General features: G+C 37.9%; 1 protein-coding gene across 3 annotated transcripts; it reads left to right on the forward strand.

The window, feature by feature from the left end:
* The first annotated feature begins 2,500 nt into the window (after positions 1 to 2,500).
* Positions 2,501 to 37,784, forward strand: GNAT3 (G protein subunit alpha transducin 3). Of its 3 annotated transcripts, XM_083807649.1 has the most exons (9): positions 2,501 to 3,287; positions 6,974 to 6,999; positions 16,189 to 16,231; positions 20,431 to 20,572; positions 25,996 to 26,153; positions 29,901 to 30,029; positions 34,408 to 34,537; positions 34,745 to 34,898; positions 36,325 to 37,784. In XM_083807649.1, the coding sequence occupies exons 1-9, from the start codon at positions 3,226 to 3,228 to the stop codon at positions 36,513 to 36,515; spliced, it is 1,035 nt and encodes a 344-aa protein (XP_083663775.1). In that variant the 5' UTR covers positions 2,501 to 3,225; the 3' UTR covers positions 36,516 to 37,784. The 3 variants fall into 3 exon arrangements, with proteins under 3 accessions (XP_083663775.1, XP_083663774.1, XP_083663776.1); XM_083807648.1 differs by lacking the exons at positions 2,501 to 3,287; positions 6,974 to 6,999 and adding an exon at positions 8,260 to 8,748; XM_083807650.1 differs by lacking the exons at positions 2,501 to 3,287; positions 6,974 to 6,999; positions 36,325 to 37,784 and adding an exon at positions 8,260 to 8,748 and having other exon boundaries at positions 34,745 to 35,158.
* Positions 37,785 to 72,089: the final 34,305 nt, after the last annotated feature.

Below are 72,089 nucleotides of genomic sequence, written 5' to 3' on the forward strand. Positions count from 1 at the left end.
TTTTTATCTTTTCAATATTTTCCCCTTCATGCCAGTTTGACTCCAAAAGGAAAGGTTAAAATATTTGTTACTCAAGGAGTTAAATTAGAATCGTGTTTGCTCTTTCTTCACTTCTGACTGTGCAAGGCACTGTGGGACTTGGCAGATCTTAATATATGGCTCTTCTGGGAATTAGAAATGTTCAGAGTGAGATGTTGGCAAAATATTTCCCCATTGTTTTAAGATTTTTTTAATGTACTATGTTGACCGTTCATCCTGTACTAGAAATGAAATCCTTTTTGCAGAAATTGCAGGCATCACCCACTTTTTTTGCTAAGATTCCCTAACATTTTTCTGAAATAAGAGATGCACCTCTTGAAGAAGCCGGCTGGAGAGTGCCAGACACTCCAGTGGGAAATACATATGAATCAGTTCAAAGACCTAAAATAACAGATTCATTACAGTGCATTACTTTCTGACTGTCCTTTTGATTTTCTCAGGTAAATCAACAAGACAGGAGAAAATACAAATGTACCATAACAGAGAGATCATCTACTAATATTTGGAGAAGGGTCAGACCCTGAGATATTTGCTGTCCTCGTGTAAGAAATCAGGGAAAAACACTAGTGCTCAGTGCAGTTCATAGCTCTGTCAAATACATCAGAGAAATCCATTCCATAAGTGTTGTCTGTAGTCAGAGTATTTGTTCAGGAGAAACTGAAGAGTTTGGGGTTCTTTAATGACTTTGCACTAGATGCTTCTTTTTTACTAGTAAGGCAAAATTATGTAGCAAGTTTAAAATTTTTGGAATGACTGGTTCTTTACTTGAACATAATAGCTTAGCCACACGTCTGCTGTCACAAAATTGACATAGGTTCAGAAAGAACACAGCCTATGTTCAGCTAAAGTATTTGTAAACACATCAAAATTATGTGAGCCTTATCTGGACTGGTACTCAGCCAGCTAGCCCCCACCCAGCTCCCAATAATCTCTACACACACGTTACGTATTCCATTGCATCAGTATGTGTGGCAAATATAGAACTGAGGATAATAAGTGTACTGAAGTTCAGTTTTCAGTTTAGAGAAACTGAACTAGCTTCAATACGCTTCATGTATCTCACAGTGAGCCTGAGATTTTCAGAAAAAAAGTAAAAGAATTATTGAATATGTCAATATATTAAAAAAAAAATCTGACAGCATTAAAAATGTAACAACTTTTTTTTTTCATTTTTTTAACATTTTTAATATTCTTTCTTTCTCTCTTCTACTTCCTTTTCATTTTCTCCTCTGTAATCAATAAAAATGAATGACTATATCATTACTTTTTCTTTTTTTATGTAACAAAATGGCTTTGTAAGTGATACAGTATCATTTCTGTAATCCTGTTATAGAACTAAGGGATGAGTTTTTCTTTTTTTTTTTTTTTTCCTTCTATGTGATAATGCTTCCTAGAGAGAGGTGATAACAAGAAAAAAAGAATAAATGTTAGACTTCATTCACTTATTTATGTCTTACATATATTTCAGTGCAGAAGAAAAGGAAACAGAAAATTAGGAAGGACAAGAACAAATAAAAAGAAAAGCACCCAAGTTCTGTATTTTCTTAATATATTTCGAAGGGAAAAAAAATGCAAAATTTTCAACTGGGAACTTAATCTATTAATGTATTCTTTGCATTTAAATGTTTTTCACAGAAACAATATTTTATTAATCATGAAAAACTTACATTTTTTCTTTTTTTTTTTCCAGTTCCAGAATCCACAGAGCTGAAGATCTGTTAATCATATCTTTTCCCAAGTATCTACTGTAAACATGGATATTAAATCTGCAAAATATTCTTGACTTTTAAAAAATGTGGAGGTAGTATAAAAAATAAACCAACACAAAGAAGCTTCGAGAAATAGATAATAATGGTCTCAAGTGAGATTAATCAGATCCATGATTTCTTACCAGTTATCAGGATATTAATTAACCTTGCTTTACTACAGCTGTTTTGAATAGCATGGAAAATACAGATGATAGCTCATCATGAAAACATCCAGGACATTATCTAGAACACTATGTTCAGTTACGTCCTGTTACACATGCGATTCTACTAAAACAGTTGTGTTAGAGATATTTTAATTTCTGAAAAATATGCTTGAAAACACTCGATCAACTTGTTAACTTTTTCCAGTAGGAAATAGTTCTGTTGTCCAAACACTGAATTGCAAGTGTGCCTGCGTACTGCTCTGGGTTAACTTACTTAACATTAACTGAACAGTGTTTATTAGTGATTGGTATGTTACGGGGCAAGGCTGCCTTTTGGACAGACTTCAATGAGCTAGAGGAATGGACCAGTGTGAACCTCACAAAGTTCAAGGGAAAATGACAATTCCTGTATCTGGACCAGAATAACCCGATGCAGCAATCCAAGCTGAAAGTGGCTTTGCAAAAAAGACCTGGATGCTGGACAGCAAATTGAGTACGGGTGTGTAATAGCAGCAGTGTGCCCAAAGAAGCATTTCTGGATTCCTCAGGAAGTCCGAGCTCTGACTACACTTGAGTCAACTCAATTAAATACATCATGTATGTGCACTGGCAGGATCAATGGCAACAGTGCTTTAGGGAAAATCAGAAAACATGATGCCAGAGACTCTGAAAGGTCTGCTTCTATCATGGAGACAGAATGATGAATAACAAAAGTAATTCTGTCTCCTAATGTTATTTCCATAAACACAGGATTATGAAGCTGACAGGTGCCACCAGTTAAATGATACATTTTCTTGTTCTACGTCAGATATTTCAGTGCAATACTACAGTTGGTTTTGAAATTGATATATTTTCTACTTGTCTTGAGATATATGAAGATGATTCCTAAGAGGACATAGATACTTATTTGTATGTTTTATGTGGGCTTCACATCACACTTGAACTTCAACAGTTTCACTTTTATGACTAAGTCACAATATCTTGGGAGGGTATTGGAGTGGCAAGGGGAGATAGCTTGAGAAGACTTTCATAGCCAATCTACTATCCAAAGGTTCTCCCCCATTACCTGTTACTGCTAGGCTGGATTGGCAGTTTTGAAGTTAACAGTACTAACTGCTTCCAGATCTATCTTACATTCCTGTTCTTGCAAGTCTGAGAGATGAAAAAATACCCTGGGATGTCTGGTTGCAGTCAAGCAATATGGGTGTGTCTACGCTGCACAGTGAAGACGACAATCCAAACTGTAAACATCACATAGTGAAACACAGTCCTACATGGAGAAAGTACCTCAGATCCATAAACACTTAAGCTACATGACCATGGCCAAGTGCCAAAGGTAATGAACTTTGATTCTTAACAGATTTCAAAACAGTTTTCAAAACATCTAGCTTTGTGTCACGTTAATGCAGCTTGCCATGGGTCTAAACTAATAGCAGTGCTGACTGGGAGCATATAAAGAGACTCTGTACTTCCTCTGTTATATCTGTAATATCTATCAGCAGGGTTTCTCATGAAGTACAGCACAAGAGTAGTTATGAAAGTCCAGATTGACTTGCCAGCATTTTGGGTGTAAGGGAAACTTTCTTCCCTACCGAAATGGTCAATGTGCAATAGAGTAATAGAACAACTGAAAGAGCTGAAAGGCTTCCTGTGATTGTAACAGGCATTGTATTGAAGATTTTTCAGGCTTCCTTTATTTAAGAGTATACTGGAGGAAATGTATTGGAAGTTTCTATATTTAGAGAATTCTATTCTTAATAAAACTTCCTCTTTTTCCATCCATGTCACTCCTCCAAATGTTATCAGGTGAAAGGGAAAACATTAGTTACAGTGAAATGTCAAAAATAAGAACATACTTAAAATCATAGAATCATAGAATGGTTTGGGTTGGAAGGGCACGTCCCACCAGATCAGGTTGCTCAAAGCCCCATGAAGACTTCCAGGGATGGGGCTTCTCTGGGCAACCTGTTCCAATGAATCAACAGAATTCTCAGAGTAAAGAATTTCTTCCTTACATGTAATCTAAATCCCCTCTCTTTCAGTTTAAAGCCATTCACCCTTGTCCTATCACTACATTCCTGAAAAAGAGTCCCTCCCCAGCTTTTCTGTAGGCCCTTCCTAGGTACTATAAGGTCTCTGTGGAGCCTTCTCTTCTTCATGTTGAACAACCCCAACTCCCTCAGCCCGTCTTCATAGGAGAGGTGCTCCAGCCCTCTGATCATCTTCATGGCCCTCCTCTGTATTCTTCTAATACATACATGTCCTTCTAATGCTGGCGGGGGGGGGGGGGGGGGGTGGCGGAGGGGCAGAGCTGAACACAGTACTCCAGGTGGGGTCTCACAAGACCAGAGCAGAGGGGGAAAATCACCTGCCTTGCCCTTCTGGCCATGCTGCTTTTGATGCAGCCCAGGATATGGCTGGCTTTCTGGGCTGCAAGTGCACATTGCTGGCTCATGCTGAGCTTTTCATCAACGAACACCCTCAGGTCCTTCTCATCAGGGCTGCTCTCAATCCATTTTCTGCCCAGCCTGTGTTTGTGTTTGGGATTGCCCCGACCCAGATGGAGGACTTTGCACTTGGCCTTGTTGAACTTCATGAGGTTTGCACAGGCCCCCCTCTCAGGCCTGTCCAGGTCCCTTTGGATGGCATCCCTTCCCTCCAGTATGTTGACCACACCACACAACTTGGTGTCATCAGCAAAACTGCTGAGGATGCACTTGGTCCCATTGCCCATGTCACCAACAAAGATGTTAAGCAGTGTTAGTCCTAATACTGACCCATGAGGAGCACCACTCGTTACTGATCACCTGGACATTGAGCCGTTGACTTTTTGAATGTGACCATGCAGGCAATTCCTTACCCACTGAGTGGTCCATCCATCAGAACCATGTCTCTCCAATTTAGAGACAAGGATATCATGGGGTACAGTGTCAAATACTTTACACAAGTCCAGGTAGATCACATCAGTTGCTCTTTGCCTCTCCACCAATGCTGCAATCCCATTGTAGAAGGCCACCAGATTTGTCAGGCACAATCTGCCCTTAGTGAAGCTATGCTGGCTGTCACCAATTGCCCCCTTATTTTTCATGTTTTTTAACATAGTTTCCAGGAGGGTTTGCTCTATGATCTTCCTAGGCGTAGAGGTGAGATTGACTGGCCTGTAGTTCCCTGGTCTTCCTTTTTTCCCTTCTTGAAAATGGGGTTCTGTTTCCCCTCTTCCAGTCAGTGGGAACTTCACCAGACTGTCACAACTTCCCAAATATGATGGACAGTGGCTTAGCAACAACACCCACTAGGTCCCTCAGGACAGCAGACGTATCTCATCAGGTCCCATGGACTTGTGCACCTTTAGGTTCCTTAGCTGGTCAGTTTCTGAATGCAAAAACATAGAAATAAAAAAAAAAAAAGGGAAAAAAAAAAAAAAAAAGGAAATTGCAAATTTCCTAAGCTATTCCTCTTTCTTTGACTGGAAGAAAGATAGGAAGATTATAGGTTGGTTGTTTTTTCATTGTTTTGTTGTTTATTTGTTTATTTTAAGAAACTGAAAATAAATTAAAACAAAAAATAACAAACAAACAAACAAAAAATAACACCTAAATTCATTGGAAGGGTTTTTAAAGAGTATAATCTATATAAATGCCAAACAAAAATCCCAAACCAGTACACCTTTAATATAAGTTACAAAATCAAAATTTGGAATTACAATCCGGAATTCCAAATCCATGAACTGATCATCTGAAAGCTCTTTTCAAGAGTGTCTCATAGTTTCTCATAGTAGCTACAAAATGCTTGTAATGTACACTTTATATATCAGCACCACCTAGAGTGCATCACTAGAAATAACTCCAGTAACATAATATTCTTCATAAATTGTGATTGTATTTCAAAGGAACGCTTTCCAGACTTACTCTTTTTCAGTGAGTTCCATTTCAACCATACCTGGTTTACACAATAGAAGAGAGACAGGGAGGCAATATTTTTGTTATTGCAACTAGAAGAGGTGAAGAAAAGTTATTGCAAAATATTTTAGATTCAACTGAACTCTGTAAGTCAGTGTCTATTGCTTCTGTCTTGATCATGAGCAGAAAGTTCCTCAATCAGAATATAGGTAGTGATAACAATGATGACAATGATGATATCCAAAGCAGATCAGAATCCTCTTCATTCTCCTAAATCTGTTTTGATTTCCCTGAGAAATAGGAACAGATTGTTGTGTTTTTCAGTAAACTATTTAGTTGAGAGTTAGAAGGCAGAACCAAGCAAATCAGGTGGGTACGATGTTAATTGCATGCTATTGCGTGTTTATGAAGAAATTCTTATTGCATGTTTTATGCAGTTATGAAACAATTGTTAATGCATGTTTATGAAGTAACTGTTTTTACCTTTATTTCTATTGACAATCTGTTTGCAGCATGTTTGCATCACCTAATATATAAAGTTAATTCCTGTATGCAGTCATAAAGTCATAACAGCAACAAAAGGGTAGAAAATTTATGTTATGGGAATAACACTTGATTTTCCATTGCTTTCCAAGGGAAAATGATATAAAGCTTTCTCCATTATTTATTTACATTCATTTTTTTCCACTGCAGATGAATAGGAGCTAGTTTGCCATTGTACTATTCCAGTTTGATACTGTAAAAATTTAATGCAAAATGAGTAGAGATATAACAGTATATGCCTTGAACAACTCAGTAGGGAAGTGGGCTCTTAATCTGGAGGTGATGTTCTTCTCCACGCTTTGTGACTGTAGCAGTTAATTTGTTAATTCTGGCAATGTTCAGAAATGCTCAAACAATTACTTTTCAAATCCACTGAAATCCATAAGAGCATAGTACTTGCCTATGGTTCTGGTAAACAGACACCTGGTGTAGATAGAGCACTTCTGCAGCTGTTTATTTTCATTTTTTAAATAAACGTTGTTAGTACAGCTGCATAAAGATGCTATTATGGTCTATATTAAAGAGTAAAAAAAAGTAGGAATATAAGCTTAACAAAATAGAGCATTTTCTTCCTTTGCAGATGTATATGCAAAAAATCAGCTGTTGGTAAGTACTGGTTATTCATTTCTGGCAAAGCAATGCAAGGAGACTGAAAATAGGGCTTCTTGCTCCACTGACTGAGAAGCATAAGACAAACAAGCACATCTTCAGATCTTTACTGCAATGTGTGGTCTTTTTACGAGATGACACTCACTAGTAAATGGGACTGGGACAGCAAAGGGCCTGTCTTTTCTCAGAAGACAGCACTCTCCTGCTCATATGGAGCACAACTCATTAACAATGCTTCTCATCTTTATTCCTCTCCCTCCCACCTTTGTGACCCAGTGCTAGTTGCCTTCTTGTTAAATCTGGGGTCCTGCTGTTGGAAAGTTTCTATTCTATAGGAAGGATGCGTGAAATACTTTGCTTCAGGTCCTCTTCCTCATTTTTCTTCTGGCTGGAAAATACATCTAACATCACTCAAACTGACCTGTAAGCTTATACCTCTCTTAAACATTGTTTCTGGGCTAAACCTTCTAAAGCCTACACATTGGAAAGTTAGAGCATTATTGACCATTGCTAGTCAATAATTGTAAAATAGTAATTTTATACAGTAATTTTATAAGTAATTTTATAATTTTATACAAGTTTCTATATTTAATGTAATTGAAATACTGTGCAAAGTGAATAAGTATAACATTACAATTATTAATAGTATTGCAAACGACCATTTTCAATCTTTTAGTCCTGATGGTAATTCTACTCTTACCCACTGCAACCAGGTGTGGATTACAAAATATATTTTCTCAGTATACTGCTGGCAGCACATACCAAGTAATGTGCCCACTATATTACATAAAATATTTCTATATTGCTATTGCATTGTGAAGAAACTAAGACAAAATAATTACATCAGTAAGGAGAATCTGACCTCTTTCCCGTCTTACACAAAGAAAGTGTGGTACTTTCAGCTGAAACTGATAGTAAAATCATAAAGAAATGGAAAAGGACTGTGGCAGTTATTAAGGAATTACCACGGAAAAGTATAACAAAGCTGTTACAAACTGCATTGAAGTACTTATTATCATTACAAGAAAACAAATGAACTTGCCATAATATGAAAATGTATCAAACATTCTGCAAGATAATTAATAATTCAAAAAAAAAATGTCTTCAATACAAATCCAAATTAGGTTAGTTTTAAATAAAGAATACTGAAATTTAGGGTTATAACCACTGAGAAAGATGAAAAATAAATTATTGAAATGCTTCAAAGACATATAAACCTTTCTTGGCTTCAAAACATAAGCACTTATTCACATTTTTTTTTCCTTTAGCTGAATTATTTCTGTTTTTATTGTTTCAAGACATTCTTCATATTTCTTTAAAATGTGTGAGGCTGGACACTGTCTGGCCATGGATAAAGAACTATCTAGACCTTGATTTTGCTTTTGAATAGATCATTTTAGTTCTTTGACATCATAACAGTACACTTCATGTCCCTATGTAAATCCTTGACTGTAGCATCTCCGGATCATATGACATGTGAGAAGGAACTATTTGATTTGAAGGCTGAACACAGAGGTGTTCAGGATTCTTAGATTTCCTCAAAGCACAGTCTGTTGTCCTGAATTAAACAACTAGTCTACATAGAAGTAAATCAGTTGGCACAAAGAGAGGATTGTGACCACCTCAAGATGGGCAGTGGAGCCAGTTCTGAGAGCAAGGAGTCAGCCAGGAGATCCAGAGAGCTGGAAAAGAAACTCCAGGAAGATGCAGAGAGGGAAGCCAGGACAGTCAAACTACTCCTGTTGGGTAAATAGAATAAAAATTGTTGATAATATTTTTCCAATGAGGTGTTATTTTGCTCTACAATTACATTTCAGAACAGTGGATTTCCCTGCCTTTACTATTTTACTCACAGAAAATAGTCCTGCAGCACATATATAAAGTGTTTTCTGGTTGTGGACACACATGAAGCAAGCAATTAAGACATGTGGAATGAGCTGAAAATGACTATGTAACTAAATGGATTCAATTTTAAATTTTACAAATCCTTGAGCATAGAAAGGTTTGAGAAATGAGAACCTACTGTTAGAATAACTGTTCTGATGTTTACATATGCAGAAAGTAGAACAGATTTTTTTACGATTCTATATGCATTCATTTGCAGGAGGATTAAGTTAGATAATTGGTTAAGTAGAAAATTCCCAGGTGCCACCAGATATTGAAATAGAAATTGCTTATTTTCCAAACCATTGCACTTCATTCTTTTACATAAAAACTTATGTGGTGAGTGTTTTTTGTTTGTTTCTTTCTTTCTTTGTTTTTATGTATAAAAATGATACTGTAAATAGAAGAACAGAACGTAGTGAAATGAGTAGAGATGAATATTCTCACAGACTACTACTTCTAATCCACATTATGAACAATTTATTCACAGTGTGTGTAATAGCAAATGAAAGATGATATTTTTCTTGATGCAGCTTTATTTTTTTTTCCCCATGTTACTGCTTAGCCTGCTAGAAATATCCAAGAGCACAATAACACTACTAGTATCTTAATACCTTTCTTCTACTATTATACTATGAGAGTTTACATTGGTTATACCAAATGAATAGAAAAATAGCCTCTTATCATTCATTTTTTTCTAATTTTTTTTTCATTGTAACCACAAGGTTTACAAATGCTGTTAAACTGAGATTTATTCAGCCTGAGCTAGATCTCTCACATAAAGTAAATCAGATTAATTCTATTTGTATCTTATGCAAAATATCTATTTATGCCTGCTGAGAATCTGTCCATTATAAATAATAAATACAGGAAAAAGACCAGCATGCAGGTTTCTCAAATGATTACAGGAAAATAACAGTTTGACACAGTTTAAGTACTATCAGTATTCAGATTGCAATTTACAAAGTTTTAGAAATCAGTAGAGAATATGAAGATTTTCTGTGCTACATTAATAGAAATTATTGCTCCTGCTGAGACAACCTTAAGTTGGTGAAAAAGACAATAATATTTTCATTTAAACTTTCATAAAGTTTCAATAATTTCTATATATTCTTAAGAAAATAAACTGGCAAATTGAGTTAGAACCAGAGTCCGTCTTTCCAGAATCCTGTCTCTGACCAAAACTGATCCATGAGGAAGATGTAAGAAAACCTTTAAGAGGAATTTAGAGAATAAAGAGAAATTTATGAGATAAGCAGTTTGATGATATACTTTTATCTTCAAACCTTCATGTCCTAGCTCTCATACTGCAGGTTGTCTTACACCAGGACACAAAATAAATCACTCCTCCCAGAAAATATGTATGTATTTAGTATTTAGAGCATTAACTTAGAATGTTTCCCAATGGATAAAATTAATCTTTTTCTGACACTATTAGTATCTCAGTCTTAAGATACTTTTAGTAAAATGTTTTGAGATGAATTGCAAGCTACATGAAAAAGATTTCTATTTAGTTTAACTTTAGCATATTTCAGCCTCATCAACTATTCAAACTCTCTTTTCATGAAACAAGACAATCACCAAAACTTGATGAACTCTTCTCTATAGCATATATTTCTATTTTATCTGCTTTTATTCAAGCTATGTCAGTGGGTGGTGTTTTGGAAAGCTTTTCTCCTAGGGTACTTATGATATAGAACACAAGGAACCAAACAAAAAATGTTACAGGGAAAAAAAAATAAAATTAATTTATTTCTTCTTTAAAAAAAAAAAAAGAGGTGAATAAAGTCTGTTTTGAACTTAGTACACAGCTAGAGTGAAAGTGTTTGTTCAACATTTGGAATCACAGCTGCTGAAGCAATGTGTATATGGGGCATCATATAGATCTTTCTACGGTCAACCAGTGAAATGGCCAGGTAGGACAAAATAAATCCACTATCCAGATCTGGGTTCAAGGCTGGATTATTTTATTTTATTTAAGATTTTAGATTATTCTGATATTTCTATACCTCCAAGGTGATCTCAGAAAATGATTCAGTTCTTACACTTCATAATTTAAGGGTACCACCATTCGAACTGATAAGACTAGTCTTATCCTAGCCCTAGATTTCTGTTCATTTTGACCACACATTGCCTCTATGTTATGGTCCAGGTATCACCATTGTTTATTTTGCAGTAGGCAGACTGGCATATATATATATATTTGGAAAAAGGTTGTACATATATTTCATATGTTTTTCAGTGTCATCACTATTGCTGTTACCTTTAAAATGTGAAGAAGGGGAAAAAAACAAACAAACAAACAAACAAACAAAAAGCATTCTGACCATTTCCTGAGAGGAGTTTTTAATATCTAGTCTGGTCTGTCTGTGTCCTCCAACAGGTCACTTTACAAAAATTAAATTATATACAGAAACTAAAGACACCACATTACCACATTTCTTTACATTAAGTTCCATGACCTAGGCAAACACTTTCTTGGTACAGAGCTGATAATTTGTAGTTTATAGAACATGCACAAGGAGAGGAGGAAAACAATGTCCCTTCCTCATTTTCTTCAGAAGTTGCCCCAGAGCCAGGAAGGTTCAGACCTTTGTGCTAGGTGCTCCTGTGCTGTCAAGGTCATCCTTCTCCAGAAATCTAGTCCTTGAATATTTATACTTCCAAAATTCATATCTTTTTATGAGTCTGGAACAAACTCCAGCGTGAAAATATTATTTCTTTTGTATCAGGTGATAAATACAGCCACATCTTGTATGTACTTTGTAGGAGGCCAGCCTACAGGTAAAGTACAATGCACATTTGAAACGCCACCAGAACAGCTGATGCTCACAGTACTGTAGGAACAATGACATTTCATAGAAATAAGAACTTCAGTTTAGATAATCATTACAACTTTTAACTTTAGTAATTGATGACCTCATTGTATGCAGTTTCCAGTGGCAGATTACAACTCACCCACATCAGAGCTGGTCACCCCCATCTCACTGAGAAAAACTCATTTTTAGAATATCTAATTTAATTTAAGCACCTACTTCAGGGTGACCAAAATTGAAGCAATATGTTTTTTTTTAGTTTTAGAAGAAAATATTTTTCTCCACTGTCTCTAACGGGTACCTGATAGTGAGTCTGAACATAGAGGTTTGCAGTGTAGACATTTAAAATCCATTAAATGAGTCAAATCCAGTTCAATTGCCATAGTTATGAGGCAAGGCTTAAATTATTGCTATTAACACCTTCACTGAAAACAAAGACGTTGAAAGTAAAGACAGCTGAATAACCCCGCTGACTGAAAGGCAGTGGTGTGGTTTTTGTTTTGTTTTGTTTGTTTTATTTTTGTTTGTTTGTTTGTTTGTTTCTGGAGGAGCAGGGGAGAAACTTAAGGACCTTATTCTCTCAAGAGGGCACAGGGTTAATAAAGCACCTGTTTTGTTTTGTTTTTTTTTTCTAGTTTGTCTCTCCTGTGGAGAAAGTAAGTTCAGTTTGGTAAGAGGACTGGAAAGATATGATTTCCAGCCTACTTCAATGTTTCCAGAGGTTTCACACCTCTGCATGAGCCTTGTTGATGGCACTCAGAGCTTAGGGTTTTGTTTTATTTTTTCAAGTATTACATGAGAGTCAGTTGTGGCAAGTTTCAAAATATTCAGGCAGCAGTATTTTTTTTTTTTTTTTACCTGTCCTTATGGAAAATTTCCTAAATTAAACCTTTATTATCACATAAATAATAACTGTAAAGAGATAATAGCTATTTTTTCTGATACACAAAGCAATGCAATATATTAAACAAACAAACAAACAAACAACTTCTTTTATGACTCAACAGATGTTAATTGTGAACGGGACTTGTGCTCTCCCCTGTATCCACAAATATTCAAACAAATCTTAATGTCTTCATTAATGATCTGGACAATGACACAGAGTATACCCTCAGCAATATTTTTTATGACACAAAAACTGAGGTGAGTGGCTGATATACCATTGGGTTGTGCTACCTTCCAGTGGGACTTGGACAGATGGAAAAATGGCCTGATAGGAGCCTCATGAGGTTCAAGACGAAGAAATGCAGAATCCTGCACTGGGAGAGGAACAACTCCAGGCTCGAGTATATGTTGAGGGTCACCAAGGTGGAAAGCAGAAAAGGACCTTGGGGGTCCTGGTGGGCACCACGTTGAACATAAGTCAGCAATGAGCCCTTGCTGCAAAAGCTAACCATATCCTGGACTGCATTAGGCAGAGTATTGGCAGCAGGTTGAGGGAGGTGATGCTTCTGCTCTACTTAGCACTGATACGACCACATCTGGAGTACTGTGTCCAGTTCTAGGCCCTCCAGTACAGAAGAGATCTGAGCATACTGAAAGGAGTTCAACATATGGCCACCACGATGGTGAAGGGACTGGAGCACCCCTACTCTAAGGAAAGGCTGAGGGACCTGGGACTGTTCAGCATGGAGAAGAGGAGGCTCAGGGGATCTTATCAATGTGGATAAATACCTGAAGGGAGGGTGCAAAGCGGACAGAGCCACACTCTTTTCAGTGGTGCCCAGGGACAGGACAAGAGGCAATGGGCACAGACTAGAACACAAGAGGTTCCTCCTGAACGTCAGGAAGCACTTCGGTGCTGTGTAAGTGACAGAGTACTGGCACAGGTTGCCCAGAGAGGTTGTGTGGTCTCCCTCCTTGGAGATCTTCAAAAGCCATTTGGATATGGTCCTGGGTAACCAGTTCTGCATGGCCTTGCTTGACCAGGGACAAGATGGCCTCCAAATGTCTATTCCAATCTCAACCATGTTGTGATTCTGTGAAATTCTGCTTGGGAAAGTAGTGGAGTCAAGTTACAGCTGAGGTCTTGCGTTCTGCTCTCCTTTGAATTCAATCAGTTCTCACTGACTTTCAAGGCACCTCCAGTTTTTTTCTCTGTTCCTGCTCTGTCTATAGACCTTTGTAGTCTGTACTGTAGAGGCTGGGCCATCCCATAGCAGAGGGGCAATTCAAGTGATGTCTCTGGGTGTGGCTCCTTTGCAGATCCTTGCCTGCAGCTATGCCACGCTCACTGCACTTCTCGAGGCTTCTCTGAAGCCTCAATGTGTCCTGAAACAGAAATGGCGTGGATGTTGGGAAGTCGAGTTGAAAATACCCCAACCAAGATGAGAGGCAGTTTACGGTCTGCCGAACTGCCCTTCGTCCAGCACAGTGCTGAAGGTGGATGTAGCATGCCCTGGTACACTGTGAAATAATTTTCATCTCTCAGGAACTGGCCCAGAATTCCAGGCACTAACAGAGATTTCCGTGCCTTTATTTTCCATGCCTTTATCCACCTCAAGGAAACTTGGCGTACAAATAAAGATATGGAAATCGAAGGTAAATTTGAATAAAAACTAGATCATAAGAACGTGAAATGCAAAATACAGGCTATAGCATGTTTTATGAGGTCCCTGTCAGGCAGAGACACAAATCTTCACAGAGACAGAGAATAGTTTAAAAGCCAATTAAACTTTCCAAGCTTTAGAACAAGACTGACTTTGGCCTAAACTCCAGTCTTTTATGCAGAAAATTTGGGCTAGATTATAATTTCCCTCTTCACTGCCTCCTAAAGTGAAGCTGCCCTCAGCTCCCCCTTCAGTCTTGCGAGGGCTTCCATGGTTCTTTTGCTGCCATTTGCATGAGCAGGATTCTGTGGTGGTTAGAAATGCAGCTGTGGCCCTGCTCTCCTGTCCTAAGGGCTCGGGCCAGAAAAGCAGGCTGCACAGGAGGGGGAAGAAAGAAGGGAAGCAGGTGCAAAGTAAATTGTTTCTGACTTGTTTCCTGTAGTACAACTGCTGCTATGATTAACACAATACTCCAGAGAGAAGCCAAAGTCTATGAGTCATCTGTTGTTTAGATAAAGGCATTACTGGGTCATAAATTAGAGATGAGCAGAGGTAGAGAAATACACCCATAAGAGATAAATTATGATTCCTACTCTATTTTAACCTTGTCTTCCAAATCTGGAAGAGAGGTTCATTTCTGTATTATGCTTCCTGGCATCTTTCCATGAGGTGGATGCAGGAATTCCCAGAACTGTTTGCTCTCTTCCCTACAAAAAAAGTTTAGCAATGCTGCTTCCCTGGCAGGGCTTTACCAAGTTCTTCAGAGGGGAACTGAGGGGATAAAAAGTGATCTAAAGCAAATTTGCATTTTGTCCAAACTGTGGCAGATGGCAGCATCAGCTCATTTTGCATGGGCTTGATGTTTTCCTCTCGCACTTTCTGCCATTCACATTGTGAGCTTCAGAAAATGTTTTGCATATGGTTTGCTGTCTGTTGTGATTCAATTGAGTAAATTAATCTCTGTCATTTAAATGTTATTAGCTTTACAAAATCTGTTTGGAAAGTCTGTAATCTGTTCCATTCACTGAGGGGCCATCAGTTAGAATAGCTATGCCTCAGGTTTCCTCTTTTGCCAAAAGTATTCAGTAAGGTAAATGATAATCTGCAAAAATCAGAGCAGAGATGAGTCTTGTCCCATGGATTCATACACAGAAGTTAAATCTTCTTTGCAGGTTCTTTTAAAATCTAGCTCGTGTTTGGCAGGTGTGGCCAAGCCCTGCTCCTCACCAGTCTCACTGATAGAAGTTAAAAGGGTTAAACTCATACTGATTTGCAATGGAAAGTCTTGTGTTGTGATTATTCACTTTGCATGTGATAAGAAGGCCAAATTAATCTGACTAAACTGACCTAAACTAAGACCTAGTTCTGCAAATTGCCTGTACAACCAAATGCCTATATCTCCCTGACAGCAATGGGAATTTATTGGAAATTCATTCCCTAGCTGTATCTGCTGCAAGGCTCTGCAGATTTCCCACTTCCAGCGGAAGACCATGGGGCAGAGGAAGTGGCAATATACCGGTATCAAGACATTTGCTCATGTGCTGCCTCTGCTTCATGAGCTAAACCACATAGACATTCTGCTTTTCCACTTGTTTAAATATGCTAGGTGGTCTGGCTTACAAAGTCAGCATAGACACTAGATGAAATCAAAATATGACCAATATCTCTTTGATAATTAGAAGCTGTATTTTTCTTAGTTGACTGCACTTTCCTCTCTTTTCAAATTCCCTTCCCTCTTTTAGAATTTATATTTTCACCAAGATTTCATTCTTTTTAAGTCTGAATGGACACTAGGCAGGTTTACAGTTAGTGAAATGGGGATCTGAACCATCTGTATGTCTCTTCATAAATACCAAATTCTGTTCTAGAGAGTTATTTTTAATATTTGCTACTTATTGATGTATCAATCATATCTTCTGAACATTCCCCCTCTGCAGGTGCTGGAGAGTCAGGAAAGAGCACTATTGTAAAGCAAATGAAGTAAGTACATGAATATTCATATCAGTTGTTGAATATGGTATTTGTAGCATAAGCTATCTAACATCTTATTGCAATATTTATGTTATTTGAATAAAATGCAAAGAAACATCATTAAAATCAAGTCCTCATTCAGGCACATAAACAAAAATACAAAGTGACTAAGACACACAGCTGTATTGTCTAATCAAATCATGCACCTGTCCGACCCTTTACTGAAGCTTCCTCTTTGGCTTCAGTGGGAGTTGCGGTACTGTGGTGAGACCATATAAGATAACAGGCCATAGCACATCCACCTAGCCTAGTATCTCATATCCTGAAGTAGCTACTGGAGGATGTTTCCAGAAAATTATCAGATCACACATGCAAACACACTGTAATACTTTCACCAAATACCCTGCCAATATCTGGTGATCTGTTATTCAGGGACCATCCTGAACCAGAGAAACAGAGATGGTATCAGTATGGTAAATAGTCCCCAGTTAATTCATGTCAGTTTTCTCCTGAATCTCTTTTGAACCAATGTTAACTAATAACACCCTCATCTCCCTTTGTTCAATTTTAATTTTGTCCACATCATTGTCATTCAATTTCACTGTATTGCAAGTGAAAATATTAAAGTATTCACATTATGTAACTGTAGTGTCAAGACTTTTTTTTTTTTCCTTCCTTCAAACTGGGTTCTGTAGGTCATTCTTGGTCCTGGGAAAATAAAATAAATAAAAATAAAATAAAACAGGAACTGCAAAACTTTAAAATATGATCCCACTTTGTAAGCACTAGTATCTTGGTTTAAAAAAAAAAAAAAAAAGTGTTTTACTAAATCAGTAATATTATTTCTAATATAAGTTCTCCTAAATATTTTATACCTTCACCTATGTATTTCAAAGAGTGAAGTAAAAAATGTCATATCATAAAAGTAATTTTCTACTACATAAGCAGCTTATTTTCTAACAAGACAGATTCAGTACTATCCATCAAATATTTCTCTATTTTTTGGTTTGATTGTTTGTTTTGTTCCAGTTCAGTGGTGGATAACTTTATTTCTCTTTTGAGTTTCAATCAGGAGATATCCACTACACAGTAAACGATTGAAATGTATTTTGCTGAAAGCTTCACCAAGTATGAGCAGATTAGATATGTTCCTCTGAATTAAACACTATAAGAAGGCTGATAACCCTAAACAACTTCAAGGAGGGAGCAGGAAGTGGCAAAGCTGAGTTATCTTTAAAGCCACGTGTATACATGAGCTGTCAACCTGAGCACAAATGTGAATTGTTTTCCCAGGAAAATGTTAAAGAAAATTATCACTTTTCATACAAAATGTCAACTTTATGTCATAACCAGTTTTTTTTTTCTAAAAAGGGAAATTAGACAGTAAAAAAGAAATATCTATATTTTTTTCAGTGAAGTATAACATTTTCCAGAGAAGACTGATAAAAATACAAATTCACACTAAAATCAGGGTTATTTTACTCCTATTACTATAATTTTCTAATTCATAAACCTCATTCTTTCCAGACTGAAGATTTCAATCAAAGTTGAATCCTTCCACTTAGCTTTGCACAATGTCTTGTGATGCTCCAAATATAGATATGGTGCAAGGCCTAAAAAGGCTAGGATGTTTAAGAGGGACAACTAAAAAAAAATAAATAAATCTGGAGCTCTGTGCTTCTGACTATCTCAATTCCAATGTGTGAGCTAATTTGTTTAATCCAAGCTGAGTATTTCTCTGCTATGCCTTGAATTAGAAGTATAAATCTACTTTATAACACTCAGAATTGTAGAAGTTCGGGAAATAAAAAGCAAGAAACAAAATATTTGGTAATTCATCAAGCCAGTAGAGACTAAATCAAAGCCTCCTGCCTGAACTTTTTCCTCCAATAAAAACATATTCTAGGTATTATGACTGGTAAAACAACTCACAGCTTTAGCATCCTCCACTTATTTACAGGTTGGATTTGTTTGTTTGTTTATTTTGTTGGTTTTTTTTCTTTTCCAAGGAGTGTTAGAGAACTAAATTTTCCATTTGATAGAAAGCTCCTTCTAACCACACAAGATGTTAGCCTGTTTTACAATCCGCTCTTAAGAATGACCAATGTTTAATAAATGTAGCAAAATTCACTACTGATTTAACAGGCTGGCTAGCATCTCTTCTGCCAGAAGACATAAATATATATTTTTTTAAAAAAGGGGGTTAGAGAGTGGCACAAAAAAGCCTTGAGCAAAAACAAATTTTGTTCTGTAATTACAGAATCTAGTTTTATTTCAGGATCTTATATGTTCTTCCTCTCTTTGTTCTTCAAAGGGAAAACATGAAAACAACATATACAATAGTCATCTAGGGACTACATTAAGGCTTTATCTTTACTCTTAACCCCGATTTTCCAGCCACAGGCAAAAAGCTTATCTTCTCCACATACCCTGTTTTGGACACTGCTGTAAGACACTCAAAGTAGTCAAACAAAGCTCATGTTCTTCATGGGGTAACCACACTGTCCGTCTATTCAAGTACATCACATCTTGTCATGGTTTGCTATATAAGAAGTTCTGGCTGAATATAAGAGGACTCTTCTGTACAGTGAGGGTGACCGAGCACTGGAACAAGTTGCCCAGAGAGGTTGTGGACTCTCCTTCTCTGGAGATATTCAAAACCCACTTGGATGCCATCCTGTGCAATATGTTCTAGGTGATCGGAGTAAATATATCTCCCCTCTCAATAAGTCTTCCTATTTCATTTAAATCACCATTTTGACATAGGGATGCACGGATACCTCAGGTGCTGGTAGAAAAATGTCCACCAGTATGCCAGCCTGCATAACACAGCTCCTCTTTATTTTTCTTACAATTTTAGTAGGATTCCTTTGAATCTTGTAGATTAGTGCTGAAATCAACATTTAAAAAAAAAAAAATGAAATAGAGTTTATAGATTTGCCTGTTCAAAAAGTGGTTGTGAAAACACTTAAGAGAACTGTTTTCTCTTACAATGCTACAGATGCAAGTACAGAACTTTTGAATTCTGTGCTGTCCATATGTTACGATTCTTGACATGTTATGATTCTTGAGCATTCATTTATGATCTAGCTTGTGTGTGTGCAAGTGAACTATTTTCTGACAGGACTGACTTCTCCCCTTGCAGGGAAAGTGTCCCCAAGACACACACCTGTACTCATTCTGGGCTAGACTGTCAGATTCTTTCATATCACCCATTTTGGCTTGTATAGCTCTGTTAAGACTGTATCTCTGGCAAGGTTGGGGGGTTGGTGTAGGAATTAGTTATTTAATAACCTGGCCTTCACCTCTGAAGAACTGAAGTGAGGAAGAATAGTGTTGGTTCTAGAAGTAGCCAAAGCAGCTTGCTGTCTGCTCACTGAGAGTACGCTACACCAAAATAGATGAAGTTTTCATTCTTTCCACAACTAGTGGAAAAAGATCTCTCTCGGAGCCATGATCCAATCTGCACACTGATCTCAGAGAACTTTAACCCTATGCCACACTTCAGTTAGGGAAGATTATGAAATTACAGTCCCTCTCTCAGAATCAGATTAATTGAATTTGACTGTTAAGATTCTTTGACCTTTGGAATACGAGCAAAATCCTCTTGAGTAATAGTTATCTCCCCAAAGTCTACAGAAAATAATAACATCTTTCATGAATTAGAAGTTTTAATCGATGTACAAAGAAATATTAAAGACTGCATTTTCTGTTGAGAAAGTACCTCACAGTGTAGAAATATAATTACATTATTGTTTTCCATTCTAGATAAGACTCAGGTTAAAAATGAGAGTTACTAAACAAGCAATGTGAGATCCCAGTTCTAATATTATAGACTGTAATGATACAATATTTGAGGCATAAGTCCAGCTATGCATCTTGCCCTGTAACCACAGGAATGGGCTGGGGACCTGTTTTGGACCCATGCAACATTACCTTATGTTGACTCACAGGTGAAAAGAAAAGTACGTATTCAGCCAGACTGGGAAAAAAAAAAAAAAAAGTAGCTTTTTATTGTCACAGAAACTGCTGCTATCCCATTCCACCAGAACAGGCAGATCAAGTATAGACAGATGCTTTTCCAAGGGCCAGAGAGATTCAGTTCTTTTTCATGCAGAGCACAAAAGTATCTGGTTCAACTTTTATTATTTGTCTTTTTAATGCATCCCAAACAATTTTATTTTATTTTTTTTCTATTTTTGCACCAGGATCATCCATAAAGATGGTTTCACATACCAGGAACGCATGGAGTTCAGACCTGTCATTTACAGTAACGCAGTGCAGTCTATCCTGTCTATCGTGAAAGCACTGACTAAGTTAGGGATCAATTATGAAAACCCAGCTAGAATTGTGAGTATGATGTTCTTTCTCTTGAAATAGGCATTAATATATATATATATATATAAAAATATATAAATGTAGTAGTAGAGACTAATAGAACAAAGCAAGAGAGTTCAGTATTTGCTTTATGATAGTAAAAACTAAGTACTGTTTGGATTACAGATGTGATAAGATATCCTTACTTATTTTCATTTTCTGAAGACTGATGCCTGAGGTCTGAACTTTGCATAAACTGTCATTTACTCTACTACAAAAGAAATGTTCAAATCTTATGTCAAAAAACATAAGAAAAAAAAAAAGAAAACCTTTTCTTGGCTGCTTAGTCATTTATTCAACGGTATTAGAAATGTGATAAAAATTTCCTTTTTAAGAATAAATCTTGGGGCTCAGCCATGTAAGGAAAGGTCATATAGATGTGTTTGGAATATTTCAGTTTTATCTTGCTCCTGGGGCAGAGAACTCCTCATTGTGCAGAAGGAGTACTGCAGAGAAGTGGAGTTTGACCTTCCTGGCATGGTTAACTGTCCTATACACAAGTGTGAAGAGCAGCACTTCTCTTTCTACAACTTCCTTAAGCAGCTCATAACACTGATTCCAGCACCTTGCAGACTTTACCAAGAGGCTAGAGAAGACAAGAGGAGGCTGAGGGGAGGCCTCATGGCGGCCTACAGCTTCCTTATGAGGGGAGCGGAGGGGCAGGCGCTGAGCTCTGCTCTCTGGGGACAGCGACAGGACCCGAGGGAACGGCATGGAGCTGGGACAGGGGAGGACCAGGCTGGGGGTTAGGGAAAGGTTCTGCACCCAGGGGTGGTCGGGCACTGGGACAGGCTCCCCAGGGCATTAGTAACAGCACTGAGCCTGCCAGAGTTCAAGAAGCATTTGGACAGTGCTCTCAGGCACATGGTCTGATTTTTGGATGGTGCTGTGTGGAGCCAGGAGTTGGACTCTATGATCCCTGAGGCTCCCTTCCAACTCAGATTATCCCATGATTTTATGATTCCATGAAGTAAGATTAATGCAGTCATCAGCGAGTAGTTTTTTATCAGAAGTTTAATCAGGAAGACTAAATAATTGAGGAAACTCAGTCCCTTCTTTTGTGCCCAAGAGCAAAGGCACATTTGAGAGATGCCATACTTCTCCTCAGTATATATGTTCCAAATCAGGAAATTTTTGTTTTCATTTGACAGGTAAACTGACAGTGCCTCCTCATTTACAGTAAGAAGACCTGCAATCTTCTGGTAATCATGCAGAATTTTCAGGGAAATAATTAAAGGGAAAACACATACCTTTCTTCTCAGTGTGATGATTTGCTTGTAATTCAGATCTTGCTGAGAATTTCTCAAAGGCCCATCAGAATATCAACTGGTTCCAGTTTTGGCAAATTCTCCATATTCCCTAGGGGTTCATCTTAGAGGGAATTATAGCTACTTATCTGAAATCAGATCTCCTTCTTACAGAAGACTATATCTCATTACATTGATATGTAATACTTTGATCTAAAAAACGATAAACAAATGCTTCAGAGGTAACTAAAGGACATACAGTCAGCTGACAAAATAAAAACTAAATGTTTCTTCCTGCATTCTTTTAAGAGTCCATGTCCACTAATCATGCAAACAAATGTAAAAGTGCCCAAAAACACCACACAGAAAACAGGCCCATATGAATATGCTGCAGCTTGGCCGTCTCAGTTGCAATAGGCCCACATACTGCATAAGGATCCATGCCCCAGTCTGCACACCCTAAGACAGCTGAACCTTGCAGAACCCAGCCAGCTAGTTCTGGCTCACCCTTCAGTATCTACTGCCAGGTCCAGACTCTGTTTTCCACTTATACTTTAGATATGTTCAGCCCATGTCCCAGTAGTTCAGCTTATTTTCCCAGCTTTACCAAACTTTCTAAGTTTATATATATTCACTCATCATTCTTCCATAGGGATATATTCACAAAATACAAAAGTAGGGAATACAAGCATAGCAACTTAATTTATTTAGCCACAGGCATCATAAAATCATTGAAAAATACAGTTTGGAAGGGATCTCCTGAGGTCACTCTGCTCCATCCTCCTGATAAAATCAGGACCAAATAAATTGTTATTCAGGGTTGTTCCAGTCAAGTTTCAATATCTCAAAGGATGAGGATTTCTTCACATGACAGACTCTCTGGGCCCCTGCTCCAGTGTTTGAAATGCTTCTCTGAATTTCACAAGGTTCCTCTGTGTTCATATTTCCTGTCTGCCTGCTTCCCTCTCCTGTGTGTCCACTACCTCCAATTTTGTATTTTCCACAAAATTTCTGAGAGTGCATTCCAACCCACCATCCAGGTCCTAAACAAAGAAAGGGCCCAAGTATCAGCTCCTGAGGCATGCCACTATTGTATTGCTACAAGTTGGACTCAGTACTGCTGATAACCATCCTTTGAGCCCTAAGATCTAACGAATTTTCCACCAATGTTATTGCCCACTTATTCAGTTCAATGTGGTTATAAAAGTATTACGGGCAAAGATGTCAAAGGCCTTGCTAAAGCCAAGATACATACCATCCTCTACTTTCCCTCTTCTTCACAAACTAAATCTCACTGTAGAAGGCAATCAAGATAGTTGTGTGAAATTTGCCTTTGGTAAATCCACGCTGGCTGTTCCAAACCACTGTGTCTAAAATGATATCAAAGACATAAGTGACTGAAAAGAAAGAGAACTTCTTTGGTTTCATATGAGATAAGTGCTTGATCCTTAGAGAGTCCGTAGAGTCATCCAGGCCTTACTTCAACCTCTTTTTACCAAGATTTTTTTTTTTTTTTTACTCAGAACAAATAAATAGTTACAGAGATTAATATTAGCTACTTATTATTAACCTATAAAACTTCTTATCCAGTGTCCAAGCTGAGGATTCCATGGAATTTCCTGTTCTTGCATGGAGAGGCCATTGTTTCAGGAGTTGACCATGAAACAGCTTCTCAGAAATAAACATATACCAAGTATTGACTACTCCTAAAGGACGACTGCTGTAATCCACATTGTAAGCAGCAGTATGAAGATTGCTGTTGAAAATTAAACTAATATGAAGATCAAATTTTCAACAAGAAAACTACAGCATGATTGGAAGCCCATAAGAAAAAAAAATCAGAGTTGCTAGTTTGACAAATATCCATGTGTGGATTACTAACATGAAAAAGTGATATATTTTTCTTTTCTCCTTTGCATGCATTTACTTTAACAAAATTAAAAAAAAAAAAAAAAAGGAACACAGCAACCAGGTTATAAAACTTCTTCCAAAAATCTATGCCAGTTTCATAGAAATTTTGTTCAAGTAATTTCACAGCTTGGGGAACCAGGAACTGAAATCTTCTGTTAAGTAGCACTTTATTTCTTAGCATCATATACAATCAAATGCAGAAAACTGCAGGTATGTTAAGTTTACCACAGATAGCACAGGAAGACCACACTTACTTTCATTGACATTGGAATAATAGGCCTCTAGGAATATAAAATATTTGCAGTGCCTACCTTCTTTCCCCACCCTGATCACAGAAGAGCAACCTGGATGTGAGTTTTAAAGAATCATCTAATTTCAATTGTATTTGCTTTAGCAAATTTCCTCTTCTTCCAAAAACAAAGTTAGTTTACATTTTCTGTAAAATCATGAGCCATACATAAGTTTGAGTTGTTTTGATATGAAGCTTGACTTCAGCTAGACTTTGCTTTTGCTGAGTTCTGGTCCAGAATTAGCTGCCTAAAGTCAATTAGGCATTGACTGGGCTTATCTTGGTCCTTGAAAGCAGGGAGTTTATCCATGTTCCATGATTGCCTATAAGTACCACTCAGTGATTCTAAAAGTGCCTAAGCATGCAGTTTTGAACAGCACCTGATCTGAGGAGAGAGGTTTCATTGTTTCTGTTTTTGTTTTGTTTTGTTTTCCCTAAAGTGCCATTGCAATCTGTTTTTAGCATGAAAATCATAATATCTAAATATCAGAGACAAACAAAACTTTATCTAAAGCAGAGCTATGATAAACTCTGCTATCTTCCATTTTTACGTAAGGAACAGTATCTACAGTTGCTACCTTTTGCATAATAGCCCATAATTACCAACAAACATTTACTGGGAGGCTCTGAGCTTAAGGCTTCTCATTATACACTACTTAACCAATGAATACAGTGCTGTAGAAGAACAGTTATAATCATCAAATGATATGTGATATCGTCAAGGAGAGTACTTTCCAACCTTTATCTTGAAGCTGAACAAATGTGTGCCCTGGAGTCTAATGATGGGCATACACGAGAAATTGTGAGTCAGGTCTGCTGAACACAGCAGTGACGTACATGTACTGTCTTTTTGTTTGTTGGTTGGTTGGTTGGTTTTAATGTACAAAGACAATTGCACTGCTCTCTGTTCTCCTTTAAACAAATGTAAGACTCTATTTTCCCCCATTTTTCTCTCCACTCTAACTTAATTCCACAAATATTTTAGAAAACTTGCAGTGTTTTACTTTTGATGTCTCTGACTTGCACAAAGTTTCCAGAAACTGCAATTTCTAATCAAACATAAAGATATACAACATTTCTAAAATAATTTGTTACAAAATATTGTGAAGACGTCTTTGAAGATACTTTTGAATAAAACATATTCCCTGCCAAAACAGGGTCTGTTAGAATTAATTTCTACTTTTGCAACTATTGACTGCAAGTCTACTTATATGGCTAGGAAGGAGTTATACTCTATAATTACCCACTGCTGTGACAGTGTATCAAATGACCCTATTTTAAACATGCGCTTTATTTACAGTGCATTCCTAAGCCATTAACCACTGAAAAGAAATATTTTTAAGGTAATAAATTACTTGAAGTCTTTTGCAAAAATGAATAAATTAGAAAATAATATTTACAAAATATTTGGGATTTGTTTAAATTACATGTTTCTTCTTCCCTAGGGGAAAGAAGAAAAAAAAAAAGAAAAAAAAAATAGACAGGAAATACATTCACTGCTTATATTCACTTTGCTCACTGCGCTCTAGAGCTAGAAAATTCTTCTTCCAAAATATTCAAAGTCTTATTTAGCTACGTATTTCTACATTAATTTAGTCATAATATGTTTATTCTTGTTAATTTAGTTTTTAATAATTTGCTATTCTCTCTCTTACAATACAAGTTCAGAGTTGGAATTTGTGTGAATACCTATGGTAAGATGAAACTGAATGAGCCCTTGTATGAACAAGAGAAAACAATAACAAACAGAAAAATGTCCATGTGATAATTTAAGACTAACTTAAAGTGAGAATGTAAAAGGATGCTTACATGCAGAGGTGAGTACATCTACATGGAAAATATTGTGAAAATGAGAAACTTCTCTGCCATTGGAATTCACTGTAAACCAAGTACATCTTCAAGCTGGGGTACAGTGTGTCTGCATAGCATTTACTGAAATTTCTCTTTAGGAAGATGAAAAGAAACTCTGTGCCATGGCAACAAATCTGGAGGATGGTGACATGACTTCTGAACTGGTGGAACTCATCAAACAACTGTGGAATGACGGTGGGATCCAGGCATGTTTTGCAAGAGCATCAGAGTACCAGCTCAATGATTCAGCAGCCTAGTAAGTGATATAAACTGAGGGTGTAGAACATTTAGCTAGTAACAGACAGCATAGGAAGCCTTGTAACAAGAACTCTCCCTCACATGTAGAGCAATCTATGAAAACTGCTCATCAACCTGAAAAAGGACAAGACCTTTTGTTAATCTGTTAATAATATATTAGAAACATTTAACCAAGGAAATCAAACAAAAACCAAATAACAACTAAAAAAAAAAAAAAAAGGCTATTGTTTCTAGGTAATTCTAAGATTGGCAAAATGAGGGGGGAAAGTGAATTGAAACCACTAGATTTTACCTAAAGTTGTCCTTTGAATGTATAGATTTCAAGCTGCTAAAACAGAGTTTCCAGTGAAAACTATAAAAAGTTTCCTCTAAACTTACCAGGCTGCATGCATTCGTGTTCCCTAGGCCGTTACCATCTCAGCATCCATCTTAGTCAGTGGTACTGCAGATGCTCTCCAGCCTGATGGCCCCAGTTCTCTTTCTGTGGCCCAAGAGGTGGCAGACACATAAGAGGAGACTAGTGATGCTCAACTCTGACTTCACAAAGGGTCAGGATCATGATGTGGATGGAGTCAGTAACCCCTTATGTAGTCAGATGATCACACTTTAGATGTACTCAGTTAGCTTAGATTTTTCAGCAGTCTCTGTTTTCATAGCTTCTGCAGATGTTCTTGCAGACCACCACAGGCCCTAAGTAGTCCTGTTCTGCCATTTTCTCCCTAAGGACATACAAGACCCAGAAGTGAGGTGTCATCTGGGTCTGAGTTTTCCTGGAGTGCATAAGTCCTGGACCTGGGGAAGAGGGTTTTTCCAGCTCATGTCCATTTACCTTGGAAGATCGCCCTCTTCCAGGATCTGCAGTTTGAGCCTTTGCTGCTGCTGCAGCTCCTCCTACTGGTTAAGTGTACATGCACAGGGAAACTGCACACGGTGTACGGTGCCACTTCCAACAAGCAGATAAAGGTGTGATCATAGGCCAGGAGCTAGGCAAATTGAACTTATTACTAACTCACCAATTTTAGATAGTAGAAGGGACTTACCATGATTATTATTTTTTTCAGCTCATCATATCTTCAGACACTTTCAGCAAGATACCTAAACACAGAAAATATTGTCTGTGATTTGTGCCTTATTTGCCAACATTTTATAGCAGCCTTGTATTTTGATTGGAATAACTGATGGAAGTACAGAGCAATCTTCAATTTCTTTTCATATTCTTCTGATAGGTCGCACTGTAATTGCCAGCATTAAAAGTCCATACCAAGTCAGTAAAAGGAAAATCAATTATTGAAATAATTAATAATAATAATAAAGAAACAAACAAACAAATACAGAAAAGGAAACTTATTCCCTGTTTACCATTCTAGTAGTGTGTGCACTGTGTCTGGTAGATTAGGTTTTGTTGCCTAAAAATAAGATAAGACAGTCTAAGGAAATTCCCTAACAGTGCGATGACTGTGTTATGTTTTAACCTGTGAGAGATATGAGCTTCAAGGGAGCCAGTATATACTGTAAAGGTGCCAGCAATTATTTATTGCCAGAGCTACTTTAAAAAACAACAAAGTGATATGCTTTGCCTCTGCTTGGACACTTCTGAAAATTCTTCAACTCCTTTATTTTCATTTTCAGGTACCTAAGGGTACCTAAAACCTTTAGATATGTTTTTGAAAATCCAGCCTTTGCCTCTGGACGATTAAAATCAACTTAAGTTGAGTCCTTGATGCTAGGCTCCTAATGATCAGTTTAATCAACCATCTAACACTACATTTTATTTTTTTTAAAACCAAAAGCCTGTTTCTCAGCCCTTGTAAATCAGTATCTACACAGAATATTGATTATTACTGTGTAAACTCTGACTTTCTGAGGTTATCTTCTCTGAGTCTTTTCATTATTAATTTATGTTGATGAAGTCTGATCACTGTGTTTTCTCTGTGTGTGTAAATTGGAAAGAGGGGGAGAGAGAGAGAGAGAGAGCTTCTGAATAACAGAAAACCAACTTTATATCAAATTTGGCTGGAGATTCTTCCTTAGACTTATACGGAATTGATCTTGTTTTAAGAAGGAATGATGGGGGTAAAATCAGGACCACAAATCATGACCTTAAATGTCATTGAAAAACTGCATGGTGGTTTTTGCTTTCTCAGGCATTTGCCTCTCAGGGTAGGATTCATGTCACCTAATTTAAAACAAGAAAAGGTCAGGCATTCAGACTAATCTAGTAGTTTGTGTTCCCTCTCTTGCCAGTGGAGAGCTGTCCCAGAGTGTCCCACTGGAGCTGTCTACAGCCGTGGGAAGAATCTGAAGATGTCTCTCTTGATCCATTAGCTAGATAATTAACTTGGTCTAATTTTTATGCAATTACACTTGGATCAGTTGAATTGAATGTAGGTCTTTGTGACCATGCACCACCAGAATTTTATATAGGTTTAGGTGTTTTAGGTGTTTTTTGGTTGGTTGCTTGGTTTTTTAGTTACAGATATTTTAAATATTGCTGACAAGGATGATGAGCTGTGAGGTCTGTTTTGATAGTTTCCTGAATAAACTGAACTGCAAAACTTCATGCTGGGAAGTTTGTGTTGGAGAAGGAAAAAAAAAAAAAGAAGCCTAATAAACACTGGAGCATTGGAGTCTGTGTTTTCTGTGTCAGAGACAAGAGATATATTACAAAATAAAAAGGTACCGACTAAGACACCAAAAAGGATGGAAAGTGCTTCAACTATTGTATGTGGTTTCTTGCCTTTAATTTAGTTTATTATTTGAATATCAGTGGTTAAACAACAGGAAGCTGCTCACACATCACCTCTTCTTTTCCCTTTCTCAAATCAGAATCAATTTACATTGCTTCCTAGATCAGCCAGGGTTCATAGCGTTCTGCTCTGTCATTTCTAGAAAGCTTCTTGCCCCTGTAAGAGAAAGGAGAAAGGTTGGTGGTAGGCCAAGAACCATCTTCAAAGATCTGGTTCAGATTCTCATTTCATGCAGATTTTGTCTCTGTATGCTGGACACAAAACCAGGTAACCCACTCTTTTTCAGGGCTGTGAGAATAATAACTTAGTGGGTCCTCAGCTAGGTTGAAGCTTCTGGTTTTGATTACAATTTTAAATATCATGTACCATCCTCTTGTAAACTTATAAATTTGAATGGAAAACAGCCTTGAATGTGAAATCCTCCAAAATCTCATGCCCTCTCTTTCACTTGGAAAGCAAGATATCTTTACAACAGAATAGTCTGATATGCTGCAATAATTTTTAGTCAATCTGCTTTGAAGATGCAGGGGTTCTTCCCTTGTGGTGATAATTTCCACTTACTGAAGTCAAATGGACAAAAGCAGTTACAGATATAGTGGTTTCTTAACCTCCATGAGAAAAATATGGATTTTCCTGAACTCAATTCCAAGAAAGATGTTTACAATATATAACAAAATTAATTACATTTCCATATACAAGAAAAATGGGGGGGTGGGAAGGAAGGAAGGAAGGAAGGAAGGAAGGAAGGAAGGAAGGAAGGAAGGAAGGAAGGAAGGAAGGAAGGAAGGAAGGAAGGAAGGAAGGAAGGAAGGAAGGAAGGAAGGAAGGAAGGAAGGAAATGATCTAGATTTTGGATCTAGATTATATAAAACCCAATTTTAAGTGTGCAATTTAGAGAGAATATCTGAAAGTGGCTCAATAGAAATGGATTAGTGACTACATCATGTTCAGCTCACCTTTTGAATTCATCAGTCAGCATTTCTTTTTATTCTCTGTAGTTACCTGAATGATTTGGATAGGTTAGCAATGCCTGACTATGTACCCAGTGAGCAAGATGTTTTGCACTCCCGAGTGAAAACAACTGGGATTATCGAGACTCAGTTTTCCTTCAAGGATTTGAACTTCAGGTAAGAAAGATGTGTTTGTGTAGTTTCAGCTTTTGTAAGTATTTTCTTTTCAAAGGCATTGATCTATAATAATATTGCTAATCCCATTGTGATATTCTTGAATCCACTCTTATTTAATAATTTGTAAGAGCCAAAAAAAGCAAGACATTTTAGTATCAGTGCTCCAACTGTAAGTATATAATGGACTGTTATTAAGAGATCTCAGAATATCAGGTTCTAAAAGGATGTTTTACATATGTAAGTGTCTAAAAAGCACTATTTGTATACTGCCATTTGAATAATTGTTTGTGACATTTCTGAAATTTGCCTACCTAAATGTCCTTAACAGCATGCAAAACATTTGATGACTACTAATTTGTATGCACTCTCAACTTTTCACTCTCTTCCTTTGGGAACAGAAATAACCGCTGTTAACATTGGAATTTGTTACTGTTGAAAAAAAAATGTGTCCCATGGGAAATTATAGCATTAACATGCATGCCTTCATGCTCATTTAAGATGAAAAGCAAAATGTTCAGAAAAAAAAGTCTTGAAAATAATGTCTCTAAGAAATTTGACTGAAAATAATTGACGCTTTCATATACTCAAAATTTGGTTATGCTTGGTGAACAAACTGAAAACGTAATTCTGCATTAAAATGTATTTGAATTAATTATGATCATTTCAGTGTTCTATAACACCATTTTTCTCTATTGATTGAATTCCATGAATTCCATTTAATTCTTAATTTAAGGCTGCAGTGCATATTGAGGAATATAGTCTGGCCAAAAAAAAAACAAAAAAACAAACAGAGATAGATTTAGGAAGCATTAGGATTACAATATATACATTTTTCAGAGGCCATACTTTTTTCTCATGTGGCAAATAAACATCTTCCAAACTATTTACCCTACCACACAGATGCTTTGATGCAACTGAGATTATATATACAAATACAATTCCGAAGTAGATGCCCAGCAAAGAAATTATCGCCTACAAATATCCTGATCACTCCTGAAAATTAGAGTAATAGAATCATAGAATATTCCCAGTTGGAAGGGACCTACAAGGATCATCGAGTTCAACTCGAACACAGAACCATCCAAAAGTCAAACCCTATGTCTGATGGCACTGTCCAAACACGTCTTGAACTCCGTCAGGCTTGGTGCCATTACCCCTTCCCTGTTCCAGTGTCTGACCACCCTCTCAGTGAGGAACCTTTTCCTAACTCAGCACGTATCCACAAATGCTATAGTGCAATGCCATACACATACTGTTCTTTTTCTCTGATTAACATATTTTACATAGCTTTGTACTCTGGAAACTTGAGCACCTTTACAATTACAACCATAGTTTATGAAAGATATAAAAACTAAGTCAGGATGGAGAAGAAAATTATCACAGTGCAAACCCTCTCAGATATGAATGCAACCAGTTGTAATATTACAATAATAGAATTGTGTGTAGGTCTGAATGAAACTATCTGAGTGTCTGTAAACAGGAGAAAGGATCCTAATAACATTGAAAAGACACAAACACAAAAAAGAGTGTGTTTAGCCTCTCTGTTATGCATCACAGTAGTGTTATGTGAGTAAATTCGTTAGTGGTTTTAGGCATTTAAATAATATGAGGTAAAGTCACTACCAAACAGTCTGAGAGTTTTGAGCTGTTATAGGGATGCAAAGCAGCAATAAATCCATCTTAACCAGCCAGTTACAGCTACTTTGCATTGCCAGAGCAATGCAGAACAGCTGGGGGATCCTGATGACTCTGCATTTAGTTTGATAAGTGCCATAGAAACATCTATAAAGAGAGGAACGCTTCCACATTCAGAGTGAGTTTTGTTTGATGTGCTTAAGTGAGGCTTGGGGTCGCAAACCAAATGCAGATAAAAAGAAATCATGAACAGATGCTTCATTCACTAAACACTTCTCCCTCTTCTGAACTGAATGAGAAAAAAAAAAAAAACAAACATTTTGTATCTGTGAAGTAAAAGTCTGAATATTCCAGTACTGCTTCAGGGAAATTCATTGCAGTTCCACAGGCAACATGTCTTGTTATTTGCTATCTTCTTAGTCATGACTTAGCTGTTTTGACATAAACTAGCTTTCTTGAGCTCTTCAGTTTATTTCACCAATTGATTTTGACTTCTAAAGATGAGAACATGCTGGAATATATTTTTTAAAAAAAGAGGTCTGGTCTCCATAGATCCTCTCCTGCACTGAAGAGCTAGGAAGGGTCTCACTGAAATCAGGCAAACTTCATTTCAGCCTCCAGGTCTCACTGTATGTATCATTAGGACAAATGAATACAAAACTAGCCCCCTACTCGTGTCTAGATTTTCCAAGAGTAGTGCTGGGAAAATACAGTTTTCAAGACTAACTTTGCATGTCTTTGCAGAAGAAAAAGATAATATCAGAAATACACTGATCACAGCATGACTTCAGCTTTGCATACACAGATGTTAAGTTCTGGGCTGACAAGAGAAGAAGAGCCAAGAGAGATAAGCTTAGTACAACAAAAACTGCCCATAAGCATTGCTGGCCTTGATCTTGTCCTATTTTAACTTCCTTTTCACAAATATTCACAGGGCCATATGTTAAAAGTGTGCAGAAGATTAATATAGATTCGTATGATTATGTGTGTTTGTGAAACTGAAATACAGACTACATTCTGAAGCTTTTTTTTCCCATGTCTCTGATTTTGGAGGTATACACTGCAAATCAAGGAAGACACATAGTGTCAGGTGACTTTTGGGCACTAACCACAGCCAAAAGTCAAAATGCTTTATTCATACTGACCTCGCTCTTCAGTAAGCCTGCTGAACTCAGGGAAGATATGCTTGGAAGAGTGCCATTACTGTTAAGAAAATTCTGTTTCACAACAGCTTCTTGGTTTCCTAATAGTTCATATTTATAGACACCCAAGGATCAGACAAAGAGATGAAATGTAAAAATATCATTTTCTCTAATTGTGCCTCAGCAAACGAATTAGTTCATCGCTAGCTTTGGGAACGGTTTCATTTCTTCTAAGCAGGATGAAAAGTGTTAAACAATAAACTGTTTCAATCAACTTCATTGCTGATGATGAAGAAAAGAGGATCTATATATTGCAATAATTATGTTTCAGTAATAAATCTTGCCCAGTTTACTACTGACTTGATTTTCTCATATTGAATCCTAATATTTTCATTGATAAAAAAAAAAAATGTCTTTAATTTTCAGACGCTGCAAGAGATACATCCACAGTGTAAGACCAAACTCATTTTCTTAAAGGAAGGGAGAGTGCAAGCAAGGATTAGGTTTTAGAGTTTAAGTTCAACAACATGCAGCACAGGGAAAAGTCATGCACACAAGGAAATAGAAACAATTGACTTCTAACATGTTCTTTCTCCTTCCTAATGCACTTGAAAAATGTTTATTTTGTACATTTTATGTCAAAAAAATAGGGAAGAGAAAGACCTATCTGTTATTGTTGTAAAACTGTAAGTATAAGTGGGAATTTTAAAACCTAGTCCTAAGAACAATGGTAATTTTGACAGAAGGTCCATCTGTGGTAGGCGCTAAACTGTATTATATTGAAGGTCCAAACTAGTTATGCTTAATTGGCTTTGGACCCCTTATAAAAAGTCCATAAAAAGTTCATATGTCTCTACCTACAGGCAGTAATTTCTGCCACAAGCTGAAAGAAAATAATGTAGAGAATGACAGCCCTGCATTTTCCTCTCTACAAATGAACAGATTTATGTCCCCCAGGAATTACTGCTCAAACAGCAACTAAATGAGACAGACAGGGCAAAGACCCCCCCACACACACAAACACAAGTTGCTAGTTATATAGCTAGTTAAATGATCAAACAACAATCAATAGATGACTAAATACTACAATGAATATATACTAAATACTACACCAGCCAGTCAAACACAAGTGGTGGATCAAAAAGAATAGATCGAATTGGACTGGCTTCCAAACATATGCCTTATTGATGAATGCATCATTTCACCACAAGCAATACTATAAAGTAACACATAATTATGGTTGTGCGGGGCTTTTGTCAATGTCTCATGTACGAATTCTGTCTTCCAAAAAATCACCTGCAGGACTAAGTCTGGCCCTCAGGTCTTGTTAAGAGCTTGCTCAAAAGGGAGTGCCACCTGAAAATACTGAAAATATCTCCTTTATGCAGATATTTAAGCCTTTACATTTCATTCTATGTTCACTATAAAGCTTTAAGTAATATATAGTTCTCCTTGACCTGATGGATCAAGGAAATAGACCAATAATTGGAAAAGCTGGATGTTTGATTGTCATTCCTCTCTAGTTGCACTCTGCACATTAACAGCATGACTACATCCTTATTAGTTAGTACTTTACATTGTACTTATTTTTTTCTGCAAAGGATGTTTGATGTGGGTGGACAGCGATCAGAGAGAAAAAAGTGGATTCATTGCTTTGAGGGAGTTACTTGCATCATATTCTGTGCTGCGCTCAGTGCCTATGACATGGTTCTGGTGGAAGATAAAGAAGTGGTGAGTCAGAAGAAACAAACAATACTTTTTGCTGCTATGGCTGAATGTACTCTCTTATGGCATATCAGAACTATCCCTGTTCCCTGATAACCATTTAAAGGTTATTATGCTCTATGGGTTCCTGGCAGTAGATAATATTACAGTAAAAATGACATATGGGGGATGAGATTTGTCAGTCTCTTATGTTCACCTTTTGCATCAAAATAGAACAGAATGCATGAAAGCCTTCAGCTGTTCAACAGCATCTGCAACCACAAGTGCTTTGCAACCACTTCCATTGTGCTGTTTCTAAACAAAAAAGACCTCTTTAAAGAGAAAATAACAAAAGTTCATCTGAATATCTGCTTTCCTGAGTACAATGGTAAGGCGTTTATTTATTTGTTTGTTTGTTTGTTGTTTCTATTTTTTTTCCCCAGAAGAAAATACATTCAAATGATTAGAGTAGGCCATGCATTAAAGATCAAGATTTTTATTCAGGTCACATATATATAACTATTTAAATGCCAAGCATCGTGTTTAAGCATCTAGCCTTTCTCTCAAAAGAATAGAAAGGGATAGACATTGCCAGAATTTGATTCATCTCACCTACTTATGATTCCTAGGTTGGGGACGGCTCTCTCTGGAGATGCTTATTTCTCTCCACTCAAAGTAGATGAATTTGAGACTAGAAATTTCAGATGGATGAAGTCTGGTGTGATAAAACCAGCCCACATTTCAGTAGAAGTAGTGGCTTATCACTCATATACACCATAACTTAATCCCAGTCTTTTTGTTCCCATTTTGAAAACTATTACCATAAAGAAAGTCCGTCTCTTTTTATAAGTCATAGTGGTATCTACTGGAAATGGAGAATGCCAGCAGTTCCAAGCTGATGCAAGCCAATATATGAAGATATGCCAGAATATACCAGATTAAAAACAAAAGCTATCTGTATTTTAGGACTAACCACATGTATTTTTGATAGCGAGTGTCTGAAATGAAACATACGTTAAGAAGTTTCATTATTAAAAGATAGGTTTTGTGTACTTCCTGACAACCAGCTCATTCACTCCTTTTTGGAGAACACATTAAGATAGGGACCCAAAATTGTTCAGAGCTTCACTGGGATAATCAAGTATTATGTGCTAGACTCCGTGGAGCAAAGCGACTTTACATTCAGAGACATATGGGAACTAGAAGGACCTCTAAGCAGTAGCCTGGCAGGTGTCCCATCCTTCTCTGGACTACTCTGAGTGCCAGTACCAGTGCTTACTCTAACACTGTTGCTCTAACAAACTACTATCAAAAGGCAGAGAAGCTGTGTAAAGAAATTATAAATGAACATATAAGCATCTGATTTTTGCACTTATTCTTTCTTCATTTCTTTCTCTTCATTTCTGTAATTTCCACCAACTTTGTCTATTATGTAGCTATTCCCTCAGAATTTATGGTCCCTCCTTTTTTTTTTTTTTTTTTTTCTCTCATTTCACTCATTTTCTGCTCTCTTTCTAAGGGCCTTAACAGTTTCACAGTGTCTGACCCACTTGTGAGCATTTCTCTTCAGAAATTAGGACTTTTGGTTAGGAATAGAAATTTGAATTTGAATAGGCAGTTTAGATACAAACTTTCATATCTAATGCCTGAAAATAATCCCCAACTTCCGCTCCCCTCCCCCCCCCAAAAAAAAAGGAAGAAAAAAAAGAAAAAGAAAAAAAAAAAGAAAGAAAAATGTTTCTTAGCAGCTGTGAGGAAGTACAAGAGTACAAGTTGTTATGTGTCTTCTTGCCTCTTACTGTCATCTCCACTAGGACTAAATACATTTGAAGATGCTGGAAATTACATCAAGCAACAATTCCTAGACTTGAACATAAGGAAAGAAGACAAGGAGATATATTCTCACTTGACATGTGCCACAGACACCCAGAATGTCAAGTTTGTTTTTGATGCGGTCACAGACATAATAATCAAAGAAAATCTGAAAGACTGTGGGCTTTTTTAGCCATTCATTTCCTGACTTGTAGCCTGATTTCATGTCTGTACCCTTTCTTCTGTACATCTTGCTTGCTGATAGAGATAAAAATCAGTAGGGAAGCAACAATATCCTTCAGGTTTTTGTTAGCTGTCAATTGAAGCCTTGGGTGTAGCATGAGCACTGCAAAACAATACAGACTTTCTGTATGTCATAAGAAGACCGAAAAACATGTGCCTTCTTCAGAGATGCTAGCCACTGATAAATCCTACTGGAATCAAAGGGGAAATCCTATTTTACTCATGATATGAAGGTAATCAGCACTTCTCAGAAAACTGGGGGTACCTCAGTATCTTATAACCCCTCCCTGAAGGAGGGTTAAAAGGATAATACAGAACGGAGATTAGATAACTGACATATCTAAAGCCTTAAAAAACCTATAACACCAAAAAAGCAGTATCACTAGATAATTTCCATTCATTACTCTTGTGTTTTCGTGTTACATTGACAATAAAAAATGTCATTCCATAAGTTTAACAGAAGCAAACACACAGACTTTACTGTCATATGACAAAGAGCAATGCAAATTTGAATGTCTAATTACACTGTTTTGATAGGAGAGCTGAGGGACACACATATAAAAACTGCACATATACAAAATTCATAAATGCTGCTAACCACTTCAGAGAAAACAACAACAACAACAACAAAAAACAAATAACAACAACAATTAAAAAACCCACAAAAGTAGGATGGAGGCAGATGGTAGGTAAGTTTTTGGAATCCCTGAGGGACAAAAAAATATTATAGTAACTGTCAGTTTTTGCATATGCTACAAAGGCAAGGTGAAACATTTTTAACAATTAAATACTTGACTTTTTTTTTATGATTATTAATTATTCTACTGCTGAACACCTTCTTTAGTACCCTGTGATTGCAGTAGTCATCTCCACCAGTGCAGAGCACATGTGACCCCCCTGTCCTTGAGGCAAAAACACATTCTTGTGAGTTTGGTGAAGAAATCCATTCTCTATACAGAGAACTTGCTAATGAAGAACTGCTCCCATCTAGCTCCACCTGATTTACTGTGACTATAACAACAGAAAACATTTAGCTATGGTAAACAAAATGGGAGTTCTAAATATATGAAACTGAATTTTAAAATTGGGTCTTCCAGAAACACTTACTTTTGAAATCTGATAAATTAACTTTTTTTTTTTGTTTAGTTTAGTTTTCATTAAATATATTTTGATCTCATTTTCATCATAATCTTGTTATGCTCTAGTTAATCTAATTATAAAAAACACTAGGACAGGCAACTTGGGCACTGAACAACAGAATCCTTCAAGCACTCGACTTAATCAAGGTTATCAGTCTGTGCAGGTCTTCCAGCACAGCTTGGAACTTTGTGCTAAATGCTACAAACAGCACAAATCTGGAGGTAAAGCCCCACTGTGAAACCATGCAATGACAACACTGGAAGTTGTAGCCCAGTGTCTCACTGAATTTTAAGACTTAAGAACCGTTACTACTACCTCCTTGTGTGAACAGACTCCCAACATGACTAGTCTTCCTATCACTGTCCATCTGGAAATCAGCTGTTTGAAAAACAAACACTTTTGATTCAGTGGCTTAGTCTTGACAGTAATGAGAGTAATTTTGATGGTGTGAAGTCATGGAAGTCCCCAGGTGGATACCAGGGACTGGGGCATGTAGTCTTAATTGAATCCCAACTAAACAGCTAATGGTGGAAAAGTTTACTGCATTCTGCCAGGAACATATTTAGCAGTTGAGCATAGAGGAAAGCAATTTATGTTGCTATTGGTAAAATTGTATGTGAACTATATGTAGATATGTAAGTTAGGAAAATGTGAAAAAATAGTGAGAGTTTAAGTAAGACAAAAGTAACAGAAGGCATTATTAGGCCTTGGTTCATGGAGTAGCACCTTGACTAACACTTGCCAGACTAAAGGACTGTCTCTGACCCCTTGATTTTGAAAATTGCGTACACAAAATCCTAGCTAGCATTGTGCAGAGAGCTGTCCTGAACCAACAAGTTGGCTAAAACACAATTTGTACTGGCTGGATTTCTATTACTGCCTGATCTGTAATGCCCCACTTGATTAATTCCTGGTTTGTATTGAAAATAATGGATTTTCAGTGATAAGTGTCTGGATTCATTTCCAGCAATAAATCTCATTTAAAATGAATAATTTGAACTGTGGTGGCATCAACATTAATTTCTGGATGTCTTGATGGCATAGTAAAGTGCAAGATCTTTAAGAAACAAATCCATAAACAAACACATCTCTGAAACATTTTCTTCAAGTAAATGCCTTAGAATTCAGATGGACTTTACACTGTAGCTTGAAAGTTAATGCATGTAAAACTGTATTAGATTAGGTATGCTACATCACAGTAGGCTGACCACTGGTAGAAATAAAATACTGAGATACACTGGTGTGAACTGTCGTGTGGTTTTTTTTTGGTTTGTTTGTTTTGTTTTGTTTTTTATTTTTTATTTTTATTTCTTGACTTTCTGGCAAGTAAATGACAGATGAGCACTATATTTTGTGACCCTCCAAGAAAAATGACTGTGGGTAGTGTCACTATAATTCCTGTGCTGAAAGGGCTGGAGGACAGCATAGGGCACACAGTGAGCGACTTGACTGCCCTGTTCTGCAGAGAAGTCCAGCGGCTGTTCAAATGCCATCATGCAAAAAATCGGATAGCAAAAATGCTGAGAAGAACCTGGAACCTGAAGTTTGTGGATGGTGGGAGAGGCAGCGCCTACACTATCATAACCCAGGGCCCCGCTGGTGGCAGGACTGCAAGTCTCCCTGCAGTAGAAACATAAGATGTGATCTTTCCCACAAATCCTTGTATGATTTGCCAAAGAGCAATAGCGTTCTCTGAGGGAAAAAGAAACAACGACATGTTCCACCTTGCCCTGCCTCCCATGCAAATTCATGATTATGTCTATTTTACCTGAGGCTGATTTTAAGCCCAGCCGGCCCAGATTTCAACAGGCTGATTTTAAGCCCAGCCAGCCACGGGCCCAAGGGTCTCCCAGTGAAACCAGCATTCCCCGACGTGGCATAGCTGGGGAGCACTGGTGGCTGGGAGCGCATACCCTGCTCCACATGCTAGGGTCAGGCCAATAAAAGCAGGTGGCTAAATCCCCAATAATCACTTCATTCTCACTTTTAAGGGGCATAATTTATGCTACTGACAACCACTGTGCCATATTGCTTTGCACTTCACCAAAGAGGCGGTGGCAACCAACACTTGGGGAACGCTGAGTGTCACCCAGTCTAGACAAGCTCATCGGGATGCCTGCATCTGCTCATAGGCGAATTTAGACAAAACAAACAAAAAAAAAAAGGGAGTTAAAGATGGATATTAGCGATTATATCAGCTGAGCAAGAGGGGAGAGGCCGGGGCCGGGGGGAGGCAGCGCAGGGCCTGAGGCCTGCTTCAGCCGTGAGCGGCTCTAAAGGGGGCCGCCAGGGGGAGCCATAGCACCGCCGCTCTAGCCCTGGTGCCTAGTAGGCCGAGAAGGCCCGGGCCGGCCTTCGTGGTGTTTGTTGCTCGTCCAGCACCGCTTTTTCTTTCTTCCTAGAAACGCAGACAGAGCGCTCGTGGCTCAGGCAGTCAGGGAAAGGGCAGAGAGAGGGAGTTCTGTGTGCTGCTGACAAAGCGTTCGTCTTTATTTTCATTTTTATGGGAAGGCTTGTGAACTAAAAGAGGTGCGGCCGAGGAAGGGAGCATGCATGGCATGCTTGAGAGTCACAGTTCTTAGTGGGGTGCACTCCAGTTCACTGGTGTCCTCTGGGGATGGCTTATTCCAGCAGGGCTGCGTCACTCACTGGTCAAGGCTGGCTCATCCCCTAAGTGCCTGAGTCCATTAAGTATCTCCAAATTTACCTTGGAGTCACTGAGCATCTAAATTCAGGCACCGACTTGTGGTTAGCAGGGCCAGATCTGCCATGAAAAACACTTAGCACTGATGCCTTGCGTGGCTGTCAGCCCATGTGTGCCTGAACTCTGAACCCAGGGCAGACCAGTAAGTGAGATAGGAGGAGGGCTACAATAAACAAGCTGTATTTTGAGGGGAGGAGGAAGAGGAAATACTGTTACCTACCATGTGTTTTTTGCATTTTAGCAGATTAGCAGTCTGATTATTCACACAGTGGCACCCCCATTTCTAGGCTCTTCCTAGATGAAAGATGTTTTAATCTACAACCACACCCCCCAAAAAAAAAAAAAAAAACAAACAAGCAAACAAAAACTGTGCTAATTGACCTTATTAGCAGGCTATGAGGTATGACAGAGAGAAATTACCCTCCCCTTTTTGTTGAAAATGGTTGTTATGTATAAGAGAAGAAATTTTGGGGACCAGATAGAATCACAAAACATGGCTTCCATGGAATAGACAAGGGGATCCAGAAGATCCTCCCAGTGAGTTTGCAATTTTCATAGAAAAGACACTGAATAGAAAACAATATCCCCAAGACCCACCCCTAACTTCATTTTTTTCCCTAGGTAGAACTTGGGTTCATGAGCCTGTACCTTCGAAAACCCTAGTAGAAACTCTGGTCTTGGTCCTACCTCATTTCAAAATGTAAAGGTCGGCATGAGAAGGAACCAACAAAGTGTTAAGAAAAACAGTTTTGATAAAAATGACACAAATCCTCTTCCCTGCTCCAAGGGACCTCCAAGACACAGTAGGAACCTGGGACCCTTAGTCTGTACTTTCCCAAATTCTAGCCCTATTCCTAGTTTTAAACCTATCCTTGCTAGAAATCAGATCCAGTCTTTGAGATGTGAATGACAAAAGGTAAAACAGCACTTTAAACTGCTATTAGCCGTTTTAATTTTCCTGAGTTATTGATACATTGAGAATTTAGATTTCTCAAAATTGTTCATGTCCAAAGTCTAATCCAATCTTCACTACTGTACATCTACTATCCTATCTTCAGTACTGTACATTTGAGAGATGCAAAGATACTATCATTACTATCATTACATAGTTAAAAAAAAAAAAAAAACTGGAGAACTGGATCCTTTGGAATCTCTTCTCCATCTCATTGTGCCCTCTGTAGCCCCATGTAACTGTAAATACAATGTCGCTGTTGCTGATAACAAGCCACAGGCTTTGTATTAATTTAAAACAGTCCTGAGGGCTTGTCAGGTTTTGTCTGTACTAGTCTCAGCTAGCTTGGTGCTTTGTTTCAGCTTGTTTATCTCTAACAATTGTCTAATGACCAGGTGTCTCATCCCTTGTCTGTTTTCATTTTGTTTAGCTTTATATAACTGGTGTAATACCTGTTGCTAAAAGTTTTTATATAAATAGGAATAGCAAGTAATTATGCTGTGTAGAATGATTTATGACCCTAGATTAATGATGAAGCATAAAGAAGTAAAGCTACAGAGTGATAAAAGTGGCTGTAAAGGTTTGGCCATAGGATGATACCAGAGGCCCTAGGGCTATCATTAAATCACCATCAAAGGTACTGCAAACCTAGGAGCTGGGCAAAAACAGTTTTAGGGATAAGAGAAAAGACAAGTGTCTCATGTATAAACCCCATCACATATAGTAAAGTTAGATGTAACATAAGAATTGCAAACCAAAGAAGAAAAATCAGGGTGTAGACATAATAAAAATAAATAAATAAATAAAAATAAAAATGTACCCATGAAAATCATACTCCTCCCAACAAGCATGTCAGGATGACAACTTTCTATCACAACTCTTACCCCAGGCAAAATCCATCAACATTAGTAGATGGGGAGGTAAACCTAGCAGATCAAGCAGTGAAGAGGTAAACGTAGCACCAGAGAAAAAGCACTAGATACCAGGAGGGTTTTTTTTATTATAACTTTTAACTTTGGTGCTGTTGATGAGATATATATTTTTACCTGGAAATTTTTAACTTTATTTAGACTAATAACGTTAACTGTTTTCTGTATTTGGATTATATAGTCAAATCTTTATATGAGATTAACAATAAAATCTTGACCTCAGGTGTAAGGTATTGTCTTCTCTTTGCCCATAACAATATTTTAAGCACTGTGTATGTGGCATATACAAATATTCTCGGATAGCAATGGTATCAGACTGGTTATGTCACTCCTACCCATGTATTTTAGATGATGTCTAGGAATGTATGCCTTCCAATGGAATCAAATGATAAGAAATTAATTGCATTTGATATCATACCTCTTCATAACTCTCATTGAACTTCTCATTTCAGGAACCACAGTTCTGATTCTGTGTAATTCAAGTTCCTAAGTTTCTTCAACATCTGTTGTGGATATGGATTCTTCCAGGTGATAAAAGAGAAAAGAAAAGGATTTATTGCAAAGAACATTTATAGCTTGTGCTTACTTTGCAAGACTCCTTGATGGACAACATGCTGAAGGAACACTCAAAAGCTCACAGACTTCAGTGCATTGCTATTATGTTGTTCTCAGTTGGGGTACTATTGTTACAATAGTGTACATGTGGCCTTGATAATCCATGAATATTTTTTGAGTGATAGGCTTTAATTTGAAACTGGCATCCAAAACCTCACAATCTTTTGTATCAGGAAATGTATACAGAGGACAGCTTTGCTTTCTGCAGAACTACAAATCCAGCTCAATGGGCTGTGTGAGGTCATTTTGTTCATGATTTTTCTCAACTTGCACTGACATTGTGTCCCTCTGTTACATAAGGGGCATGAAGCATTAGGCATCAACCTTAAAAACCGCTTAGAGTTCTTCTATATTGGCAAGGTCGCTAGGGTTTTATTTTTTATGTCTGATTAATTAATAATTATTGCCCCTACAATTTCAAGAAATAGGTTAGATCTTCACTACTTACACCTTTTCTGAAGTACAGAAGTCACGAGTATAATATCCATAAGGTCCATTTTATGATGACTCAACTGTTACATGGACTTGTTCAGTGACAAGATATATCAATATGTAGTCTTGATTTCCTTTGCCTAGGTTTCCATCAGCCTTTTTTCTTTTCTCTTTAACTATGTCTTCTGATTTCCCCCATCTAATCCCAGGAAACATCCAGAGGGATGAAGAAACCAAAATATGGCCCCTTTTATCATCAGAGAGGAAAAAAATCTCATTTCTTCCCTTGAGAACTGTCAATAGACACAGTCTTAGAGAAGGAAACAAATCACCCTGTGGTGTACTTACTTTTGCACTGCTTTATCTTTGAAGATGAAACACTTCCTAAAGCCCTGATTCAGCAAAATCATCAGTCACTGAGAATGTCTAAAGAACCACTTAAGCAAATGAAACTGTTGTGTTGTAGAGCTGCAGTACTGGGGCCAAAATGGCCAAAGAGGCCACTCAAGAAATACTCAAAGAATATTCTTCTCCCTGGGGATTACAAGGAGTTTTTCTGTGTTGGCCCTAGGAGCAAATGACTGATGTCAAAAGGTTATGATCCTTCTCAACTCTGAGTCAGCCACTCATTCTAATAAACTGAATTAAAGACTTTGCAGTCCATTTTTTAGTCCACTAGGACATGTAAATCTTATTAGTGTCAATGAAGGTTGCAAGACTCTCAGAGAAGATAATATAACCTCCTTATAATGTATAATCTATAAAGTACATTACGTGTCCTGAAACCACTTCTAAAACATTGTAGAAAAAGTGCCATAAATACAGCCCCTTTCTATAACATTTTAAAAGCATAGGAATGGCTTATAAATCATAGAATAGTGAGATTGATGATGAGCACTGTGAAAGCTTCTTAGCCTTGGTACAGTCCATTAAAAACAAATCATAAATTCTGAAGAAGCACATAGGATGATCATCTGAGGCCGAAGACCCAAGGGTGCTTACATACTGAACGTGCAATGAGCAAAACCTCTAACTAGGTTTACTCAGGGGTGCAAATTCTGTCCACACAGGAGCAAAAATCTATAAAATGAGAGTATCTAGCCAGGAGAAACATTCTTAGGGGATTTTACTCAAAAGATACAAAACAACAATTTGCTACCTAGCAGAACTGCTCAGTGGCTGGTTTCGTGATAGCAGGATGTGTTGAAAAGGAAAGAGAGGAACTGATATCCTACTTGGCTTACACATGGAAAGAACATAGTAGAGCTGAGAATACTTTTACAGTTTGTGTGTGTTTATTGTAGCTGTGCTAAAGAGCTGCAGCCTAAGGGGAAATCATGTTCGTTCCTATTATAAAAAGAGATTTGTAAAGAGGAATCCTTAATGCCAGAGGTCACTATGAATTAAAAGTTAGTGACTTGTTCTGCTTGACATCAGTAACATGACATGCTATGGGGGATTTTTTTCCTCATGCTTAGTCTGATCTGATAATTTTTTTTCTCCCTTATTGTGCTATTATTGGAAAACCTATACAAATTTCATTTAGTACTTCTGCTTAAAACTGATATTCGCTATATATTGTGTTAGTAATAGAACAGTAATTAGGAGTTAGTGTGTATGCTGGCTCTTTTGAGAGCTTCCATTGAATTTTTAGATATATATGTCGATGCCTATGTTTATTTACATGGAATCAGTAATGATTCCATTAAATAATGTGCTTAGTTGTTTAATCTACTGGGTTTCAACTCAGTGTTTAGAATAGGGAACAGTTAGAAAGAAAGGGGAAAAAAAAAAGAGTTTCTTCCATTGGAGGGAAAAAGAAAAAAAAAAGCCATTAGTTAAATAAAGAGTATAAAGAGTATAAGTGGTACTTATATAAAAGTAAGGTCTTAATAAAATACATTATGTGCTGCTTTTTTTTTTTTTTAATAAGTAGACTATCATTTACTTTAAAGCTCATTTATAGCCAGTATTTTTCATGTTATAAGAAATTTGGAATTCTAAGTAAATCTTCTGAAAAGCCACAGAAGGCAGAGAAAATATTTGAATAATAATTTTGGGGGGCTACAGAGAACAGTAACTAGAGAGACAAGGTGAAAGTGGCCAGGCTCAAAGGAAAAGAATTGAAGAACAAGTACCACATTGAAACACATTATTTTTTTTTCTCTTTAAAATTATTTTCATTTTTGTAATTCCACATATTATAACTTTAAAAACTTCAAAGCTCAGACAAATCATTTTGTTTTGTTGAAACAAAATATTTTGATAAATCCTAGCTACTTCTCTTTTCATGTGTGAAGAACTTTGAGCATCTGTTAAAAACAGACAAATATTGAAAATTTTAAATCTTCACTGATGGGGAATGCCCATTCTCTGCATAACTCTACAGCATTCATTTTCTCTGAGTTGGTTTGCATCAGCAAGACGTTTTACCGACTGTGATTTTGCACCAGCAGAGAGCAGTAGTACCCCCATCATCAAGGGTTATACCCTGCAGAACCTCAGTTTTTGTTCAGTTTTGGTACACGATGGGGCCTGCAGGGCACCCTGACTCACAGGTAGCATCCGGAAAGCTCTTCAGGATCAGGTCTGTGTGCTTCATCCTAGCCCTCACATCTCAGGATCTGCACAGGCAATAGTGCTCGATATTTTGCTGTCTTCAGTTATGTTTTTCTCTGGGTTGCCAGGAACACTGAGGAATTCAGCTCACAATATTTGCTTTGAATTATCATCCTTGAGCTCGCAAGTAGGAAGGAGATGCTGCTTTCCCCTTTCAATATTTAATGCGGAGTTGCTTTTAACTTTTGTTTACTGAATTTAGGTTTATTCAATTTTTCTTCCATAAAACAGTGTTTATATACATATACCTTTGTGTTTACATTATAGCAAGATTTCCACCTTTTAAAAAGACTGTTTATGCAAACAGAAACCTCCTGGTTCCACCAGGCCCCAGCAAATGCCTGTTTACATTATCTCTGCGATCTGTAACAACAGAGCACCCAACTGAGCCCCCACAGATTTACAAGTGCAACGAATCCTTGAGGTTAAGATATCAAACATCCACTTGCTAATTGTGACATTAATCTCACCCTGTCTGCTGCTGAGATGTTAATGCTGTGCTAGAGCCACGTTGCCATTTAAAGTCATTTCATCCTGTAGTGCGAGTCATGTGGTTTTGGCTGCTGGTACAGATCCAGCAGATGGATTGTGAAGGAGTAGGAGGCAGAAAGCAAAATGCAAACAGACTCACTGCTTTTAAAGTACAGTGAATTCAAAGATTGCCTCTGATTTTAGATTTCTCAGTTGTTAAGCACCCAAAATTAGGTGGTGGCTCTCATTGCAGCATAGTCAGGTAGCTCACACTGACATCCAGACCTGGTGCTGGGAAAAGCTTCTGCTCCACCGCAGGGCAAAGAGATATTTAGACACAGTTCACTCCCCTAAGTAGAGCAGTGAGGGTCCCTAGAAAGTGAGAGGGAAGAGTTCAGCAAATCACTGTGAGGTTACAAGAGCCAATATGTTATAGAAGGTGCACAGCATAGTCAATAGGAAATGCTGTAGAGAACGTTTTGCTGTAGAGATAATGTCTTTTCTAAACATAAGTGAGAATCCACATACCCTTCCAAAGGAAATTCTAATATCCAAAAGCCTGATTTTGCTACCTAGGTCCCTTTATGAAGATGGACTTAAGCACTTTGCTAGAAGTGCTCAGCATTTGACAGAACTGGCCCTCAAATGTAATTTACTTTGTAAATGGGCTCTGCAAAAAGAGCAGTGTAAAGGATTTAGGATTTGTGAGAATCATCAAAAGTGCCAAAAATTTGAATGTGCCTCAGTGTTTCCATTTTCTTAGTGCTAACTGAATGCCAAAATCAAATAACATCCACCTAATGATAGAGAACAGCAATGTATCATGGAATTTACATATACAATCAAAATAAGTCAAAAATCTGCACCCTAAGTAGAGAATATTGAGTGGGTATTGTATGGAATGCATTTCTGAAGTGATGGAACAAGTGGTGGCTTTAGAGGTCATAGAATGAATATTTCCATAACCAACATAATTAAATGAATAAGGGCTTACATATGCTTTTTAGTAAAAGGTTGTATATCAAATTCTGACAGAAGTAAGCCCAAGATGGAGAAGTCAGGAAAGCTGTGGCCCATTCTAGGAAAGCAGCTGCTTTCATCTGGAATTGACTGAGAGCTGTCATGACAGAAAAAGTGTTAGCCAAGAAAAAGCTTGCACTTAGCATCTTGTGAAAGGTTCAGCCTGTTCTCTCTGTCTTTCTGCCTCTCTCTGAATAGTTTATTAGGAAGTGGATCTTTCCTGCTCAAGCTGCAGCAGCCATACAGGTCAGTAGTTGATTTGTCTTCTTAACCTCACTGTTTTAGCTTCTGTCTCCTCAAGGTTTCATTGATAGTGTCGTACAATACAAAAGAATAATGTTAATGTAATCAGTGCTGTGAAATTAGATTAATAATGACTGTTCAATCTGGCAGACGGAAACAGAGGATTCCTCATGAATAGGAAAGATGCTGTATTGCTAACGCTGAGTTTTCCTTTCCCAGGTTCATTAGCTTTGCTTTCTTCTTCTGAAGAAAGTAATTTGCAATGAAGCATTCTGCCTTTTGATAAAGGGAAAAGAATGCAGTGTAATGAGGGAAGATCTTGCCTTCAGTTTCTCCTGGACAGGCCTGCCACCTTCAGTGGGACTGGATTTAATCTCTATTTCTTGTTTTCAAAGCACTGGGCAAGCATTGATCAGATAACCCTTTATGTCACCTGACGAGGGGTCTAGGTAAGCAACAACAGCTGCCCATCAACAAAAAGAAGCTCAAAAAGAGCATTAGGCTGGTTGGTTTCTTTGTTGGTGGTGGTGGTGGGATTTTTTATTATTATTATTATTATTTTTATTTTTTAGTTCCACACCTTGTGACAGGCAATTCAAATGCTTTTGAACCTTCTGGAAAGGGTTGTTATTTCTTTTGCCATTTTCCAAATTTCCTAGGGTCAAGATGACCTGGATAATCTTGCTGAAGGTGATTAAACCTTGGCACTGATTGCACAGAAAGTCTCTGGAAACTATGCTGCTAACTTTGACCTCTCCGAAGACTATCTGAATAGAAGGGAGGTGAAGATATTAGGCCAGCTCTGTCAGGAAGAAAAATGGCTAAAGCAAACTTGGCCCAACAGAAGAGCACGGCCACCTGACATAAGTCAGAATGAAGTGGTGTGCCAAAATGTGCATGTGTGCATACACGCAAGCATCTTTATATGAAAATATGAAAAGTTTATGGGTTGCTTTTGATATTTTCCATTTCACAGAGCCCTCATGGGGTTAAATAGTCCCAACCCCTCCATCTGTATGTAATAGATATTTTCTCCCTAACAGTTCTGAACTGCAACATACCATCTTCTGCAGCTACAGAAATTAGAGCACAGTTAGGGAGCTAACTCAGCAACATGAAAAACGTGAAGCTCATAATGATTTGAAGGTTTTTCTTAATTTTAGCTAAGTGTTTCTTGTGCTTCTAGTAACCTATAATAGTCAAATGCCATGCCCCCAAATTGTGGGGCAGGCAGTTTAAGAGTCAAAACCATCATTTGCTTCAGAACTTTCTATTTAAGGCTCTGGTCTTCAGCATTTTTGAAGAACAGCACAGATTCGTGTTTATCCTCTAGCTCCCTGAAGACTAGGATTTCATATGAACTTGGGTTATGAGATGTATTGTTTATGAGTTTGTCTAGCTGCCATTACAAACATGGGCTTGGATTTGTCTGCATCAGATATTTGTATAGAGAGTGCTAAAAATGTGGGGTTGTCCTGCACAGAGTACTGCAGCCCAGCAGCCTGTGGGAGATGGGATCTAATGGCTGGGAGGGTGTGGAAAGGATAGGTACTATCTTTAGTCTGGGAAACCAGTAGCCATTTGAGACATCAGGATGACACAGTTCTCCCTCCTTCTTCACTTCCTGTTCCCTGTTATTATCTGTCTTACATTGAATGTCCACAAAAACATTCATCACAACATAGACTTGGTGACATCATCTGGTAAATTCATCTTCCTTTCAGCTACAGAGAAAAGGCGCACCACACAGAAGCATGGGGACAATTGTAGAGATGGTGATGAAGAAATAGCTCCATTAAAGAGAAAGGACAAAGAGAACAGACTCCATCAGGGAACACATGCTGGGGCTGGGAAAGAAGCCTATGTGAATCATGGAGGCCATCTGAGAAGGGCATCATCCTCAGGAGACTGGGTTGCAAAGCATTATGTCAGCTGCTCCGTGCAGGTGGCCATAGGAGAAGTCCTCCCTAGTTCTCCACAGGGGTCAGGATGGCTCCTTCAGCTGGCCACTTGTTGCTAACTTTAAATAACTCCTTTAGTTACATTTATTCTGATCAGGGTTATATAAAACAGGAGCTGCCAAATGTCTTCATCAAGGCTCCCATCATTTCTAGTTTGGGAATAAGCTGAGCCATGCTGGGAAATCCTTAGAAAAATGTCATTGATGTAGAGTAATGTTCAGATAAAAGAAGGGAAAGCAGTGTCTGCTGCTCACTCTCACCATTTCAGGGAAGCACAGTACTTTTACCATTACTACTTTAAAGAATAGGAGACTGTCTATAAGTTCACTGAGCTGTCTTTGCTTTAGTGATTTCTTTTTAAACCACAGCGCTGAAGCCAATGCCTCTCACTGACACAGGATTTTAGTTTGGACTTCAGGAACTCGATGAGAGTGATTTCTTGGGTAACCTCGTAACCTCTGTGCAGCCATTTGAGATGATCCTGTGTCACAGAGCACTGGTAGTGCCTGCCCTTGTGTCGCAGTGCCCACCACCAAGTCCAACCAGAATTTATAATTCATGAGTGGTTTTATAGGAAGTTCAGCACCTTTCATCCTCCTTGCCAGTTGACTCCAAAAAGAATTGGTATTATGTGTGTGAATACACATGAACAAGAATTGCAGCCGAACATCGATAACATCAGTCTGTAGCTCTGTGGAGCTGAGAAACATATTATTACAGCAAAAGACTGGTTTATCTTTTGTCCAAAGGCAAGATGAAGGAATGTTTTGCTTTCACTGGAGTCTCAGTGATTTAGGATGAATGAAACAGGTTTTAAAAGTGCTTACCTATCCTGCATGCTAATGGTGACTGACACCTCTCAAAAATCATTTTCTTTGAACATGCTCAGAATTCTATTAAAAACAGTCTCAGATATGAGGAAGCAGTGAAAGACTAGGTTAGTACACAGAGTAGTACACCAGAAACCCTGGTACAAATCCCAGCAGTTCTGGAGGTACCGCATATACCATTAAGGGCATGGAAGCTGGCTGTAAATGATAGACAGACAGTCTGAGATGGAAGTGCTTTTGACTGATACCAGTAATCAGTGCTATTCCTGTCGCTGATTATACCCAGAACTGCCATTACCAAAGGCAGTGTCTGTCAAAAATGTTTTCAAATTCCTGATTTAGACTATTGCAGCTGGAGACATTTTAAGCAACCAATGCATTTCTTTCTGCAGATGAGCTGCGAGAATAGAAGTTACATTTCAAAGGAATGTCAAGCTTTCAATACTTGACTTGATTCTGGTAGGAATCAGTGTTCCAGATTTTTCCTTGAAGATGTCTCAAAAGCAGACAAACAACAGAGATGTAGTTATTCTCAATGTTTACTTTTAGCAAAATTGAAATACTTTCATATTCACTTTTTAAGATATGATGAAGATATGATGTTTAAGTGTTGGGGAAAAAAAAAAAAAAAGACAGAAACTGAACAGGAGTCAAAATGTCTTGCTCTGAAACGGTCCAAATAAAATGTCTAAACATAATGGGAATGTTTTTCTTTGGAAAAACTCTGGAGAGGTCAATCTGATTTTAAAATGTATTTTAGATCTAGCTGAAAGCATATTCAAATGCAAAACCAGTCTATCAAAATTGCTCTCAGTGGTTCTACTTGGGATACAAAAGTTCATCTAATTGGCATCCACCAGGATGCTTATTTGTTCATTCAAGATGAGAGACCAATTTACAAAGCAAAATTACATCCTCTGAGTAGAACAGGAACCCTGACATGAGACTCAGCTTTTCAATAAGTATTTTCAATGCAAATAAGGTTTCAAAGGACTGTTCTGAAAGGAACGAGAAAAAGAAAAAAAAAAAAAGCAAACAAGCTTTTTCGTTTTTCATTCTTGAAGTATACTGTATGACAGTTTGAATTACTAATATGAAGAATGAAGGTAAAATAAATATTCTTAAAATTCTAAGGACCTTTACATATTACCTCTCTGTCTCTCCCCCTATTCAGTGAAAATGCAAACAAAGCATTGTCAGTAGGTTCATTCATTTTGCAACATGAATGGAGGTGAGAGGACTCTAGTCTGCTTCCCTGGTCATCTTTGGAACAGGAGCTGACTGATTTGAAATTTTAATTAAAGTCCTGTCAAGACAGCATAACTTAAAATGAGAGCACCTTTTCATGAGATTTAAATCACGTAAACCATGACTAAAGCATCTATCACACAGTGACTTGTGATTATTTTATGACTTATAGAAGGTCTGTCTCTCTACAGAGACCGTGTATGACAAAACCACGTAGAAGACAGACCCAGTAGTGCAAATAGTATCTTACATTTAAGTACCCTTTGCAATATAAATGAAGCAGATGATGGATGATCTTCTGGGAGGAGCTACCCAGTTTATCAAAAGTACTTCTTGAGTTGCTATATCATACTTAAACTTGTCACTATACTTAAAAAAATATTCATTATACAAACACCCTGTTAATACCACAGTCGTCACCTTGTTCGCCTTGTCACAGAGAGACCCAATACAATACACAAGCAGAACAGAAAACAGACTGGAGAATGAGGTGCTGTGTCTATAATAAATCTCCATGCTCTCCTTCTTGGCTTACTGACATTTTTAGGAGACTCCATCCTAGCTAAGATAAAGTCCATATTTTGCTGATGGAGTCAAAAACGAGGTAGTATTTCCTCTTGGTTGGAAAGCATTCAGATGCTATGGTGACAGGTATAATAGAAATGCCTACATAGATTAAAGCAAGAGAAAGAGAGAAAGACTGCAGAGCCAGAGCTCTGCAGATAATCATAACATAATAAGAATATTAGATCACTGCAAATTTTTCTTTCTGTTACTGTAGCAGGGCTGCTGGACTCTTTCTCAGGGCAGAAGTTTTTAGGATGTGATACTGTTTTTCCTCTCCTCAGTCACAAGAACATAACCATATGATATGAATCACTGACAAGGAGCCTTGGGAAGGCGGACGGATAACCACCCCTCGTACCTTGAGGATGTTGTTTGTATAATGCGTTGGGAGAGTATTCTGGGCATGGTAACAAATGTACGGCTACAAAGTCTGAGTTGATTACTGATGTCGTTTTACAGCCAGACTGCAGAAAGAAAAATGTGAAATCAATCTTGCATCAAAATATTTCAAGCTATTTGTAATTTTATTTTTATGCACTTTAGTAGGGATTTTGCTGTTGCTGTTTTTTCCTTAAGTGGAAGATACTGCATGCACAGTCTTCTGCCTTTTCTCATCCTGACTGGCCCCAGCATTGTGCTGCGGGCATGGACCAGACCCCAGCCAGCTGTCCCACTGGTTCCTCTTTTTCCAGTGCTCTTTGTAGGACAGCATGTGGGTTGCTCCGGCCCCAGGCATCAGTAAACTGCCATTCCCTGTACACCATGGTGTAAATCCCAGATGATTCCAGTGCATTTAGGAGATTTATTTTGGATCAACACTGAATTTCCTGATGCCAGGGTGTTCTCCTTGGCCTCTAGCATAGAAAATAGCAAAGCAAGTAGATTTTGGAAGAAAATTTAGGCAGGTGGCAAGCTTCATATATTCAGGAATTTTCTAATTGATTTTAATGGGATGACCCACACATACTAAGTTGAATGAATAGGCATTTGCAGGAATAATGTCTTATGTGTTTGTACCATAGTAACATAGAGGTTAAACTGCATAACTTTGCATTTGCAAGATAGAAAGCAGCTGACGCTCCGTGCTATCATTTCAAATCAATAAAAGCAGGGCATATGATAAAAATAACTGTGCAAATTAAGAAAATATTTTATATCAAGTTCTTTTAAACCTTTTTAAAACATTTTTATAAATTAAATTTAAAAAATATACTGCTTCCTAGCAACCAAATTCCTTCCAAGCTTCTGCAAATCTCAAGGTCTGACCTCTGTCTTTCCATTTCAGCTATCACAGTTTCAGTCATCTGAAGTCCCAAAGGCCTCTATGTTTCTGTAGGCATCAAATGCTGTCTGTAAATTATTCCCTACTTTTCTCAATAAATTTGAAAGCTTTTTGTGGGTGAAGGAATTTTTAGTCTGTTTGTCTGTTTTGTTTATATCTATTTGAAACTTGAGAAAATAAAATAACAAAGGAAACAAAACAACAACAACAACAAAATACTCTAGCTTTACTTTAGTTCAGTACACTTAAAAAGATAGACCCTCTGTTAGGTGATTGTTGTTATCCTTAGCACACAAAAGTGCTGTAATTCTGTGTCAGAATTCTTGGAAAGTATTTTTTTCCAAAATAACTTGTGTGTAAAGAAAGAGATATTGGCTATCTAAAGAACATGATGAATAAAAGAAAGTATATCATAATGGATTTTTTTTTTCACATTCATCTTTCCCGTGTCCTCCAAAGTATAAATGAAAACACAGCTATCCAAAAAATTACAGGTCATCGCTGGCAAAGTAAAAACTTCTGTTCCACCTGTCTTATCAGAAGAAGTGAAAAACATTCAGTACTCAGGAACACCCTCAAAACTAGCAAGGGATTAGTTGAAAATAAAAGGTGGAACACTCAAATGATGCAAAAGATGTAAAGACATACAGTGGGTTTCGGAGATCTAAAGTCACACAGCAAACATCCCTGTGCTTTGGTGGAGCAGGTAAAAGGTAGAAGTGGGTCATCTGTATTCTGGACTGTGAAAATATACTTAATTCCTCAGCTGATAAAATTCTCCTTTGCATGGCTAATTAAGCAAATGAACTCATCATCAAATGAACACAGCTTCCAGAGCTCAAATTTGCTTTTGCTTGGGTATTCAGAACATGGACTGGGGGAGCACAGTGAACTGCAACTGCATTTAAAAATATACCTCGCAATTTAAAACATTTAGGTATTTTTGAGGAAAAAAACAGTATCCTTAAATGATTTTTTAAAATATCCCAAAAGAATCAAAATCTAAAAGACGACCTGATCCATTTGTTGATCTTCATTAGGGGAGCACTCCATCTCAGATATGAAAATTTAGAAGAAAGACTGTCGCGTACTGTATTAAACCTGTTATTGTCTTCTGTAGAAGTGTTTTGAGCTTATCTCAAGATTAAATTCACAACATTGGAGAGAGGCTTCTGGTTTAGATAGGGGCTGGTCTGATGCAGAATAGCCATTCTATTTCCAACTTGAAGCCTGGTAGAGTTAATGGAAAGGGTCCGGTTAAGTTCAACCCTCTATAAACCAGGTACTCCACAGGAATCAGTAGCTCCACTTTCCTTTTTATAGGCCAAAAATCAATGAATGAGGCTTTGGCCTCAGGTTCTAAAAAATTCCATGCCTGAGGTTCTTACACTGTGTGAAACCTCGACTGCTTAAAGTTAATGCTGTTCAAGTCATGCTATTCCCCTTCTTACTGGCATGAGACACGATGTTTCTGGTAGTGGAGTTGATCTAACGACAAGTCAAAACACAGTAGGAGCAAAGCCTAATGCAAGACAATACCTACCATGTTTGTCCAGATGGCTATGATCGTCACACTTTTCATGACCTTTTACATAAGTATACGCACATTAATTTTTTTTCATATGTATAAATATGTATACATTAATCACTGATTACTTTTTCTGAGAAGATAGAAAATATATTTTCATACACAGTCATTTGCTTTCTGTAGTTTTATAAGGTAAACAATAGTGTTATAGAGTTTGCTTTCTTTCATAGTATATTTCCCAGAATCCAGTGCTCTTGTCTCTTTTGACTCGATTGTCAAGTACATCATAATGGAATTTTTTCATACTCGTATTTTCTATGACATCCGAACTACTGTAGCAAAAATCTAAAATCTAAGAAAGACTATATATATATACAGCTAAGCTGGATTTACTGCTGGATATACAGCTAAGTTCCAAACTGATTTCTGCTGGCAATTACTCTTGGTACACACCACTGCAGAAAACCTTTCTCTCTTTTATTACCAGTTTCATTTGGAAAGTCCTGTTTTAACTCTTCACAGAGTAATTAGTAGATGCTAATTGAAAACAATGCTACTGTTGCATATTAAAATGATAACACATGACCTCAATTTAAATTTTAATTGGATTTCCAAAGGTGAATTCTCTTTGCTATCTGATACGTTTGGATCTCAGAGTACAAGGGCTTGCATGCTTTAATTCACATTGATAGAACTGAGCTTTTTAGTTAGTGCTTTTTTCCTCTTTGTAGATGAAAAGAAAGGAAAAATGAAGCACACACTTCACTCAGATATCTGCAATGACATGAATGGTGCCACAGGGGACAGAGACCATAGTTCTAGTGACATTCACTTAGAATCCTCATCTATATTATATTCTTTGATTGAAAAAAAGTCTTTCATGAATCTGACTTACTGCTATCTTCCTTCCAGATGTGTTTTTACACAATGTATTTAACATTTTCTCCTAATCATTGAAGAGTTACTTCCATTAAATAGTTCCTGGTGTGTCATTTTACCTCTTCGACATATCAATTGCAGGACCTGTGTGAGAATTTTTATCAAAGGTTCATGAATACGTAGTCTTCAGTCTCTTCCAGAATTTCAAGCTGTGGTATATAAGCTATTAGGAATAAGGTAAACCAAAGCAGTAAAAGGCCATCTGAAGTGCTTAAATTCCTCTCTCAGGGCAGGAGCTGCTTTATCATTCTTTGTCTGTTTCACCTTGGGAATAAGATGCTATAAGATTCTGATTATTTTATTTTGCTCCAGTCAAGATGCAAAGTGGTCAACTAGAGATGAGAATAAGATTCTCACTGTCTTTTATTTTTACTGGCAAAAGAAAAGTTTGAACTGTATCTTAATTCCCCTATCCCTACAAACCTATTGGGACTTTTTGTTCTTAGCAGAAGATTAAAATCAAAAACATCAACAAATACTAGAGAGGGGAAAAGTCACAGTCTAAATATTTGCATCGCCTAAACAAAATCATCTGGAGCAAAGCAAGATGAGATCAGCAGATATCTTGTAACATTTCCATTTCAGCACAATTTCTCACTGGAAAAGGTAAATCTTTTCAGACACAATAGGGTCTTTCACTGTGGCAAGAGGTATCAGTGCAGCCACAAGGCAGCCATTTGGAAGGTTCCTTCCAAAGCAAAACAAGTAAATGAAGATGTCAAAGAGCAGTGTAATATACATCACAGATGTTTCATTTTTGGTGCTAGTGGAAAATAATACTCAATTCATAGACACCTCCACATTCCACTGTATTTCTCAGCAATATTTTGCACTCCATGAACAGAAAGATACTCATTCTCAGTTCCCTCGCAGGCCCATTTGAGTGTTAAGATATAAAGAAGCATCCAAATTTTCCTAAAAATGAAAGAAGTTTCACATAATCATCTCCCAACTCTGGTGATTATTGGAAGGCAGCTCCAATGGCAATGTATTAGTGAACTAGACATGGCAATATTACTAATTCTGTGGTTTCCAAAGGAGATCGGAGTATAAAAGGCAGTGTTATCGTCCAGAATAAATGCATCAGGTAAATGGGATATATTTCCTTCTAATTTTTGAAAGATAAAAGTTAAGCACTTCTTATAGAAACGAGCAGTGATTTTATCAACTTTTAATTTACCAAAAAGAAACAAGCACACCAATGGCTAGGAATGACTGTGAGTAAATCAGTCTTCTTGTGTTTTTTTCTTCCCACCAAATGAGGAGATTGATGTAGTAGGATTCCTTTGAAGAAGCAAGAGATCAGGGCAGGTGGGGCCAGCAAACTTCGATAGAAATCTTCAAGTTCATCAAGGTTAGCTAATCAGGCTGCTGAAGGAATGTTGTCCACTTATGTACCCAGAAGTCTTTTTCTTTTGGATTAGGAAGGGTTGGGTCACAGTATGAGAATTATTCATACACATTCTCATTGTGCTTGGAAGAGAAGCAACTGCTTTTCTGAAAGGGGTTAGTGTTATTGCATGCAGGTACAATCAAGGAAACTGTTAGGAAGAAGTGACTAAGAGAAAACAAGGAAGCTGAGCGTGAGGAGGAGGTGAATTAGTACATGCAGAGAAAGTGAATGCAGAATCAGTAGCTCTTCCCTTGGAGTAGTTGATTGAAGTAAAAGTTGTGTTGCTTTTGTTACCTACATTATCAAACCAATTTATCTTGAAAGCTGCACAGAAATAGATGAAACACTAATTTTAGATATTTTTAAATCCCCTTTGATTTCCACTCCATTCCTTTTATTTCTGCATGAGAACTTGATGGTAGCAGAGAGGCAAAATAGACCTTTAAAAGAACCTTTGTTTATAAGCCTGCTAATCGGCATGACTCATCCACAAATTCATCCTTCTAACTAATCTGACTTCTTGATGGTTAACATGCTTACATTTCAGGCTAGCATGCCATTTTAATGAGAAGGGGTAGTGGTTCATTACATTTCCTAACAATGGTAATAATAGGCATTTCTCCTCAATCTCCTGTAGGATCGCCCTTGATTGCTGCAAGGGTTTCCACTTGCATTCAAGAGAAATGTCACATCTACAGGTCAACAAAGACTTGTAGATTTTTAATTCAATGAGGACAGGATGTTTCACTTCACAGCTTTCCCATAATCTCCCATCTTTTCCCTAAAGCCCCTAAATTATGTTTTTTTTTTTCCTCTGTTATGCTATGTGAAGTTACATATCCTCATGCAGATCTACCACAGAAGTTGAAGTTTTCGAAGCTGAATTTTGAAGTTTTGTTTTGTTTTGTTTTGTTTTGTGTGTGTGTATAAGAAAACCTTACAGACGTTGTATACTTTCTGTCAGTAGCTTAAATATATCTTAAATTCTTCTACGCACATATAAAGTTTGGGAAGAATTTCAGGTTCAATCTTACTGAGCAGAATGTATCCAATTAATTCAGATTTCTATCAAGCAGTATGCACTCTCCAAATGAAGCTTTTTCTCTTTTCATCTCCCTTTATTCAATATATCCAATATTGTTAATGTTTTCAGAAAGGAAGGAAAAAGAAAAAGAAAAAAAAAAAAGACATGAAAGCACCTCTTTACAAAACCTGCTTGTAGTACATTGTTGATAAAAACAAAGAATCTAATATGACCTTGAGCAGAGCACATGCACCCAGAGGCCTCTCAGCCTTTCAAAAATCAGAGCTGAAAGATTGCCTGAATTGATAGAAAGTGTAAAAGTGTCAATGCTAACCTTCACTCAGGTACACTGCAGGCCTCCAAAACTGAGGAGATAAACCTGAATACTCTAGTTCACTGATTGCTGGCACTGAACAGTATGGTTGGTTTACAATAGAGATGAAGGCACATAAAGCTTTCTTTCCCTCTTACCCACAGAATCAGGCTTCTCGTTATTTATATTACAAACTCATTAATGTATCCAAATCAATAAAATATACTATAAAAAAGACCAAGAGTCTCCTAACCTAAAGAGCTTACAAGTAAGCCAATAATATATCAATTTAACAGGTTAAGCTAATTTTTATCCTCTCCTTCTCTCTCAACTAATGGAAGGGTCATTGTAAGCCACAAGGAGGAGCAGAGAGGAAATGTGGTTATGTGCGCTTTGCTAACCCACAGCTCTAAATTTTTCACTAAGGACTCCGGCCAACAGATGCACTTAAGAGCAGTATCTAGGGTGCTGTAACCAGCTCGCAAGCCAATGTTGGGCAAAGAACCAGGAAGCCATAACTTACTGCTTGAAGTTCTTGCTGATGAAGTAAAAATTCAGGCCATTATATTGGAAGTATGTATTTTTCTATATCATTTTTAATTGGAAAAGTCACCAATGAAGCATGATTAATTCAATTAAAAAAGTCTTGTATGGCACCCTCTGTCTCATTTCTCTGTGCTGCTTACCTGTGTTGTCGTTGTTTTTTCCTATGAAGTATTCTGTTGGTTGATCTAATATTTTTTTCTGAATTAATTCTAGTAACATGCGTATGTACTTATCTGAGGCACACGTCCTTTCCCAGAATTCAGACAAAAAAAAATATGGTAGGGTTGATTGTAGGTTTTACAGTCTACCCAAAGACTGCTTGCACACCCAAATTAGCTGCTACATTGGGTACTGAATTTTTATGCTCTTCACACCTTCCCACATATACATAGAGATGACGGCAAATGGTGGTCAAGTGAAGTCTCCTTCCTTCATGTTGTCCTCGCAGGCTGGAGCTTTCAGGTGGTATAAGATGGCATTTTGTGTTCCCTTTGCACTTTTGACAAACAAGATGTTACATGACCTGGTCCTTAAATTAGAGACAGCTGTTAAACAGATAGCAGGGATAATGTAGTCAGCTTAGTTTTGTTTGTTTGTTTGTTTTTGTTTTTTTTTTTAAAAAAAGGTATTCTAAATATAGATCTCAAGGTCTTAGACTGTGCAGGATCATTCTATTTACATGTAGAATACATCTTCATACTGTTTTGAAAGCTCTTTCATTGTGACACTGGCATCTCTGGAGACTATTTTCGGCTTGCCGGAGAGGCTTAATGCTAGTGTTTGTTTTAGATCTCTGGCTTTCCTCCAATTAATTATTGCTTTTTATGATTCATTTTGTTTGGAGATCTCTAATAGAGATGATATGAATGTGACAGAGGGTCTTCAAACAGAACATAGCAATTATAAATTGCCAAATCCTATTAGAGAGAGTTGTCATCATTCTTGCTACAAACAGATATGGTTTTTTAAATGCACCTGAGCAAGGCAACAGTCTGGTAATAGTCCACCTAATGTGATCCTAGCCTTAGTCAGAAAGAGTTAAGATTTAAAATTAACGTAACAGAAAATGTTATAATTCTTATTAATAGCTATTTCAGGCATCATTGAATGGATTGTTTATGACAAGCACAACTAAACAGTAGTTTCTGTAGGAACCTACAGATATTTGGGGAATCAGCTCAACTCCCTTGAGACACATATTCCGTTTGGATAGATATTTGTGATATCCCAAATTGCACAGAAATTGGTTTGAGGAAGACATCTATTACCTAGAGAGCCCTATTGTAAATCCAATTTGGATACATGCAAGTTTAGTACAAGATAATTACCTGAACTCCACACACATTTCCCTTCAACTCAGTAATTATTGTTTTGACCCGTTAGCTTCTTGTGACAGATAGAGACTGCTGCAAACAGTGTTTGCACATCACCCTCTGTGTTACAGCACTATGCTCAAAGAGGGCAAGTGGAGGTCCAAGCCCCCTCAAATAGCTTTCTCTCCCAGGCAGCTACACAAAGGACAACAGGATACAGGCACAATTTTTTAAAAGCCAACTCTTCCTATTACACACCTGCTTTCAGAAGTACACTGACTGGTTATCACACCTACCATCTCACATTGGGTCACTATACCACCAGTGAAATGGGTGCATAAAGTGAACCTGGTCTCCCTTTGGGCATCTGCAGAGGAACAAAACTTTTTTCAGTGAGAGCACATGGAAATTAAATGCTTATATCAGGACTGAATTCACTGTTGGCCATCCTCTGTTGCTACCATGGTTGTGGAAAGACATTTTAAAATGCTTAGTGGTTAATTTTGGTGCCTGTTTTAGGCTCTCTGTGTCCTTTCTGATCCCTCAACTTCTCTACTTTCCAGGCTGCCAAGTCTATGCGCACCAAAGAAAAGATTGCATGCATTAAAGAGACACTGGAAAAAAAAAATCAATAGCCAGTGGAACTCACTTCTGGCAGTCAGCCCCAGGGGACTGCTGGAGAAGTGAGAACATGCCAATTAGTTTGAGATCCCTAATGGTAAAGTTTTCCAGCTCTCTTATCCTTCACAGGTTATGCTGAGACTTAGGGAAAATACAAGTGGGGATTTACCTGAAGTTACAACATCCTTTTTAAGCTTACATGTATAGCTATGAGAATAATCTCTACAGATCTTTTAATCCAATATTTTAATTCCCTATTTAGTCACTTGAATCCTCTGAACAAAGTACTAGGATTAGCACTCATATGTCCTAAAGACACAACAAAGCCAGCAACTCTCTTCCACTTAAAGCCTAATCCAAATACCACTGGAGTCAACCAAAACATTCATGTAACTTTTACAGGCTGTATTTTCAGTCACCAGTGACCTTCCAAGCCCACATCATCTTACTTTGCTCTTCTGATTTGGATAAGCTCATTTTGCCTCTTCCTTAAGGATTGCACAAGACCAGCTCAGTCTGGTGAGGTTTTACATCCCTCTGATGCATCAGAGAAGCTGAAGAACCAGAGCCAAATAACTCCTCTAAGTGGGGGACTAGCTCTGAGATTCAGAGATTCCAGCTATTTTATCATGAATGTCTAGCTGTGGCTGGTCTACACACAGAATTACTCAAAAATAACTCATGCTTCAATTCATGTTTTCCTGTACTCAGGAAAATTAGACATAATTACAGTTATATTTCACTCTTAATGGTTTGGGTCATCTACCTCTCTCCACCAGGGAGCACATCTTGGTTTTGAATGTTTGAACCTCCTCATATCTGCTGTAGTGAGACTCTTGCTTTCCCCCATTACTCCAACCAAGATGTGCTGCCAGAACAGAATCAGAAGTTACAAGAGGATGCTCCTGTTCTGCTTTTATATGCTGAGGAAGTCAGGAATGACAAAATACAACCACCTCCTTTTTCAGCTTCTTCTCCCTGAATATTTATTCTCCTTTGGTAGCAGGCCAAAAAATCCTACACATGAAACAGAACAATAACCCCACTGACACTAATTTACTGTCACAACTTGTATTTAAGCAAGCTCTGTGCTTCTAGTGTTGGCATGTGGGTGTTCAATACACAGACTTCCATACTATCTGCCCCCTATAAGCACTGTTATCTGCATAAAATAGATGCAGTACACTAGTATTCAAATGGCATACAATTTACTGTCTGGAGGCAATTATAGCAATTACAAGACAGAGGACAAATTTAAACTAGATCATGTTAAATACTATTTAACATTTGAAAATGCATCCATCCAATTCATCTCCTGGGAACTTTCACAGCGTTTAAGGACTCCCTAAAGAATCTGTCTGGTAGAATTAAGTCTGGAAAAAGCTATCTTTGGGCTATCGGTCAATCAACCAGTCATGGATTTCTCAGTCACATTAGGCTTTGGTTGCAATTCTCAGGACACCAAAGGGAAAGGTCATTGCAAAACGTCATCTTTTTCAAGCTGTTATTTCACCTTCTTTTTGAATTCCTCACTTGAAACGCAGGAGGCGTTCTCCACTGCATGAAATGTTCACTTGAGCCCCAATGGCCCATTTAATGGAACCAAGAAATGGAGATGGCAGAAAACCTTTGAAAAAAAAAAATTGTCACTCAAAATTGTAATTTTATTTAAACATACTGATTTCAGCATGCTAAGAGTATTCCCCTTTGCCATGGCAGCCTGCGGTCAGACCCTGCTGTGAATCAGGATCAACAGTGTCAGGGGATTGTCCCAGCAAGCAAGCTGTGAGAGGGATTCTTTCCTAATCTCAGACTGCTCCACTTAGCACTAATTATTAAATATTAATTAGGTAACGGAACAGTACTCTGTAGTCTCTTGGCACTTTTTACAGTAGGCAAAATAAAACCTAAAAGTGTTTTTTATCAAGTGGCCTAAACCCCCGGAAAATCCCTGCCTACAAAGAGGTGGTGGGGTCTCTCCTATCTGCCTTCCAAAACAAATTGCAAAGCCTCCCACAAAAAGCCATGGATGGGTTGTGCCCAGCCTGGAGGCTATGATTCACATGCAGCTGGGATCCCGCATGTGAGACGCATAACAAAAACTAAAGGAAACATTTTTTATTTTTTTTTCGCCTGTGGTTCTTACAGTCATAAGCTGGGTAAGGTGGTGAGTAAGTAGCATGTATGAGAGGAAACCTGGGGAGGAACAATGCACGTTGGTACTTCAGAGCACAGTATCAGCTGCAGGTTAAAATAGGTAGCAATAGGCATCTTAGCTCAGGAAACTTTGTTTCTGACAGATTTTCATAACTGTTTAGTTTGTTTTCATGCAGCATTTCAAATTTTCCATGCTTTTTGACTTCTCTGCATGTGTAGCTTTCAAGCGAGCGCAGGGGATGGTGAAATGTCAGGCTGATGCTGATGCGGATAAAAATCCTTTGTTTATCCAAAACGGTCTGAGTCTCCCCTCTCCTTACCCATCGTTACTCAGATGAAAATCCCACTGCTGTTTTCCAAGTAACGCATGTATGTAGCTCCATGCCATAAATAGCGTTGGCAGTGATCATTTCCTTCCACTACCCCCTCATGATGCTTCATGGCAGAGTGGGAGACAAACAGGTACTGGTGTCTCCATCCATCAGGGTGCTCTTTCATTATGTGTCAAAAAAGATGTCAGAAGCAGTGGGATTCATCTCATTAAATGCAGGCATCCCCAGCGTAGAGCCAGTCACTTAGACTGTTTGGCTGATGGAGAGAAAAAGGCGCTTTTGGAACACCCTACTAAAGATAAAATAGGTCAGTGACTCATTATAAAGGTGCCTATTTTTCTCCTTTCATTTTAATGGGAGCTCCAGGGGGTGACTAGCTCAGATGGAAGCAGCTATACTGAGGACAACTAGAGTAAGGGGACATTAATCACATTCCTCTTCATAATAATTTGAGATGGCTCATTATTTTCTTCTTTTCCATCAAATATCTGTGACTTGCCTGGGCTCAGTTTGAACCAGTGACTGAGGAAAGGATTGGTATTTGAGCCACCTTTATTGTGTAAATGTTTTGAAGAAAGTGTGTGGGAAAAAAATAATAATAATGTAGAAGCCCTCCCTCCATTCTTTCCTCTGTACTGAATGCTTCAGTCCTCAAGCAGGAGAGGAAAAGCCACTGTGGCAGAAGATACACTGCAGGATCTGAGACCCATCCTAACCCATCATGGTGTAATAGAAATCGGTATCAGACCAAACAACCTGGTGAAGGAAGCTTTATAAAACAGAGAGAATCACGAGAGGTCTGGGCAGGTCTTTATACGTCTGGCACTTCGAAGGCTCCTTTAATGTCCACATTGTCTTTTAGGAGCAATAAGTTTCAAGGCATAAATTTGTATTTTAAATCATGATCCAGCACATTGCTAAAGCAGATTTTCTCTCTTCTAAAAGTTAATCTTAGTTATCGCAAAAGGCTGGGACGATATCTTTACTTCAGTTTTGTGAGTCTGCTGCTAATCTGCTGCCATAGTTAGTCTAGGCACTTACAATTAACAAAGTATTCCAGTTCTTTCTCAAGGCATACCCATTATAGCCAGTTTTATCCTTAAAAATTATTTAATAAATCTACATAACACTGCCAATATCTCAAATTCTGAAAGCAACATTTCCATAGCAAAGGTTCTGGGTTGCCCCAGTAACAAAATCATGAGTTGCAAACAGTAACAACTGAAATTTGGCTAACTTTCTCAGCCGCTGTGCAGTGCAACATAATTTGCAAGTAAGACTGAAAAGCCGTGTGAAAAAACAGATTTTTTTGTATGTCTGTCTGTCCATATTTGCTCAGGTACATTGCAATAGGTTCAGCATCACTCCCAGGCACTAATTAAGGAAATCCTGAGTCCAAAGAAAACTGGAAGTCTCACTGTTGATATCAGTGACAAAGATTTCACCCTTCATTGGTGCATGTAAATGTATAACTGTATAACAGGCTTCAGCACAGACACATTTACCACATCTATTTCTATAAAAATGCTTGTTGCAAATGCATTGCAAGTCAGCTCCTAAAGTGGCTCAAAAGAGGCCAGGTGTGTGCATGAAGCATGTGTTATACATAAATTTTTACAGGATAGACTTAAGCTTTAAATCATAGCCTGGAAAAATACTGAGATTACCCTAATCTTTAAGAATCTGAACTTGTTAAATTCGAATATGGCAATATGTGCCTTTGAAATTACTGAAGTACTACAAGCTTTGCATAACCTGGCTCAGTGGATTCTGTCTTGAGAGGTTCTTCATCCACAAAGAACAAGCCAATGCCCGCAGAAGGGAATCTTTCCACTGACTTTGTCAGGGATTTGAAGAGCCCCAGCAATTTTATGGCTATGTCACGGACTATGAGTAAAATAAACCTCTCCTCTGTCTTTTTCTTCTGAGCCTCATTTCATCTGATACAGGCTAAAGCAACCACAGGTTGGGACAGTGTTGGAGATGGAGCTGCTCCCTGCATTGTGGCTGCTTTCATGCAATGCAGTGAAAGAAACCGTCTTTCTCTGAGTCATGATACATCAGTTTTTGTTCTCGCTGTGCTATACAGAAGAGGTCAAAGTAACTGTAGTAACTTGCTCCACAAGTGAAGATCTTGTTCTGCCATCAAGATTGTTGTGTTTTGCCTTCTTCCCTGGAGTGGCACAGCTGTGTTTTCTTAGTACTGAAGTGGTCAGTAGCTGCCATTTACTTAAAAAACTAACAAAATCAGAGCTGTAAGATCTTGCTGATATGTTGGCCTGCTTGGGAAGTGTCTTTCTGTAGAAGATGGGAGCCCACTCACAGTGAGTCACGCCCACCTTCATATTTGTGTTTACATTCTGGATGAAATCATCTGAAAGCATAATGAAAATGGACACTGTGGAAAATGACAAAGATCTCTGTGAAATTACCAACATTAAAATTATCAGCCTCTAAACTTTCATGTGTTTTCTAAACTGTCATGTTTTATTTCTAACCTACAGTGCCAGCTCACACCCTAGAGATGTAAATATTTTATACTTCTAATTGAGTCACTTCCTGTACACTGTGTTGACATAATATTCCATCTCTTTTTAGGCTCAGTATTAGCAGCAGTAATAGAATCATTAATTAATACTTCCAAATAAGATTTGATTTATACTTTTGCTCTGTTGGAATAAATAAATAATAGCTTCTCATTATTGCTTATTATCATTAATCTCATCTCAGTATAACTTACTACATTATTAACTATGTCCTATCATCTTAAAGGCCCCAATTTGTTAAAATAATTATCTTTGGGTCAAAAATCCAGTAAAAAATGGAAAAGCACAAATTATATATATATATATGTAGGATAAAAAGTTTTTCAGCATCTGAGAATGCTCTTGAAATGCAATTTAATAAGCTCACTAATAAGTTTGCAGTTAGTGATCCCTGAAAATAGAAATTTTGGAAACTCTGAGACCCATAGAATGAAATTATGATAAAATATCTGTAAGTAAATGAAACATTCTGGTTCCCATTCTGGTTGTTTTTAAGCTCAAAGCAGTAATGACATCTCCAGAGACGTTTTCCTAAATGTTCTTATGCAGATGGTCTCATCACTTTCTTCTTTCCTTTAACAGAAATCATGGTTAGAAGATATGCAAAATGAAATAAAGTGGAGCTTCAATAAAAGATCCAGTGTTGTACTGAACTTAACATGGAAGAAACTTGAAGGTGGATCATCGATGCAGTGATAAATATACATCCGTTTCTTCATTGTTCTCTTGGGTAAAAGTGGATGCTGTCTCATGGAGAGCTCGTGTTTTATCTTGTAAAACTTGCTCACGCACTGGATGGGAGTTAGGAAAGCACAGATACAGGGTGAGATTGTAAAACAGAAAATTCCCTGCCATGGAAGCTAGTCTTAGGAGGAAACTACTCCCATAAGGGTCTGCAGAATGCGTTTCCACAGAAGAAAAGATGCAGGCAATATCCCATGAATTACACACTGTTTTTTATGAAAACCGGGTATGGAAAGACTGAGTTAGATTTGAGGTCATGTGGTTCTTTCTTATCCTCAGATCTGTGAATTAGTTTGCAGTAGGTTGGGGTGGCCTGAAGGGTTGCCTCAGTCTGCTGGAGTTTATAGCTAATATTTTATGCTAGAACATTTGAGAGGTTTAAGGATTGGACTTACCTAAAGAAGTCCAAAGTTGACTAGCGGGATTTCTGCACCTTTTCATTTTGCTCATCCCAGTCATTTCTGATAGAAGGAAGGTATAAAAGTAATTTTAAGAGTTCCCACGGCTCATCTGGTGTGCAGGACAGATTTATTTCAGAGACCAGCATCTAGGCACCCCAGCAGCTGCTGAGATCCCTGCCTTATCCTGGCATGAGGAGGCCCAAGGAGCTCAGAGGAGTCACCAAGGTGAGGAGGGACCTGTCTTGGACTGGCTGGGATGGATGTGGCTCGCATGTACTTTCCCGAGGGGTCATGGTATGTGCGGCAAGCATCTGCACCTGCTAACACAACTTTGTTCCTGTTATGTGGACATTGAGGTTCAGTGACTTCTACCCTCATCTTTCCCAGGAGAGTTTGTGAATACAAACAGCCATAAAAAGCAAACCTTAGCATGAGTTCACAGCAATTTTGGATTATGTGGGGGCAGGCAAGTGAGACATAGAATCAAAGAATTATAGTGTTTGGGTTTTGAAGGGAGATTAAAGAACACCCAGTTCCAACCCCCTGCCATGGGCAGGGACACCTCCCACCAGACCAGGTTGCCCAAAGCCCCATCCAGCCTGGCCTTGAGCACCTCCAGGGATGGGGCATCCACAGCTTCTCTGGGCAACTTGGTCCAGTGCCTCGCCACCCTCTGAGCAAAGAAATTCCTCCTAACCTCTAATGTAAATCTTCCCTCTTTTAGTTTAAAACCATTCCCCCTTGAGCTATCATTATCTGCCTGAGCAAAAAGTTCCTCTCCGTCTTTTCTATAAGCCTCCTTTTCAGTATTGAAAACATGCAGTGAGGTCTCCCCAGAGCCTTCTCTTCTCCAGGCAAAACATCCCCAGCTCACTCTGCCTTTCTTTGTAGGAGAGGTGCTCCAGCCCTCTGATCAACTTCAACATATGCTAACTACTGACCTAGCAGCTAAAGGCAGAGGAGAGGATACCCCTCTGATTTTTGTGTAAATGGAGTGTGAGATGGCAAATGCTTTGTGAGTGTTGGCTGTGGCAAAAGTCACTCCTCTGAACACAGAACCAGGCTCCTTCCCCAAGCTGCATATAGCTAATAATGATTAGATATCCTCTAAATTCACGTTAGTTACACTTCAGTGAATTCCATCACTGTAGTTTTGCCAGGACACTGAAACTATGCATTAGCCCCTCAGTGACAGGGCCTGCTGTTTCCTTTCCTTTGTGCTTAGTGAAGGAAACTTCAGGTTATGCCTGTAGCCATATCACAGGAACGGAGGTGGCCAAAGTGTATTTTGTTATGGGAGTGTTTCTTCAGCTTGAACTGTTAGTTCAAAATCCCTCTGCTAAAACAAAATTATGTACAGAGTAAGAAAATAAAAGCCTTGAGTCAGTATTTCTCACACTTATTTGTTGCAGGGAAAGAGTCAATATCCGTAAGATTTAAACCACAAAAATGTGTTTAGGCATTAGACACTAAGCACCAGAAATAGCAACAGCAATAACCTGAAAACATGAATGAGGATAGTAATAATTCAGATGTATCGATACTTCAAGCATGTAAGGTTTTTCGTATGCTCTCAAGGACCTTTTCCAAAACAGCACATTATTTTGTTCTGATTTTAGAACAAATGGCAACGCTATGTATAAATTGGATCTGCTGGAGGTAGTCACACTGATTTATGGTTCTGGATTTGTCCCTTAAATTGAACAAAACTATTTCAGTATCTTTTTAGCCCTAGTTAGTTCCTGTAACTCACATTGCAGGACATGTGATTTAACTTTTCATTTTTTATAGCAAAGATGTCCTGTGTGTCATGTACACAGAGGAAGGCCCAGAATCTCATAAGTCAAATCAAAATTTGTGGGAAGAAGGTTCTGGAGGGGGTGAGGGGTGTGGTGTGGCAATGGCAAAAGATGACAGAAATAAAGACAGTTGTATGATTATACAAACATCTCATTTGCAGTTCTGGAAGGGAGGATTAGACCTAATCCAGTCTTTCTTGACTTTAGGAATAGTACTGGTATAATATGGAGTCAGCAACATGTGTGTTTTCATGTAAATAAGCTGTATCTGTGGACACCATCTTCTCTGTATCTGTCTTTTATGCACATACTCGTCCACCTGGACCAATGAAGTCCTACCAATGGAGCTAGGAGCCTTTAGTCTTCAAGTTGCTGCAGAGACCCAAGGAGGTATTTTGAAGTATGCTATTTCTGATGCAGTTACACCTATATTTGAGTGCTCCACACCCACCTCTCCATTTGCACAACCACACTTTAACCAGCCACGCTGGTAGGCACCTTGTCCATGTAAGCAAACGCTGTACTATACAATCACAGCCAAATCACTCTCCGACCAAATGCCTTCAGTGTAGTTCTTCAAAGAATTTGCAAGTCCCATAATACCTTCTGCACATCAGGGAGCTCAAAGCCCATGTCTACATTTAGACTCAGAGCCTTCAGGAAACCATCATGTCTGCCATTCCTCCATGTTTGCTGCTTGAAAAAGGTTTTTTTTGTTGTTGTTGTTGTTGTTGTTGTTTTTTCTTTATAAACAGTGAAACCAAAGGTTAAGAAACGAATGGTTGTACCTGGCCTAACAGATATCTTTTCTGTTCATGTTTTTGTCAAAGACTGCCTGCTTACTCTTACAGCACAATATAATGCTTTCTGGTGCTGTGTACCAAACAATAGCTGCAGGGACACAAGCCCTTTTACAGAGAGACTTATTTGTTCAATAGCTTTAAACACATGAAGCCAAAACAACTACTTGAAAACTAAACCTCTTTTGCCTCAGGCACTGGCTTCATATGAGGTAAATGAGGTCAAGAAGATGATGCGGTGTGAGTGAGTTTAACAAGGCAGAACCTGGCAACATAACTCATAAGCCTGAATCACAGACTGCTGCTGTATCCTTGGCCTGGATGCAAACTTTACATGGAAAAAAAAAAAATCAAAGGATTTGTCTATTAAAAAAATAGACTGTGTTTAAAAATAGGTCAGCATCAGTGTGCAATTCATGATGCATATTACCTTAAGTATTTCTCAGGGCTTGCCCTATAAATGTGAAAGGAAGAAAAAATTGTATCAGGGAAAAAAGAAAAAAAAAAAAAAAGAGCTTATACCTGCTACATTTTCCTAGGAGAAAGGCCTGCAATTCAGGTTTATCCCTTAGTCACATGAGTGCGTAATGCTAAAACCTATAGGGACAGATTGAAAGGCCAGAACCCTGTGAAAGAAGAAGACTATCAAATCATTATTTTTAAAAATTGTGGAGTCTATTTCTATTGTAATCAACACAAAAACAAATATCCTTCTTTTATCAGTGTTGTTAAAACAGGGGGATTGTGCTTTCTCTGAAGTAGTAGATATTTAGATAGGCATGAGGTTCACAAATAAGGAGGTGCAGGTAGAGTGAATGAGCTTATGAAATGTGAGATGAAGTGTAATTTCTCCCTTTCCTATCATTGCCGTTCCTTTCCTGTGGGTACTCAGATGGTTCTGATTTTTGTACATGCTGATGTTTGGAAAGGGGGGTTTGCTCATGCAAAAGTGAATAATCACATTTTAAAAATCTGTTCAATCAGAGAGCATATGCTGTCCAAATGCTTTATGTGTGAGTCATGAAGACTACTAAGGACACAACTAAAGATGCCAAGTTGAATGCAGAAAAGTTAGGAAGCAATAGAAACAAGGTAAAGAAAATTAGTTTTCTTTTTCTTTTTTTTTTTTTTTTTTAAGAGTAGGCAATTTCAGATAATCTTAATGATATGATCCAATGCTATTTTTTTAACCACAGATATTCCAAGATACCCATACTACAAGAGCTCGAAATGTCCTTACTTATTTATTTATTTATTTATTTTATCACAAATTTCTTTCTGTGTAGAGGCATACTTTTTTTTTTCCCTTTTGTAGGTCAGGTTCTCAGCATTTTTGAGATGCATCTGTGGGAAGGAGGTCACAACTCCCACCATATGGGGCAATCCAGAGCTGTCTGCTGGAGAATTCATGGCCTCATTTTACAGGCAAAAATTCCCATTTGTCATGACAGTGCTGGGGTCACCCAGCCACCCCTGTGTCCTGTGCATAGTAAGATCCCAACACCTGTACAACATTCAAGAATGAATGTAAATCCCCTTCTCCCTAAGGACAGTGAGGTGTTGGCCCAGCCAGAGTCCACCGCTCCTGTAGTGCTCAGAAATCATCATCTAGCTTGCTTTCTATGAGGAGTGGCCAAGCTTTTCCTTTTGAGCTTTGTTCACAGGAAAGAGTGTTTAAACGTTTATTCATGGTATGTAAACAGTGGAACAGAAGCAGTTCTTCATGGCAGAACATGTGATTTTAGTTCAGCATAAACCTAAATAGTTGATTTCCAAAATAACACATCCACTAAGGCTTTTTGATACCAACTAGGGTATTTTTTTGCTCTCATGCAGATAGAATATAAATCCTAGGTCATATAAATGTTTAAAAGTGCTGTCAGCCAAAGAGAGGACTAGCAAAAGTCTGTTTAGTGACAAGAGATATACCTAAATCTTCTCAATTTGTTTTATAGCTGCTGTTAAAATGCGTAAGACTTCGTTGAGATCCAATAAATGGAAAGCTGCAATGCTGACTTGTGCCGTAGTTTCTGAAGATTTACAACAAACAAACCT

The sequence above is a fragment of the Anser anser genome (assembly GCF_964211835.1).
Source record: "Anser anser genome assembly, chromosome: 1".
NCBI classification, from domain to species: domain Eukaryota; kingdom Metazoa; phylum Chordata; class Aves; order Anseriformes; family Anatidae; genus Anser; species Anser anser.

Excerpts from the sequence above, each read along its gene's own strand:
- GNAT3 (XM_083807648.1), top strand. The coding sequence starts at position 8,631 with ATGGGCAGTGGAGCCAGTTCTGAGAGCAAGGAGTCAGCCAGGAGATCC. Across the intron at positions 16,232-20,430 it reads ACTATTGTAAAGCAAATGAA|GATCATCCATAAAGATGGTT; the intron begins GTAAGTACATGA and ends TTTTTGCACCAG. Across the intron at positions 26,154-29,900 it reads CTCAATGATTCAGCAGCCTA|TTACCTGAATGATTTGGATA; the intron begins GTAAGTGATATA and ends TATTCTCTGTAG.